Genomic DNA, 72,089 nt, shown 5'->3' on the forward strand with positions numbered 1-72,089 from the left:
AGACATTTTGCTTAATGTAATATAACAAATATTTTCCACATCATTAAAAATCTTCTTAAACTTTAAGTGATACTTGTATTCATTTTCTGTTGTTACTGTTAGCATGTTACTATAAGCATAGTTTCTTAAAATAACAACATTATTATCTTAGAGTACTACTTTACTGAGATAAAGTGAAGGTGTTGGTAGGGTGCAGTTTATTTTTTATTTTGTTACTTGGAAATGAATCCCCAGACTTTCCTCCTCTGAGTTAAACCCCCAGCCCTATGTTTATAATTTATTTTGAAACAAGGTCTAACTTGCTGAGGTGCTGAGGCTAACTTCAAACCTGCAGTCCTTCTGTCTCACTTTACCAAAGTACTCGGGTCACTACACCCAGCTGAGTTTTTCTTGTTTGAGGAAACTTCTGGAAAAGATGTTTTCCTGATGATTCCTATTCCACCTTCTGAAGGCTGCCTGCCCTCCTTGCCTAATAGTCACTTCCTTCATTTTCAAATACAGTAGCAGCCGGGTGTGGTGACCACGCTTGTAATCCCCGCGCTTGGGAGACGGAGACAGGAGGATCGCGCAGGTTCGAAGCCAGCCGCGCTGGCTTAAGAGACCCTGTTTCCAAATTTTTTTAAAAAAGTATAAAAATAGAGCTGGGAGTGTAGCCCGGAGGTAGAAGGGCTTCCAGGAACCCCCCCAGTACCACCAAAAAAAAAAAAAAAAAAAGTAGCAGTGGGTTAACTCCTCATACCTCATATAGCTTTACTTGGATCTACATTTTTTCCCCCTTTTCCACTTACTGGAAAATTTATGAATGCATGGAAGCCCTTTAGAGATACCCTAGGATAATTTACCTATTTTAGGGTCAACTGATTAGAAACCTTAATTCTTTCTGCATCCTTAATTCTTCTTTTTCATATAACCTTACATATTCGCAGGTTCTGGTGATTAGACTGTGGACACTTTTGGGGAAGGGGCATTATACTGTCTACTACAATGTCTAATATTTGTTATATTTTAAAACTCTCCTAATGTTTTAGGCTGTTATAGTCCCACTGATGAATACATTTGAGAATGTGAATTAGGATACATACATAAAAGCAGCAGAAAATTATGCACACACACACACACACACACACACACACACACACAGACACACACACATACACACAAACATAAAAATGTACACACACATTGCACATTACTCACCTATTGCAAGTTTTTCATTTTTTGATTTCACAACCTTCTTTCATGCGTTATTCATTGGAATATGCTGTGAATTTTTATTTTAAGGTAATATTTTCAAGATCTGTATATGTTTGTGAATATATTTTGCCGATTTTACACATGAATGCTTAATTTTCACTGCATAATGCATGGTTATAATTTTCCCCATTGAAGATCTGTAAGGATACATCTATTTTTTTCTCCTGTCATCCAGCCTTTCATAGGTGAAATCTGAGGCTGGAATAGTAAGTAAACACATTTTTTGGTTGTAGGTTCACAGAATTTAGCAAAAAAAAAAAAAATTAAAAGTGTGTTAGACACAATGCCTCTCACTCAAACTTGTCAATTCCCTGACTCTTGTAATGTGTTGGCATATAACGCTGGATAAGGAGAACTTTCAGATGTGCTTAAGGTCATGGCTGTTTAGAGAAAGTGTTGTTGGCCATTAATTTGGGCCCTGTCCAATTCTATGAACTCTTTAAAGCATAGAAGTTTTTTTCCAGGTTATACTCAGAGAGCAGAGAAGTACAGCAGAAGAGGGAACCAAGTCCATCTCCCAGTTGAGAGTGACACAGGAAATGTAAACTGCAGTCTTCCTCTCCATTATCTGGAGTCCCACTGGGATTCTGAATACTCCCTAGTTCGGGCATATTAGAGAAAATACATGTCCCTTCTCTTTCTGTGCTTGGCTGATCTCACTTAACATAATGTTCTCCAGGTCTTTCCATCTTCTTGCAAGTGGCATGATTTTGTTCTTTATAGCTGAGTAGAAATTTTTTTAACCATTGAGTGAGAGCAACTTGTTTTAGCACCAAGAGAAACCTAATACAGTTTCTTAAATGCAGCAGATTAGTAATAAGGGAAAAACATTTTAAGATAATTAAACTGCTCTTTAGCAAAAGGCAAATGTTAATTCATATTGTTACTACCTAGAAAGTGATGGTTTAAAAGTATCTAAGAACTCAATTTTGTTTTAGTTTACAAAAGTGTTTTTCTTTGAAATATTTTTATTTTTTTTAATTTTTATTGCTGCATTGTAGTCATGCATCTTAATGTAATGCAAGATGATAAAGCCATATATGCACACATCACTCATTTAGCCCTTCCCCAATTCCCACCCCATTCCCTCCCAACTCCCTCCTTCTCATGTTTGGCTTAGTGATTGACTTTGATATGTTTGTGAATGTACATTAGGGAATTTCTCTCTTTCCCCCTCTCATCACCCCCAATTAGTTCACCTAATTTGCTCACCTATTGTTTCTCTTCCTTTGTCTATAGTACCTCCTATACCCTTTTCCTCCCTAGTTTCCACATATTAGGGAGAGCATCTGATTTCTTACTTTTTGTAACTGACTAATCTCACTTAGCATAATATTCTCCAGTTCCACCCATTTCCCTGTAAATTATGCAAATTTGTTCTTTTTATGGCTAAGTAAAAAAAAATATATATATATATATATATATATATATATATATATATATATATGATAGTTTTGTAATCCATTCATCTGTTGATGGATATCTTGGTTCCATAGTTTGGCAATTGTGAATTGTGTGGCTATGAACATACATACTCATGCATTAGTAGCTTGGTATTTTGTATTTTATGCTTTTGGGTCGATACCCAGAAATGGAATTGCTGGATCATGATTTTTTTATTGTGTTTCACTCAGAATTATTTACATTTATCAAACGGGATCCCTATCACATTTGTCTATACTCTTGTATATCTATATTTATATATGATATTTATATGTGATCTTTACATATGTAAATATGAATATAATAGTAAACAGCATATATATTTATAATATGATTTTCTTTACATATATATGTATCATGTGATATATATATGTGATATTATATATATATATATATATATATATATATATATATATATATATATATTATATGATACAGGATTAGTGAGTGTGATTAAGGAAGAGACAACACAATAAAACTTCTCAGAAATACAGGAATTGCCATTTGTCCAGGGTATCACAAGTGACTCCACAGCCATCAGGGATGACCCCTTTATCATCCACCATGTCTTTTAATTCATCTGTGTTAAACTTGGTAACTCCTCATGTCTCTGAGATATGCATCTTCCTGTGGCCAGGTGTCCAGCGATTTTTTTTTTTTTGCAGTACTGGGAATGGAACCCAGGGGCATTCTATGTCCAAGCTACCCCTTCAGACCTTTTTATTTATTTTTTATTTTGAAACAGGTCCTCACGATGTTGCCGAGGGTCTCACTAAGTAGCTGAGGCTGTCCGCAAACTACGATCTTCCTGTCTCAGCTTCTCAAGTACTGGGATAACAAGCATGCACCACCATGTCCTGCTTGTGTCCAGGGATCTTCACCTGGCCCACAATGTACCTCAAAAACATATTCTTTGTTCTTCAGCTTGGTATCAACTGATAGGATGACTTGGCCAATGTGAACCCTGGCCAGTGTGCCCTGGAGTTTCTCCCCACATACTTTTCTGAAGCTCGACAGTTTCAACACAGAACAGCATCTTGTTGAAGCAGATGACATGGAAAGGGTGCAGCTGCACAAGTATGAAAGCCATCTTTGCCACAACTTTTGACCATGTACTGTTTGACCATGTACTGTTGACACAGATAAGGGCAGCCTCTAAGATTTCAAAAGAGAGCTGCTCATATTCATCTGAAAGCATGTGACCACAGAGTGGGTATTCACCCACTTTTGTGTTCTTCTTCCCCATGTTCAAGAAATGAATCGTGGCATCAAGGACACCTTAGCAGAAATAAAACTTTCAGCGTGTTTTTTCTTTACAATCACTCTAACATCAGGTGGGGCTTCTGGTGAAACTAGGATCTTACCTGAATAGTCATGAATCCAAAGGAGAATAAGAGTCCTATCTATAATTCTTCATAATATAGTATTTTACTTTTTAAAATTTTACTTCCCATTAATGGGGAATATTACACTCATTAGATAATTAAATGTGTGTGTGTGTGTGTGTGTGTGTGTGTGTGTGTGTGTGTCTGCTTCAATTTTATTTTGGTCTTAACATTTTTTATATTATGTTTAAAAATGTGTTAGTTTTTCTTTGAATTTCTTTCTTCTTCATAAGAGTTTATGTTTCCTTGTAAGCTGTTAAAGTCACAGAGATCTTGTAAGAGTTCTGTTTTTAATATTCTGGTATTTAACATCTGTAAAAGTTGAGGACTCTCTGTTTCCTAACCTTGGTATGATGCCACTGACCTTCTTTTACTATAAAGTATGTTTCATGATATTAATGTATTATTGTGCTTTTTTTCTTCCATAACTTTATTTTAGACGAGTGTCTGTTCACAGAAGACAAGTGATTTTATAATTATACCCACATGATGGGTCTAAATATGTGCTATCTGCTGGTATAGGTATTGGTGAATTTTTTTTATCTATATGCTAGGTGGCAAGTGGAAGTATACATACATAAATATTTATTTTTCATTTTTTACTTTTTGCTGCAAGCTTAAGCAATTTTATTATTACAAAGATAGAAGGATAGGGCAGAGTTAAAGCCCTATACCAGAAGGGGTCTAGAGGAGTAACTTGAAAATAAGTTACTCATAAATATTTTAAATATATGTTAATATAGTTTGCTTAAGTGGGCAAGGATACAATATCATTATTAAGTTTATGCCACAATTTATCAATTATTTTTAAAAGTATTATATGTTATCTATTTAAAAAAGAAACTATGGCATTACATTTAATCTGCTATTTTCAGTTAAACCATGGCCACTTTAAAGTGCCTGTTTGTATTTCTACAATATTAGTTTTTGTGAATATATTATGTTTATACTTACAATGTATTTTATAAACTTTCTATTATTAATCATTTAAGTAATCTTTAATTTTTATTATGAACATTATGACATATGATAGTGAAAATATTTATGTGTATACTATCATTTCCTAAAAGTGAAATTGTTGAAGAAACATATATTTTTGTTGTTGTTACTGATATTTGAATGCAGAAGTGAGAAGTGTTATACCTCTTAGGAATAGTCTCCAAAACTTATCCCCTTTTAGAAGAAATAACACTTTTATTGAAAATATAACCCACCCTTCTCTTGAAATATGTTCACTGTGACCATTCTTTGGAGACCCAAACTTACTGAAGAAACGCTAAAGCTTAATATGAAAATATTATGTTTTTTTCTTCAAGGCTATAGTATATAGTTGTGCCAATTGTGAGGCATGGACACGAGCTGGAGATTTTTATCCCAAATAGATAACATTAATTTGGATATTTATTGAAGCAGTTTTGGCAGATGATGAGAAAGTGCTTTGGTGCAACAACATTAATATATTGTGACAATGTTTGTATATGCAGAAGTGTCTCAGGAAGAAGCATATTTCAAAACATTGAGGAAAGGATTATAAGAGCCTAACTATTTTAGGATTATAAGAGCCTAACATTGACCCTAGTTATTTTAATGAGGGATCTGGGGATTGCTTTAATTCAAATACATTTAGGTGGAAGGTGCAATAAAGTGATTAAAACCATATTGTTTTTGTTTATCAAGAGTCAGAATAGCCTCTTCAAATTCTTTCCTCATTTCCTAGCTGTGTGATCTTAGGAAAGATATTAAACATTTTGTAAATTAGGTTTCTACATCTGAAAAAATGAAGGGACAGATAATAAAGATTTGTAAATTAAAGTAATAATTGCTTTTGAAAATGTGAGCAAACATTGGTAATAAAAAATAGGCCATGAGTCAATACTTCTGAACCAGCATACCAGTGAACTATGGGACAGGATTTTTGTGAAATTTTATGATATGCATGTACATCGTCGAAATAAACAAGTAAATGATTTTTAAGTGATGTTATATATGAAATGCTTAACAACGTCTGTGCCTCTTAGAAAAATGCGATGGTAACTCTTAGATATGCATCTGTGACAATTCAAAACATTGGACCAAGTGGCCAAAACTATTGTATGAAAATAAGAATAGGATTTACTGGGGAAAACTCTGCATAGAAGTCTTATTATCAGAGGTGTGCAGTGCACTTCATACAGTGATGTGTTACACATATGGGTACTCTAGGTAAAATAGTCACATATTCAATTCAGAGTTGGAACTAGCTTCCCCCAGAGGACTTTCTAGAGAATAATAGACTCTATTATGTCCAGGTGAAGGGTGCTCACTTCTAAAAAAAAAAAAAATCTATGAAACTGCCATGCAGAAAACTTTTGCTAAAAGAAGAAGCCCTTTGGAGTTTATTCTTCCCTCTGGCCAAGAGATAAGGGGAGATTAAAAAAATTTACCTCTGTCATTTTTTTCCCAGTCAATTTTATAACCAACTATTCCTGAGTATGAAAATGACAGGCCATTGAAAGGATATCACCCAAAAGGAGTGATCTTTAGAGGTTAGGTTATATCAGGTGCTCTGATCTTTTGGTGCCTTCAAAAATGTAAAGAAAAACATCAAGAAACAACATTTTTAATCCCCTAATACACACAGAAGTTCTTGAAGCAGAAAAGCTGATTGAGAGCAGATGTGGAAATTTGGAAAGAGAAACTGGATAAGGTATAATTTGAATGTGTCTATTGTGTACAATACCATATCTTTTGAGAAACTTGTTTCAACTTTTAGTGCTTGTAATAATGTGCACTTGTCTATAGTGTTTTATAGGAGCAGTTTTCATGGGCTATCAGAAAGGATGGAGCTCAGGGAAAAAATGTTTAGTTATAGACCTAGGTCAGTACAGGAAAAACTGTTAGAAATAGACCCATGAGAATCGTTGTGTTGCATGTTAGATTGTCTGGAAGTAGATGCTGGGATGGATTTGAGTATAAAATATTTATTAAAGAACAGCACCTGTAAAAGAAAAAAGAATAATGATTGAACAGAGAAAGTATTAAATTCTGATAGAGCTCTGATAAAGTATTCACCAGCAAAGTAGGTAATTGGAGGTGAATATTGCCCAGCAAAATTGTACCAAATTGTGCACAAACATCTGGGACTTTCTAGCCCACATTGCTTGTTCAATAGGTATAAACCTTCCTCCCCCTACTTACCCCACACCCTGTACCCCAGCCTTAGGTCAAGCACTTCTCTGCAGATGAGTCAGAGCTGAAGAAGCAGACAACTGGAGACTGTAGATGGAACCTCTGCAGCCCAAAATCATGTTCATATTTGGAAAGGAAACTGGGTAATATCCTGTGTCTGCTGCTATAACTTTAAAAGTCTAAAATGGCTTTGAAACCCACAAACTCAGTCTAATGCTATATATCAAAATTTTTGATCCTCCATGTATGTTTCAATTCTTCTTTCCCTATTGATTTTCCACTCTATTCCTCTTTCATTATTATTCATAAAACAAAAAAGGATTGCCTGATAACATATATAAAAACTGTGCAGGTTTATAAACACCTACCAAGTATATACTATCTGTGTTTTAAACCAATATGTTGACAGACATTCAAAGATGTACATTTTTTTCACTAAATACTATAATATTCTCTAGCGTCTCATTTATTTTCTATTTATTATGCAGATTTTTTGATGTTGAATGCATACTTATCCAATTCAAATTAGGAAAGGGAATACAGTGAAGTTTTCTTCAAATATATTTCAAGGAATACCAGAATTTTCTATAGAGAAATGCATATAAAATATAATCAACTATTCAGGTCTATAAATTTTTTAAACATGTGTTGTGTTCATAATCCAAGCCTAAAGTCTAAATATTCTTTGTATCATGTTTCATATCTCAATAAATTTCTTCTCTAAATAACACATGAAAGATTTATTTCCCAAAATGACCTCTTATTTCTCTAGGTGCAAAAGTATAATCTTTTTACAACCTTAAATAAATAAGAATTTATGCATAATATACTGTTAATATCTCTAGTTCAAGATATATAAATCATATTTTTAAAAAAGATGATTGGCTTCCATCACATTGACAACCTTTTTTTTTTCACTTTTCAATCACAGTTTTGACATTTCTTTGACCAATCCATACCTTGATGAGACCCTTCAGTCAGGAGTCTTACAGAAGTAGGCAAGCATGAAATTAATTTCCCAACTTACAGGCTGCTGGACATCCCATAACATAAGCATATTGATAAGTCCCCAAATTTGTTCTTCAGATTCTTGGGATTTTGTTGTTGTTGTTACTCTCAGGATTCAACTGAGTATATTCCTTCAGTTTGTGATATGGAAAAAAACCTGGATTTCATATTTCCATAAAATAAAACATTTTTATTAGTGCTATTGTGTGTGTGTTTTAATTTTCTGGTTACAATCTTTCTTAGTGAAGCATGTGTCAAGGTAGGTCCCTATTTTTTAATGTTACCAAGAAATATTGTCCTTTCAAAATGAATTAAAACTTATTCCATTCCCTTCATTACAATTCTGTGGGAGAGAGTAGTGTGTGGTTAATTGCTTCAACTCTATAATCTTTATTTATGTCATATAAAATGTTTTCTTGTGCAAAATCCTGGACAACTTCCACATGAGCGATTGTGATGTGCTATATAGGTATCTCATTTGCAGATGAAAGTATCAGAATGTAGTATATTCCAAATGTGAATGTGTAATTGTAACACTTTGATTATGAATATGATACCCAATTATGATGCATCGATAGAAGTATAACCAATGAAAATGTGATTTTTAGTAATGTAAGGAGTTAAGACATAGCATTCACTGCATTTATATTGACTTAAATATGATACTGCATTTCAACTCTTACAAGGTAACTGTTATTTGTTATTTTAAGTTAGTACTGATAAATCATCTGAAATACGGCTTGTGTTTATACGTGTGTGTCTGTGTGTGTGTATATATACATGCTCAAGCATGTATGTCCATGTAAACAGAGAGAATTCTTCAGTGGTTTTAGCTATAATGGCTAATTTGTCAAGCTTCTTACTAAGAATTCCCTCTTCTATTTTTATTTACAAACTGTCTACTGTGAAATGATGACAGACGTGCTGTGTAATGTATTATATTCTCCTGGCCAAAAATAAGACATTTAAACCAAGTTGGGAATATTAGATTCTCTGAACTAAGAAATTATAGTAAATCCGATATCCATTTTTTTAAGTTGTATCAGCTCCCGTTTTTGTTGTGAAAGGACATGCAACCTTGAAGACAAATGTTGACCCAGCTTAAGTCCATCTCTCAATGGGAATCACGGCCATCAACTCTATCCTACCCTCATTTCTCTAGTTCATTTTCCTTGGTATGTAACTGGGATGGTTCTGCTTAGAATTGAAAAAAATCTCCACATTTACACTAAGATGTGTGAAATGAGAATAATAAATATGAAAGATGCAAGTAAAAACCTTAATATTATATTCCTTCATGCAGGTTCTATTTAATAATAAGTCAGAGACATTATTACATCTCTGCAGAGAGATGGTGAAGGTTAAATCCATTGTCATAGATTTATAGGATGCAGTGTCAATGGTGTCTATCATATTCCGGTTTCCATGGTAAAGAAGTTAACACACCTTACATCTTCTACCACAATGGCATATGTGCAGTACTTGGTCAATGTCCATAAATTATTTAGACTACACAAACTACACAGAGGAAGATGGTCCCAAACTATTTATTAGTGCCCTGAAATTTTGTTCTAACTGGGTGCAGAGAAAGAAAATGTTTTGCAAATTTTAAAGCTTCTATATTTGCTGCTCTGCCCATTGAACCCGGTGATTCAGGAGATTTCAAGTTGCCAGAAGTGTTCTTGGTAGACTGGTAGGCTTTGTTATGTAACTTACCAGCCTAGACACCTTTAAAGAATTTGACTATAGTTATCCTGTTAGATCTGCGTTTCTAAAAGAGGTTCATGCCATCAGTCGCAGAAAACAACTTCTATGTAACAGGAGTAGTTTTCTGGACTGATACTCACTGGACTCTAGGAGAGACTGTATAACTATTCATAGGATCGCAAATAACTGGAGTTGAATCTGCTCACCATGAGCTGGGTACAGTGTATAGGAGATCTGTCACATCAAAAGACTTGTTTGGAAAATCATTTAGTTATTGTATAAATGAAACAGCACATACATATTTGATCATGAGCTTGTTCAGTGGGTGAAAATGCCTCTCACAAACAGATGGTCTGTGTACCCGTATCACTAGCCTCCTTTGAAAACCTTCCAGTACAGCATAGTAGTGTCTTAGTAGTGGTGTTTCATGAATGACTATAACTTTAGAAAGAAAAAAATAAAGTTCTGGTTCATGCATGGTTTATCAAAATTCCAAGAGTCAATGGAAAAATGATTCCATTGCTATTGAAGCATCACTTAGGGTTCTATATGCAAAAGAAAACAAGTTCTCTTGACTCCTTAAGTAAACTCCCATTTACAGCTTTATCTGTTCTTAAGAAAGCAAAACTAACATATCACGTTTGCTGGCATCCATACTGGATGAAACTTTCTAGCTATCCTAGGTGTTACCAAGTTTATGATAGTCTCTGAAGAGACATCTACATTCCTTTCTACTTCCTGATTGCAGAAACCAACATACATTTGAAGACTCCCTCTTTTCAATGAGAGCACTGCTGTAACTACTATCTGTACACAGAACTCTCATTCATATTGAAAAACACGCTAGTACCCAGAAGGTGAGAGGTGCTCATTTATAAATAAATCTAAGAAACTGCCATGCAAGAAAAACATTTGCTAAAAGAAGCCCTTTAAGACTTTAGTCTCCCCTCTGGGAAAGAGAGGAAAAAAGATTAAAAAAAATACCTCCATCATATTCTCCCAGTCAATTTTATAACCAACTATTCCTGAGTATGAAAATGACAGGCCATTGAAAAGATATTACCCAGAAGGAATACTCTAAGGACACAGGGGTTTACCCGGGGAGAATCATATAAGTGGTTAAGTTATATGAGGAGCTCTGATCTTTTGGTGCCTCAGAAAATGTCAAGAAAAACATCAAGAAACAACATTTTAACCCCCTAGTACACACAGAAGTTCTTGAAGCAGAAAAGCTGATTGAAAGCAGATGTGGAAATTTGGAAAGAGAAACTGGATAAGGTATAATTTGAATGTGTCTATTGTGTACAATACCATATCTTTTGAGAGGCTTGTTGTTTCAACTTTTAGTGTTTGTAATAATGTGCACTTGTCTATAGTGTTTTATAGAAGCAATTTCCATGAACTTTAAGGGAAAGGATGGAGCTTAGGGAAAAAATGTTTATAGACCAAGGTGAGTATAGGGGAAACTCCATTAGAATTAGACCCATGAGAATAATTGTGCTGCAAGTTAGATTGTCTGGAAGTAAATGGTGAGGTGGATTTGAGTATAAGTTGCTAAGGCTCTCCTGCAATCCTCCTGTCCCAATTGTAATCCCAAGTACTGGGATGAGAGATATTTTCTGCTAGTTCTCACTGTTTGAATACTTGAAACTAACAAATATATTTTCTAATTTCTCATTGTAGTTTTTTGTAGTTCTTGTATATAGTAAAGATATCATCATTTAACCTGAGCGAAGAGAATGAAATAGAGTACATACTTTCATACAAATAAACTATAATCAATAACTCTAAATATTATCCTTTCCACATGTTAAAGAAAGATAGGCTTAAGAATTAAATAGTCATAATAATATATGTTGTGGGTAAGAAATCACAAGAGATCAAATGTTAGATGACATTTGGTTTTAGGTTAGCATGGATTTTTTATTCATATATATTATATATGTGCATTGTAATTTCACATCAGAATGATGTTTATAATTGTATATTAATTATAATATTAGAATACTTTTGAATCCCTGCGATATATATTATATATAAATTTTAGAAAATATATGCATCTATCCCAAATATATTCACTAAGGGAGGACATATGTTTTGTTGTCGTCCAAAATATCCTTGAGCAACAACCAAACTTGTTTATTGCATATGACAGGAAGCTAAGAAACTTTAGTTAATAGTTGAATTTTATTTTGCAAGTGTATGAGTGCCTTTATTCCCATCAGTCTTCTGAATTTACAGCAGCATCTGTCCAAAAGGACAGGTTAATGATAGTGGTTGAAATAATCCAGACTGTTGCAACCGAATGCTTCAGATACTTTAGGTGGAGAAGAATATAGAACGTCATATTATGATACAGGAAAAAGTTGAGGACTTATGGTTTAGCATAAATTTTTCTCTTAACACACATGAGAAGAAAACAAAAGCAAATACAAGGAAGACCTGCAGTGGCAAGGGTGATTTCTGTCTGCATGTGTTTTCCCGGATTTGCAAAGGGAAAATATGTCGATATGTTCTGATTTTGTCCTAGACACTGAATTAATTTGTTGCTAATCACTATTTAACAACTTTTTGCATACCAGTGATTCTCTTTTACAATTACTTTTCATTTTTTGTTAGTATTCCCATGGTAAAATACAACATATACAGTAATTAGCACCTATATTACTAAAATATATTTGAAAAGGCTACTACTTCATAAGATGAAAAATGCTAGCATGAAAAAGAACTCTATGATGGTGATGTTAGAAAGACTAAGAATATGGCTGAGGAGTCAGGAAATAAATGATGCTACTTAACATCTACTGACAGTTGTTCATGTTCCAGGAATGTTGGCTATCACATGATCAGGTTATTTTATTTTCCCTAAGTATGAGTGCAATAATCATCAAACACACATAAGTTACATTCTTCTTCCATTTTATAGACAGAACTACAAAAGATTGTGTAGCAGGTAAATGTTTCATTCCTATTTTTAAATAAAAAAATTTCTAATGTAAAATTTGAACTGTACACTGTAATATATTTCACATCACTATAAAGAGATGCATGATTACACAGACCTTCTGATATTATACTTTATGCAATAAGGAAGAGAATCTTCTTTGTGTGATAAAGGAAAACATATAATGACTATAGCCTTTTAGATTCCAGTGATACCAGCATTGGACTGTAGATAGTCTCAGAAGCTCCCATAACACAAACACAGGAATTGTCTGCTAGGCTATGCTCCTTGTACGTTGACAGATAAGACGACACCCCTACAAAGCTCTATTTCTACTAGATACAGTTGTAAGTGGGGGATAGGGAGTTTTCACAATATTGAATGTGTAAAACTTTCTAATAATAACTTGTACACAGTTCATGTGGTTAATGTAGATTTCTTTGAAGTCCTTTGCTATATAATTCCTTTTTTTTTTTAGGTACTGGGGATGGAACTCAGGGGCATTCTACCTCTGAGCTACACCTCTAGTCCTAGTTTTTATTCTTAATTTTTTGAAACAGGGTCTCACTGAGTTGCAAAGGGACTCACTAAATAGCTGAGGCTGTCCACAAACCATGATCCTCCTGTCTCAGCCTCTCAAATGCTGCGATTATAAGCATGCATGCCCAACTAATGATATATAGGTAGGATGCCCTAAGGGTCTTTCTTTTGACGGACACACTCAAAGTTCTTTTGATCATTCATCCATTTATTATTTGACTAGTATGAATTAGGAATGTCTACATATATTTTGCCACAATAAACAAAACAATGCCCATTTCTTAATAGATTTATATTTGAGGGAGAAAGTAAAGATGGTAAAGAATGAAATTGAGGAAGTATCCAGCTTTGGCCAAGATTTGTATTTTCTTGAAACTGTGAGCAAAGCCACTGAAGGCTTTAGAGCATGGAAGTATTCAAACTTAACATATATTTTAAAGGGATCACTCTGGCTGCTAAGTAAGGAAAAGACACGTGCCACTATTTATGTGGCCAAGTTAATTTCCTTGGTCCTAAATAAACAGCTTCTAGATTGTTCCCAAGAGCCCTCATGTGCAGCATACTGTGTATTGCATGAACAAAAATTGAGGACTATGACCCTTGTATGGCAGTCTTAAAAACTTAGCATACATCAGTGTTAAATAGGCAGTGACATTTGGGAACTTTGTTCTCATAAAAGACAGACTTAGTCTAATCCAGTCTATTTGCAATTCTAACAAGCAAGGTTATCTGTTTTGTAATTCTGCAGATTGCAAGCAGTACTTTCTGAGAGATGTGTCATTGAAGCAGGCATAATCTGAATACAAAGTAAGAATTTTTTTTGCCTTTTAAGTTTTTTTATAGTTTTGAAAATCTTTTTAATTGGTACATTGTAACTATACATCATAGTGAGATTCAAAGTGATATATTTATATGTGTACACATCAGTTTGTGGATTTTCCTCTATTACTATCACACTACCCTTCCTACCACCCCAAACATGTTAATAGAATTAGTAGTTAAGATCTTCATGTGTGAACAAATTATTTCATCTCTTTTCTTCTCCAAGTATCTTTTGAATTCTATACTTCTTGTATACTTCTTGTATACTTCTTGTATGCACCACATTTCCTGTTCCTAAAACAATGTTTATCACCTTGTAGATTTTTAGCAAATATTTTTAAATACAAAACTAAATATTGACCATATATCAATTGACAATTATATACTGAATAATATTTTCTATACGTAAGGTGAAATGCTAAATCATAAGGGTGAAACATCTTTGGTAAATAAATACTTTCTGCCTTCCAGGAGTTTACAATCTACTTTTGTTTAATAAATTCATTGCATTGTTTTTTTTCATTGTATGATTATTAACATGACTTATAATAATTGGCAGTTGATGAATATTAGCTCAGCACCAGGCAGATTGTTATATGTTGTCTTTGAATTTTCTTCTTAAATCCTTGCCAGAACCAGAATACAGTCGTGATATTATCTCCATTGTGAAAGTAAAGACTCATACAGAATCTGAGTCTCAAAAAGTTAAAATAATTTGACTAAGGTTCCTGGATTGAGGAATGAAGCCAAACAGTGCTCTGTTCCTTCTTAACAATTAGAAGTAATTGTCTCTAAGGATTTAGGGATGTGAGGCAGTAACTGGTATTAACCTTTAGAAAAGAGAAAGCCATCTTATTGTTGGGTCCTCAGGGAAAAATTCATGGAAGAGGTGAGCCAATGAATTAACATAAAAAAGAGAAAGAAAGCCATGCCATAGGCACATCATCAGTGCCTGAGCTCAAACAATTAAAAACAATGCAAGAAATGTAGAAAAGAAAAGAAAAAGAAAGGAAATTGCAGCCTTAAAATTTTACTTAAGTTTTTAGTGTATATATGTATTTTTACTTAAATGTTTAGTATATATATATATATATATATATATATATATATATATATATATATTTGCTCTTGTATGTATATATTTTTATTCTTTAGTTTTAATTTTTAAAATTAGTAACATATTTTATGTGACTTAATGCCTGTTTAAAATATTTTAGCTGATACGATTTTATACATTCATACGTTTCCTTTTTCTTTTTGAAATGTTTTTCAAACTTTGAAAAAATATTCCATGCCAGAAAATTTGAGAGATCTTTGACATTTACATTTAGAACACTAACATGTAGGGCAGGAGAGTGGGGAAGAGCAGAGTGGGATGTGGAAAGAAATAAACCATGTGATATGTGCAGTATGAATCTCATGACGATGTATGATTATTAACGTATCAATAAAAGTATAAATAGCATTCACATTTAAATTACAATTTATGTTTATTAGCCCACTAAAAGAAGTATATGTGGAGGAGAGATAGAAAAAAGAGGAAGAGGAAGGGGGGAAGGAGAGGAGAAAAAAGAAGTAGAAAAGAAACTCGGCTGTAGGAGTTGAGGACTGGTCATGTGTAGAGAAGAAAATTCACAGTTCCAGGTGAGGAAAATAGTTCTGAAGAGATGGATATTCTATTAGTACAAAGTCTGGTCATATGCACTGCCTATAAAAGTGAAGCTGACTCTTACTCAGACTACTTTTTCAGGATAGTACATTGACATATAGAAAGGAGTGTGTGTGTGTGTGTGTGTGTGTGTGTGTGTGTGTGTGTGTGCATGAAAGCGCTTGTGTGACTTCTGTGGCTGAGCCCCAGGACACTGCACTTCATGTGCCATAATGCAGGTCTTGTCTCCCTGCTGCCTGTCTCTCTTCCCATTTCTCCCTCTCTAGTCTTTTCACTACGTCTTTCCATCTCCTATAGAGCAAGAAGACTAAGCCCAATATATTGCGTGCTGTGAAGATTTTAAATGACAAGATAAATGCCAAGGAAGTACACCAGTACTGGCAGGGTATTCCAGATCTTGGGGTTTAAATGCTTTAACCTTTAGTTCTAAGTAGCTCCTTATCTCTGATTGGCATGTGATCTTTAGTCTTGTTGGTTTCTTCCAGTTTTTTCGCAAGGACTTCATATTTGTCCCTAAAAATATAAGTGATATTATCCTAGTGTAGATCCCCTCCCTTTAATGCAAATTCTTCTTTCAATTTACAGTGATATCTACCAGGAAAGAAAGCATTGTGAAGAGCAGGCACAGACAGCCTTACATAAATGTAACTTTCCTTATCCCTTTATGATTTTCAAAATCATTATTGAAACTAACCTTAATTTTTTTAAAAATTTCTAAGAGTGACTATATCAGTTTCATGTTATATTTTTTTTAAATAATGACCACCAATGTACAAAGTACTTAGCATAACCTCAGTTATCCTTTCATGTTAGGGAACTCAAGATCAGCTTTACATGGCTGGCTGGCTTGGAAGCTCTGCATTCAACTGGGTCAAGGTCTCTTCTTCCCTTACACTATGTGACACAGGGTGTGTAGTTTCCATCCACCGGGTTACAAGTCAGCTGCTGAATGTTTATCTATGATACAGAAGTTCCAGGAAGGAGATGAGAGAAAAGAAAGAAGAAAAAAGGAATCATAAAAAGTCTTCATCACATTTTATTATCAAAATTTCCCAGCAGAACCATTCAATACTTTCATTTGTAACTCCAGAATTAAATATATGGCCATCTGAACCTGTAAGGAAACTTGAATACTCTTTTTAATGGACATTTTTGCCACTCTGAATAAAATTAATAATCTTTCAGTAGGAAGGAGAAGTACAAGTATCAGTTAGTCCCTACCAGTCATGTTGCCTTTTATCCTCAAACTGTAGTCATGATTATCTAAGCTGAAAGTTAATTTAGAGATAGCTTTGACCAATGGCCTATCATAAAAAATAAGGTTGCTTTTTTGTTGGCATTTAATAAGTACTGACCATAAGACAACTTACTAAGGACTTTATATACATGATATTTCATGTATTTTCTACAGTAGTGGCATAACTACTAACTTGCTGTGGTTGTAGTTAGAAACAACACAAAGCCTTAGCTTCTACACAAAGTTCTGGACATAGAAAAAATAAAAAATTCATCAGATATTGTGCCTCACATGAGTAATATTTGTGTACTCAATATTCAGCATGCTAAACATGGTTTTAGATGCTTAAACTTTTGTTTAATGAATGCATGATCACACTGCTGACATCATTTGGACAAGTTATATCTGACTCCACAGATTGGTATTTGGACCATACTGCATTGTCTTTCTTAAATTCTCTGCCAACATGTCTTGTCTTTCTTTTAAATTTTTCACTATTGTACATTTTTTTCTGCTATACATTTTTCTCCCAAATACTTTTCTTGAAAACATGATGAAAGTAGAATATTTTTGTTGAAAGACAAAGAAACTAGCCGGGCGTGGTGGTGCACCCTTGTAATCCCAGCATTCCAGAGGCTGAGAAGAGAGGATCATGGTAGGCAGACAACCTCAGCTACTTAGTGAGGCCTTACCCAACTCAGTGAGACTCTGTTTCAAAAATAAAAAGACTAAAAAAATAGAACTTGGGATGTACCTCGAAGGTAGAATGTCCCTGAATTCCATCTCCAATACCAAAAAAAAAAAAAAAAAAAAAAAAGACAGAGAAGAAAACTCAAATAAATTTAAACAAAAGGGAAAGTGCATTGCAGGAATACTGGGATTTGTCACAGAATCCAAGGATATGCTCAGACCTCAGGAACTACCAGAAATGGCTACAACAGCAGAGTCAGCACATTCGAATGCTTACATCTGTTCTTGTCTCTGAACTTACACATTCTTCTGTCACACTGCATTTTGTCCATTTGTGCCTTACTGGTCCACAAAGCAGGAAACAATACAATGTCAGCACCAGAACTTGGCATTTGCATCTTCAACAATTAGAATTAACCACAGTGTCCTGCTTACATCTCCAAAGTTCTTGGAAGGACAACTCTGAGTCATTGAGATTGTGAGGACTGCCTCTGTATGAAAAAAACTGAGAGTAAGGAACTGTGGTTATCAGTTTTATGTATCAATGTAGCCAGACCACAATTGCCAGTTATTCAATCACATGTTAATTTAGGCATTGCTGTGAAGATATTTTATAGATATGGTTAAACCCATAAACATGTGAGTTTGGACTATGAAAGATAGTTTGGGGGACCTGAGGCAAGTGACTTTTAAGCCACTGTTAACTTCTCAGGACCTACCCCGATCACCCCATTTATCTCTAGTCTTGTAACTAGATTTAAGTCCCAGAAGGTCCCAAAGGTGAAGTACAGGGGAGAATGCAGGAGTCTGCTGACGACATGGCAAGATAATTGCATAATTTCTCCGATTATACAGACGTGATTTCTGGGGCTATGTGGGAATTGATCTTAAGGCTATCGGATCATGGTGAAAAAAACATAAAGTTGAGTTATTATGAACTCATAGATATGTGCACAACCAGGCAAACACTCTGGATTCAGTGTCTTATATGGTAAAATTAGAAGTGATTCTAACAGTTTGCTGGATTTAGAGAAGTCTAAAGGGACTCTACATAAAAATCATCTTAGAGTACTATATAGAAGTATATAAAAGCTTAAGGAGAATGGAATGTTAGCATGAATGTGTCAAGGAAGAACTAACAACTAACCCCAATAATCAAAACAATGAACCCCAAACTACAACTCTTAAATACATTTTGAGGAGAAAGCCAATATTTAGATGCAAGACAAACAAACAAAGATAACCTAAAAAGTTCAGTAGTTACTTTTCTCCGTAGATTATAATTTACATTAGGAATGGCTAGACAAGGCTGAGATCCGTAAATGAAATGGGTATGATGTGATTTCAAAGTGGCATAGGCCAAATGGTGGCACTTAATCAGGAAAGACAATTTGGGTGTGTTTGCATATGTATAGAAAGTGACTGTTCTAGGTCAAGTGTCCTGAAGTCTAACTTGAATCACTTAAACTCAGAGTCACTGTGCCTTCATCAACTCCTAGACTTTAGCAAGTTTGCATAGTCGTGATCCATTTTGACAGCTGCTATGCTGACACAGCTGTATACTGTTAATATTTCTCCCAGTCATTCTCAAAAAAACTGAAACTATTTACCAGAGTGACAGTATTGGGGAAAGGGAAATAAGCAGACTACTTGGGGATTATTGGACAATGCTTTTTTTTTTTTTTTTTTGGTAGTACCAGGGTTCCTGGAAGCCCTTCTACCTCCGGGCTACACTCCCAGACCTATTGGACAATGCCTTTGAACTGAAATGAGTGTTGATAGACACAAACATGGTCCACCACACTTGTTCAGAGCAGAAGCTTTTAGGATCAGATGATCAGTGGATTTGTAGCTAAGTTTCATCTGAAAGTGAATCCAATTCATTAACAAACACATTTTTTGAATATTGTACCCAGTTTGAAATACATAATCACAATAAACCCAGCACTTGATGGAATCTCCCCACTGGTTCTCTGAATTGTGCAGTGCTGGCTTCTGTGATAGAAAAGCCAAGGAGGAGCTACTGGCACTGCCTTCACCAAGAAAAAGGCGAAGTATAAAGCAAAAAAAAAAAAAAAAAAAAAAAAAAAAAAAAAAAAAAAAAGGCTTAAAAAACGGCTAAGTCTAAGCATCCTTGAGGGATGCCAGAGAGTGGTACCACCATCAAGGACCTGGAAAACATAGACATTGTGATTCCTATCACTTGAGTGGCTTATGTGCCCTATACAAAGAGAGATGAACATTGGAGAAAGACAGTGGATCATCATTATCATAAGTGTAGCCAGGCAGTGAGTCCAATAGCAGATGCTTTCCACGTATCATTTTATTATTTGACCAAATTAACACACTCTCTAAAATCGGTATTCAGCTATCAATCTTGCAAATGCATTTATGAATACTTATTAATAGGCACTGCAGAAGTACTGCTTTCAGCTAGCAAGGCCCTCTTGAAACGACTTCACTTTCCTAACTCAGACCTATGTAAGTTTGCAGCCCTGAATCATAATTTAGTCCACAGGTAGCTTGATTTTCTTTCCCCTCCACAAGACATTATGTTGATCTATTATATTTATATTAGGCTGATTTGGCCTGAGGAGCAGAAAGTGGCAATTACATTTGAAATATGACTGAGGCAATTGTGTATCAGAGTTTGGGAAATAAATCCAACCGAATTCAGGGCCCTGACACCTTAATTACATTTTCGAGGATCCAATGATATTGTACACTTAAATCTCTCTTCAAAGATAAAAAAAACAAAAAAAAAAAACAAAAAAAAACAAGGAGATACATCTGGCCTCTAGTACAACAGAAAAGATGCGACACTTAATGAGCCTCTTGGGAATATCAAAGTAATGTTTTCTCATTTGTATATGCTACTGCAGTCTCTGTACATACCTATGAATATAGTTTAGAAAATTGTTATTGTTTAAAGTATTTTAGGTAAAAACTACATGTTTTTCTCTTTCTAAGCTGTACATGTTTTTGACTTTGGGCATTACTATATCCATTGTAACTATTCATCTATTATTTTGTAAGTTTTCTTATTCTTCATGTATTTCTTTTTTCCTTACTTTTTCTGGGGCAAAATTGCTCCTAAATTGTCCATTAACTTTTCTTAGCAATTGCACTCTCATAAAAAAAAAAAAAAAGTTCATGCTTGCTCCAGGCAAAATGAGGAGATATTTCCAGTGGTTCCAAACGCTCCATTACATAACAAACAGTTAAGGAAAATTAGGCCTAGAGAAAATTAAAGTACTAGCAATACAAAGTCGTTGACAAAAATATTTCTCCTGAAAGCTAATGTGTGTTTCAGAAATACAGAATAAGTTTAAGATACTAATGGAGATCTGCATTATAATTAAACATTAGTAAGAGAGAATATATTATCATTGGCAAGGCCTGGTAATACACACCCTTAATGCCAATACTTGGGATATTGAGACAGGAGAATTGAACATTTCAAGTCAATATCTTGTTTTGTTTTGTTTTGTTTTGTTTTGTTTTGTTGAAATACTGGGGATGGAACCCAGGGGCATTCTACCTCCAAGTTACACACCTAGCCCTATTTTTTCCCCAGTCCTATTTTTTTATTCTTTATTTTGAAACAGGGTCTTACTGAGTTGTAAAGGGTCTCACTAAGTAGCTGTCGCTGACTGCGAACCCGGATTCTCCTGTCTCAGCCTCCCAAATGCTGGGATTACAAGCATATGCCACTACCCTGGGTCAAGTCAATCTCGACAATTTAGCTAGGCCCTCAGCAACTTAGCAGACCCTATTACAAAAAATAAAATAAAATAAATAAAGGGGACTAGAAGTGTCACTCTGTGGTAGAATGTCTTGGGTTCATCTTCCAGTATAAATACATATATGTAATCTTTATGTATATGTTAAGGAAGATAACTGAAATAAAATGAGTTGTGAAGAGAAATAATACTAGCAGAGAGAATAGGGTAAAATAAGCTAAAAAGAGATCTTAAAATCTTTCCACATATCAGTTCCTATTTTTAATAAAGACTGAAGGAAAGAAAAAAGTTCTTGAAATAGTAATATTCAATCTGTGGCAACTTGATGCATAATTTAGTCTGCCTTACAATAGATTATCTGATTCACAGAAGTCATTTTGAATCTATCTTTTCAAACAGCAATTTTCCTCTTTGGAAAGTTAATTTCAAATACACTTGGATACTTCTACAGTCTGTCAACATTAATGCAGATAAGAAAAGAGAAAAAGAGTGAAAGAGAAGGAAGGAAGAGAGACATTAAGGAGGGAGGGAAGATATTTTAGAGTTGAGTATTAGGTCAAGTACTATGTTTTGCTTCTATTCATATCACCTAATTTTATATATAAATGTTATCAACTTTGATATACTCTTGTGGCATGTATCTTCCTTATCTAGTCCTAATTTCATAACTATTTTAAGATATTAATGTAAATCATTTTGGAAATTTATTATTAGAGTCAGGATAATTTTTATACCAATTTCAGTAATATCTCCCTTGGAAGATGAACCAAAATATTAAAGATTTTAAAATATATGTTTATTAAGTTATAAATTACCACAGATATTTTTAATAGAGAAATTTTGGAAGAAAGATAAAGAGAACAGTAAGTAAATTATAGTGCATTAATCCAATGGAATAGAATGTTCTTTACTAAATCATTATTTAAATCACTACAGAGGAATAGATAGGTGAATGCTACAGTCAGACAATAAACTTCTGCCTCAGTCTTAATGATTTTAAAATTCCATGTGCCTGTGAGGATGACCTTAGAGTACAGAAAATTTTTAAAGCAACTTCTGTGTTTGAGGGATGAATAGTAGCTAATATTTCAATAATTATTTTTAAGCAGTAAGTAAAATGAAATGGAAGTTCTAACTCATATTTTCTCAAATTCTAATTTCTGAAAAAATAATTGTTTTTTTTGGAAAATTTAATTTTCTAATCCTCATGCCTATATCTTTTTATTTGAGTCATATAGTTTCATCTTTTGACTCATGTGCCATTTCTTACTGCTTTGATTTTTATTTTATTTATTCTCAAACATATTGATGTATTACCTACCTCAAATATTCTTTTATAAATTACTTTTTTATATCCAAAGGATACTGTTTGTGAGGGAAGAAAAATTATGAGGATAAGAATAAAAGAAGAAAAAGTAAGAAAAAAAAACCAGATTGTAGTCTTTGAAGCAATAGAACTGAATTCAGATGGATATCATCCCTTTCCAAAATTTTAGTTCCTTAGGGAAAGGAAGGCATTAAAAATTAAAATAGCTACACACACACACACACACACACACACACACACACACACACACAGACAGACACAAATATCAAATTTTTATTTAGAGTTCAAATAAGGCATTCACAATATGAGATATTTCAGATAAATTATAAAACATTTGCATTTGTAAATAGCATTGAAGATGAAAAAAGAAATTATTAAGAGTTGAAGGAAGTCCCCTGTATGGTAGAGATATAAAAAGAAGCAAAAAGAAGTGGTAAGAGAGCTTTACAAGCTTAACATATGTAAGAAACTCAAAGGCTGATTGTGTTTAGATTAAGGACACAAAGAACAGTGCAGTTTTCTAAGAAAAGACAAACATTTGGGCATGATTGTATATGCCATAGTAAGAACTTAGAATTTTTAACCCTAAAGCAAGGGCACTGAAATACTTTTTTGCATAAAAAATAACAACAGATCAAAGGCATATTAAAAAGACTGAGGAAGAGTCATCTTGAAAATGGCAAAGTAAATGTCTGAGGAACAACAAAAACTATAGCACAACATAAAGCAAGAAATCCCAGCAGGGTGCTGTTATGGACAGAAAGAGGAAGAGATGTTTTTGCATGGAAGGAAGAGTTTTGAGGTAGAATTTATTGAACTTGGTAATTAACTAGTAAGAAAGCAAAGGAAGTAAGACCCACACACAGAACCTCTTTACTTGGGATGTTTTGGTCAGTGGATATAAACCAATGAAAGTAGATACCCAGAGGTGGATATATGAAAATTTCGTTTTCCTTCTTCTGAGGATCTTCAGACTGTTTTTCAAAGTGGTTGCATTAATTTGCCATCCCACCAATAATGTATTAGAGCTTCTATTTCTCCACATCTGATCAACTACAGTTGCTTTCTTCATTGAAAGTCCTCTTAATTTCCATGCTGATTCCCACTTACTGAAATCCTAAAAGCCAGAAGGTAAGTAATTTTGACAAAAATGATCCACTCACAACCAATTTATTTTAATGGAGGTCACTTGGATCTGGGAATCTGCTGTGAGATGAGGTAAGACAGTAGCAGCTTCTAGTGCTTCCTGGCCACATGGATGCAGGGACCCGCTGGCCCTTTGCTGTGAAGCAGACCTCGGTTCTGTAATGCAGCAGGTTCTGGCCCAGCCTCGCTGGCTTCAGACCTAGCCTTGCCTCACCTCGAGGGTCTGGGCGCGGCCACACTAAAGAATTAAAATCAAAATACCAAACCAATGCATGAGCAACCATGTTCATAGCTGCACAATTCACCATTACCAAACTATGGAACCAGCCAAGATGTCCTTCAACAGATGAGTGGATTACAAAACTATGGGATGTGTACACAATGGGATTTTTCCCAGCCATAAAAGAGAACAAAATTATGGCATTTACAGGAAAATGTCACAAAAAATAAGAAATTGGATGCTTTCCCTTATGTGCAAAACTAGGGAGAAATGGGTAACAGGAGGAACTCTGTATGAAGAAGGGATCCTATGGAGGAGCAATTAAGATGACCAATGTGAGGGGATGGGAAAGAGAAAGAGGGAACCTCTTTAAAGCACATGACATATTTAAATATAGCAAAATCAATCAGGAAACCAAGCATGAGAAGGAGGGAAGGAGTTAGGGATTGGGTAAGGGCTGATTGGATGATGTATGCATGTTTTCTTATCACATTAAGATGTATGACTACAATGCACCAATAAAAATTTATTAAAAATAAACCAATGAGAGTGTCTCAGAGAAACTAGCAGATAAAATTTTTAAAAAGAGAAAATTTAAAAGTAATCAGACAGAGTCCATTATGGAGTCTATTCAATGTTTCTGTCTGCTTTCTGTCCTACGTTCATGGAGACCAATTTTTCTAGGAAAATGGGTGTCTTCATTGCCCTCTGTTGCCATCCACAACTCCTCACAAAAGTCTCATTAGAAAGAACTTTGCTCCATATTTCTGTGGAGACAGAAAGAGATTAGAATAAGCAAGAATTTGCTATCACTGCCTTGTTAATCTTCATAGAAATAATATTCCAGAGTGAAACCTTCTGCTTTCAAGGGCTAGAAATCTCTCAAAATGGAATCCAAGCACAGAAAATACTAATGTTGAAATTGTAGTTAACTTGGACTTTGACTCGTAAAGCTCTGAAGAGAAAACCCATGACTGAAACTTTCAGACAGTGAGTGAGGCCCAAGAGTTTCCCTCGACAGAAGAACTGACTTCCTACCACACATGTGCGTTTACACGGAGGCCCACCTTCCTGATTTTCTATTTCATAACCACCCTCCCTCTAATCTTCTATCCTTTCCTGCAGCCTTAAAATAGCAGGTGGCTCCAGTTTATGTGTTAGCAGGCACAACTCCATTGTGGCTTATTCTCCTTATTGTTGAGAAGCCATGGTGTCTGATTTCTCCCTACAAACCCTAATAAAAACAGGACTAAAAAAACAGGAGGATCGCACAGGTTCGAAGTCAGCCTTAGCTACTTAGCGAGGCTCTCCACAACTTAGCAAGACCCTGTTTCCAAATAAAATATAAAAAATAAATAGGTCTGGGAGTATAGCCCAGAGGTAGAAAGCACCTGGGTTCTATCCCCAGTAACACACACACACACACACAGACACACACACACACACACCAACAAAACAAAACAAAACAAAAACAGCATATTCACTTTGAAAAAATTTATGCTTGTATCCATTCTAAAGATTGTTTACTCTCTTAACATCCTTGAGTCCCTGTCTCTTTAAAATTAATTTTTCATGATTTAAAAATGATAATTAAATTATTTTCTGCTACTTTGGGGTCCAAAGATATAATATAAATAATTTTCAAACATCTGATGATTGTTTTCTGTTTTTGATGCTCCATCACACTATCTTTCCTTTATTAGAAATAAAGATGACTAAGAAATATTTACTCTGCTTCTTTATTGTCAATCATGGATACTAAATCAAATTCTGTGAGTGATATTTTATATAATGTTCTGTTAAACTGATGTGGAATGATTTCAGCCATGTGGTGAGACAGATGTTAGACTATACTGGACTAAAAATTATAGGAAAGGGGATGGTAACAGCTATAATTGAGCTAGCACCTAGCACCTATGTGTCCTAAAGAGAAGAAATGACAAGAAAAGCTGGTCAATGGGGAAAATCTCAATTCTAGAAAAAAATAATTTTAAGGTAGAAGTTACTACTATATATAAGGAATTATGAAGAATAAAATTCAAAGGCAGAGAGGCTGAGACAGTAGGATCATGGTTTGTGGATAGCCTCAACTACTTACTAAGGCCCTTTGCAACTCAGTGAGACCCTTTTTCAAAATAAAGAATAAAAAATAGGGCATGGGGTATAGCTCATAGGTAGGTTCCATCCCCAGTACAGAAAAAAAAAATAAAGGCAGAGATAACTGTCATTGAAATAGAATAATCAAGACTAGAGACACTGGCAAAAGAAAAGAGAGAGAAGTAATGAGATTCAGAACACAAAAACATTGCCTGGATAAGAATGGGGCAGTTTTGAGTAACATTGTAAAATTAATGTAATTGTGAAATTAAAACCTCTTTGACATTAAAGATGATGAAGACTGCAAAGGTGAATTGGATAAGTGGATAATGTGTGCTAGGAACAAAAACAACAACAAATGCTGGAGAGGATGTGGAGAAGTGGAAACTCTAAAACATTGTTGGTGGAATTGCAAATTAGTGTAACTGCTTTGGAAAACAGTATGGAGGATCCTCAGAAGAATGGGAACAAATTTATCATTTGATCCAGCATTACCACTTCTGGGTATCTACCCAAAAAGGAAACCAAACTACCAAACTAATGCATGTGTATCTATGTTCATAGCTGCATAATTCATCATAGCCAAATTATGGAACCAGCCAAGATGTCCATCAATAGATGAATGGATTACAAAACTGTGGATATGTACACAATGGAATTTTACTCAGCCATTAAAAAAACCCACAATTACATCATTTTCAGGGAAATGGATGGAACTGGTAGACATTATGCTAAGTGAGATTAGTCAGTTACAAAAACTTAAGAAATCGGATGCTTTTTCTAATATGTGAAGCTAGGAAAAAATGGGTAAGAGGAGGAACTCTAGATGAAGAAAGAGATTCTATAGATGAGCAAATAAGGTGACCTAACTGAGGGGATGGGAGCGGGGAAGAGGGAAACTCTAAAGCACATGATGTAGTTAAACAAACATATCAAAATCAACCACTAAGCCAAGTATGGAAAGGAGGAATGGGGAGGGGATTAGGTAAGAGCTAACTGAGTGATGTGTGCATGTATATCTACACAAGTCTTTTATCCCCATTAAGATGTATGACTACAATGCACCAATAAAAATAATTTAAAAAATAAATAAAAGTTAAAATCATTGGAGATATTTCTTAAGAAAGCTGATTAGAAATAAAACATAAAATAGAACACTGAGGGATGACTAAGGTCAAGGTTGGCAACCATAATTATTGCATTTTAACAATGATTTGGGCTGCTTGTATGAGAGTCTATCTCTGAGACATATCTGTCTCATATCTGAGATATGTCTCATATCTGATATGTCTCATATCTGAGACATATCTTATTGACTTTTTAATTTATTTCCTTTTAGATAGTGAGTGTCTTAAAGTCAGGAAGTTTGTCATCCTTAATACACATAATCTGAATTTTTAAGAAATATTTCTCCTTCAACAGAAGTTAATGACTGTGAGTACTTTGCTCTAAATATTTAAACAAAAAAAATTTTTTTCTTACAATCCTGGGAATAGAATCTAGGGCCTTCTGCATGGTAGGCAGGTGCTATCTTTAGAGCTTCCACACCCCTCGCCTTTTTGAGACATGGTCTCTGATAGTTTGGATCTAGAATGCCCCTACTAAAGCTCAGGTATGGAAAGCATATTCCCAAATGTTGCAAGGTTGAGGGTTCAGAGGTGGAGTTGTCAGGAAAGGATTGTTTTGTTAAGGCTGTAACCTCATCAGTGTTGTGAATTAAAATTTGTATGTATTTACTGGGTAGTGGTGAAAACTAAAGGCAGGTGGAATAAGGATGAGAAGAAGGTCACTGCAGGCATGACATTGGGGATTTTATCTGCCCCAGTTATTCTCTCCCTCCCCCTACTTTTCATTAGCCATGAGCTGAGCAACTTTCCTCTGCCATATGCTTCCAGCATGATGCTTCTGCCTTGGTGCCAGAAGACCCTGGACTGAAACCTCTGAAAACAAGAGGCAAAATAAAATGTTTCCTCTTCTTAAGGTGTTTTTGTTAGGTATTTTGGTCACAACAAAAAGCTGACTGCCATATTTTTGCTAATTATCCAGCATGACCTTGAGTTTGCTGTTCTTCTCCTGCAGCCTCCCTTGTAGCTGGGATTACAGGCTTGCATCACTGCACAGATGCAAACATTCTTAATTCTTTATAAATGTTACTTGATATATATTGAATTTATTGCAACCTAGATACAAAAATGCAAAACATGGCCTAATTCTGGCAAAAGCATATATTTCTATTTAGAATAAAATCTATATAGATTTCTATAAAAACAAGTAAGATATAGCTCCGTTTGCTCAATATAACTATGTGTGAATAAGGTTGATTCACTCGCATTGCCTGATATTAGGATTAACAACTCTACATATTCACATTACTTTAGTGTATTTGCGTGTTTGTTGTTATTGTTTTGTTTTTTTTTTTGTCTTGTAAGATGACAGGAATATGACAAAAAATTAATTTGTTGGAAGGCAGAAGAAATAATGCAATGAAATGATTGTTATATACAGGTGAATTTTAATAAAATATGTTTACCTCTGCCACTGAGCCTCACTGTTTATTTTCTTCTGCTTCTGTTTATTACCTTCTACCTAAAATATTGCTTAAAGGCAGCACATTTATTCTATTTTTTAGGTGAATAACACTTCTTATATATTTCTTCTCCTGTTTGTGAGTCTTCCTTAATAGAAAATTTTTGACTCTTGATCTATAAGGATCATTTCTCGGCAAAAATAATTTTTGACAGTGGAAGATGGAAGCTATGTGTCTCTTCCCTGGAGCTGACTTCATAACCTTAACTTTTAACTGAAGGAAGAAAACTGGAGCTGCAAACCCTGGACTAACTGTCACTGTTTTTTAATGTCATGATCGGGAAATTCAAAAGGGTCATCTGAGAATGGTTCTTGGGCTAATCTTAAAAAATGGCTAGAGGATATATAAAAATTGATGAAGTGGCTGATATGATATATCTTCTCTGATAGAGGGTTGGGGGATGCTAGAAGTTAGATAAAAATATTTTCTTTAGAATGTTCATTGTAAGTTTTAGTAACTACAATTTAAAGAGGTATATGTAGTAGATGATAGACCAGCCCTTTTATCTTTCTAAGTGCAAACAGATATGCCCATCCAAAAGAATGATAGAAATATATATTTACTCTTTTAAGGTACATTGTGGTCTGCAGTTTTTTTATTTGATTGTACTGTTTCCTAGTGAGTTGGTACTAGTATAGCTTTTGGCTTCTTAGTTTGATTGTTCCAATCTGTATAATTTGAATATTTATTATAATAGCAAAAAATAAATTATTTTTAAAAATTTACTTCAGACTATTTTGTATTTAAGTGCATTTTGTAATGTAAAATAAATGGTTCTAGAATATTTAAGGTTACATAAAATTCTTTGGTATATTAAAAAATTTGTGAGAAAGCTTTCTAGACTCTACTTTTCCCTTAAAAACTACAAAGAATGTTGCAGTCGGTTTTATTTATTAAATGATAGAGAAGAAAAAAAATTATCCTTAACAACATTTTAAAGATAAAATGGCCTGTATAGGTTTGGGTGAAATGCTTACTATTACCAAACTGCAACAGGAATGGAAAATACAAAAATATATTACCCTGATTTTGTTGTTCGAGAGATTTTGCTCAAAGATTTTTACCTCATTTGGAAGAGAAAGCTTCCTCTTAACACATTTTCCAAAAATCATTTTAAAATTATTTCTCAAAGGATCACATCCAAAATAGTTACGGAGGATCATTTTATAATACACCAGAATATTAATATATAAAATAATGAAGAACAAATTTTCTAAAATCTTTATTAATGCTGGGTATAATTTAAAATGTTAGCTGTTTATATTGTAAATAGTTAAAAAGACAGAAGAATAATATAAAATAAATTTTAACTATAGCTCTTAAAATAATAAAAGCAAGGAAAATAAAATATTGATCATTTGAAGTACTTACCATATATTGAAATGCATGCTGTTTTACATGTTATTTTTAATATTTACTAGAATTATTCAAGTATTACTTAAATTATAGGTAGAATAAGAAGAGGAAATACTACTGTACATGTGTTCATTATCTCACAGATACAAGATGTGAGAGAGCTGTAATTTCACCTGAAAATGTTGAACATGTAAGTCAACTAAAACACAAATACAAATTTTGACTAAGAATAAATTTTTGTGGTTAAAAAACTTGAAAGTAACATTTGCAAACCATGAATTGCTACATTTTAGCATAAAAGATATAAATATATAAGAATATAAAAATTTTATATGTAATCATAAAATTCCTTGTGTTAATGGAGTTCCTTATTACCTGTGTTCTGTTTGTGGTATATTAGAATGAGCATGTCTCCATGTGTATGTGTAACATAAATATCACATATATAGGAGGAGATATATTATCTCTTCATTCTTTTATTATGATGCTGAATTGTGTCTAGTGAGAAATAAAACATATTTAATTTATAGATATATATTCTGAATTTTGTGAATTTTTTATTGGTACATTATAGTCATACATCTTAATGGATCATTCATGCACATGTCCCTCCTTTAGCCCTTTCCTAATTTCCTCCTCATTCCCTCCCCCTTTCCTCCTTCTCATGTTTGGCTTAGTGATTTATTTTTATATGGTTGTGGATGTACATCATGTACATTATGAAATTTCTCTCTTTCCCCCTCCCATTATCAGCAGTTATATCTCCTTATTTGCTCATCTATGGTTTCTCCTTCTTCTAGAGCTCTTCCTAGGACCCTTTTTCTCCATAGTTTCCACATATTAGGGAGAGCATCTGATTTCTTACTTTTTGTTACTGACTAATCTCACTTAGCAAAATGGTCTCCAGTTCCAACCATATCCCTATAATTGCCAAAGTTTGGAGCCAGCCAAGATGTCCATCAACAGATGACGAGATTAAAAATCTATGGGATACGTACACAATGGAATTTTACTCAGACATAAAGAAAAACAAAATTATATCATTCATATTCTGAATTCTTTTTTGGTGGTTCTGGGATTCCTGGAAACCCTTTTACCTCTGGTCTACACTCCCAGACCTATTTTATACTTTTATTTGGAAACAGGGTCTCTTAAACCAGTTAGGCTGGCTTCAAAGCTGTGTGAAACTCCTGTCTCTGCCTCCCAAGTGTGGGAATTACAAGCGTGTGCCACCACGCCTGGCCATATTCTGAATTTTTAATAAAGAAAAATATTCTTAAACTTAAATATTTAGTTGATTTTTATAAAAATGAAGAATAATTATTAAATATTCTCAACTAAAAAATACTTCCCTTCTCTTTCTTTAGTACATTGTTTGTTTTAATTATAGAGCTTTTCATATGTTTCATATATTAGCTAATAAAACATTTATCATCTTTTCATAAACGGCACAATGGCCAAATGTGATAAAAGATTAAAACTTATTTTTATAACAACATGGGTTTTCCTTTAGTCACTGTTACTCAATGACTAGATCTGAATATTATAGTTCAGATAAAAGCTCCCCAAATAGCCAAAATATAAATTAATATTTACATTTTCCACATGCCAAGCCAGATTCATATATACTCCAATAAAAACTTTCTGCTTAGAAAGATCATTAATGTGAAGGAAGAACATTCAGTATTAAGTATTTATGCTCTACAGTAAGAATTGAAAATTGTCTACAAAACCCTTCTGTGTTTCAATCCTTTAAAAATGTCTATTTTGCCTATATTTTTCATGTATAGATGAAAATATTATGTGATTTTTATCTTGTAATCAAATCATCTGTGATCTCCATAGAGTAAAACTGGAAAGGTCAGAATAGCATTTAGTGTTTTATAAATTATATAAAAGTAAAGCAACTTAGCTTCCTATTTGGCTTTGACAGGTAATATGGTGAAAATAAAAGATTTTAGACTCTTTCTTTATAATTCTCACAAAAATCTGACATCACCTTCAGTTTCTAATTTGCCTCTTAGTTTGCTAACACTTTCAGAACTACTTGTACATAAAGGTCTTATTCATACCCTGCTTCTATTATTACCACAGCTGATCTGCATCTCTATTCATTCACTGAAGAAAACCTGTCCTACTTATAATAGCAATGCAGTTAATGAAATAATTGGTTTAAAATGTTGTACTCTGATGTTGTACATTGTAAAGACTTTTGCAGACATTATAGCTTTTAGGATATCATTTAGGATGTCATTTTTGAAGTATACTGTTATTTAGAAGAAATTGCATGACCAAATTAATGCATTTGGTATTTCTCCTTGACATTTGTGCTGTGCATACATTTTCCTTTATATTATTTAGTATTGAAAAAACTCCTTTCTGTCTTATGTACAGCAGTAATATGAAGCTGTGAAAAGAGCCCAAGTGTTGAAACAAAGGAAAGATGACTGAGAACTCTAAGCTCATGTCTTGAAGCTACGCCCTGTAGTTTCTTCACTTCAAAGCAGTTTTTAACATCAAGAGTGGTCATAGGGTGGTCATTGAAGACTTAAATGTATTCCTATAAACGTGTTCTATGCAGTGTATTTTGTTTAATTTGATCTTAATTCTATTTGTAATGTCTTATTTCTCCTCACGCTTGTTTCATAAAGAAAAAAAAATTACATCTCAGCGTTGTCAGAAGTTTTCAAAAAAAAAAAAATTGCAAAAAAAAACCAAACATTGCAAAGCCAGCCATGGTGGCGCACGCTTGTAATCCCCGCGCTTAGGAGACGGAGAGAGGAGGATGGTGCAGATTCGAAGCCAGCCGCGCTGGCGTAAGAGACCCTGTTTCAAAAATATAAAATAGGTCTGGGAGTGTAGCCCGGAGGTAGAAGGGCTTCCAGGAACCCCAGTACCACAAAAACAAACAAACAAAAACAAAACAAACAAAAAAAAAAACATTGCAATTAGAAAAAAATTGCAATAAAAATTTTAAAAGAACAAATTTTAGAGTTGAGTATTAATTTTGCCAGTTACTAGTTTCCTGCTAGGTCATGGTGCCTCTGAATTTTACTTTATTCAGTATATAAAATTATCATTATTAGACATTATTAGACTTAATTCAGGTGATTGAAATGAGGTTTGCATAATAAATATGTAAAGTTTCTAGGTTCACCAGGCAGAGCATACACATATAAGAATTATTACTTACTCTTTCTCTTAATTATCAGAAAACTTGAAAGGAGCCAGTAGATTTACTTCTTCACCATTCACATGTTATGTACACATTCATGTGTACTCATCTTGATTTTCTACTTTTCAGACTTAAATTCAGCCAGAGAGATGACAGGAACCTGGAGGGGGCTTTAAAATACTGTCCATTCATTGGTTAACAGAACTGATCAGTGAATACAGACATTTACAACAGTTAAATGGTGAATCTCATGCTCTCTGCCCAAGAAAATTAGGAGTATTTTATCACAGACACTACTTAAAATTGTTGGCACCTGGCAAATAATAAATTTTATACCCACTTTTATTCCATGTCTTTACTGTTTTTAAATTATCTATAGAGGATAAATGCTCTTGATACACTTTCCTGTTGATGTGCTTTTGGCTGTTGTAGTTGATGGTATTCGTTGATGTGCTATTGTTCCTGCTGTTGTTTAGACAGGATTGGCTATTTCACAGTATTTAATTCTCATATTTCTATGTGTTAGTGTCTATTTTTGTGTTAATATCAATGCTGGATGAGGGACAAATATTTCGCATACCTCTCCTGATTCCTTATAGACTATGCATAAAATCACATTTATTTGTTTTTTTTTATTTTTTATTTTTTTTATTTTTTGGTGGTATTGGGGTTCCTGGAAGCCCTTCTACCTCCGGGCTACACTCCCAGACCTATTTTATATATCTGAAACAGGGTCTCTTACGGCAGCGCGGCTGGCTTTGAACCTGCGCGATCCTCCTGTCTCCGCCTCCCAAGCGCGAGGATTACAAGCGTGCGCCACCACGCCCGGCAAAATCACATTTATAATTGATTAGAATATTGAGGAATCCACTTGCTTCTCATACATCCACCAAAAACCTTTTAAGATGCTGTATTTTTATTCAAATTAATATATGTAATATTAAAAATGTGTATTTTAATGATAAGAACCACAGGACGAAAAGAGTCTTATCAAAGACTGATTTTTCAAACACAAAGATAAATCCTTACCATGTCTTAACTTATACCAACATCCAGAGCATTAAATTCACTTGAAAGGAAGATTTTTTAGGTAGAAGATAAAAATGTCTTTGATATGCCTGTACAGACCTTTCTTTCTTTCACCCACTTCAGAGTTTCTCTCTTCCATTTCCTCTCTGAAATTCTGAAAAAAGTATCTTTGGCTCCTTCATCCACGTTTGAACTTTTCATTCACCATTCACCTCCTGCAGGCAGGCTTTTGGTCTCAGCATTCAGCTAAGAGTACTGTCATTATGAAGGTCGTCAAAAACTTCCTAATCCCCAAATCTAATAAACATCACTTCATTTGATGTTACTGAAACACTCTTCCGTTTATTTCTGTGTTTTCTCATTCTGACTTTTACTATCTTTTATGAGTGCAGTCCTTTTCCTATATTCTATATATCACTGTTTTACATACCCCCCTAGACATGTGGCACTTCTCACCTCCTAATTCGCTCAGTCTCCTGGTATTAATGATTTTGCACAGGTTGATTTTAAGATCAAAGCTTTCTCTCTTTCTTTCTTTCGTTCTTTCCTTCTTTCCTTCTTTCTCTCTTTTATTTTTTCCCTTTGGCACTGGAGATTAAACCCAACGACATTCTACTTTCAAACTATACTTGCAGCCATCTTTATTTTTTTATAAATTTGGAACACAATCTCACTAAGTTGCTGAGGGTTTCACTAAATTACCAAGGCTAGTCTCGAACCTGAGCATGTGATCGTCCTGTTTCAGACTCTCAAGTATTAGGATAGTGAACGTGCACCACCACAACCTGCTTCAAGATCAGAACTTAAAGACAAAAATTTTGCTTTGAGATAACTTTGGAGCAAAACGTGAAGTTGAGATAATCTTGAGTTTATCTTCCTTCATGTCTCCACTGAGAAGTACCACAGACACATCAAACTGAACACACCTCCAGACTGAACCAATTGTTTCTGTGCTTAGACAATTCTGAATTTTCTGAGTTTTTACTGCTACCATTGATGTTTGAATCCTAGAAAAGTGGTTACAGTTTTATATTATCTTTTGCCTACATTTAATGAATATTACAAACATGGCAGAAAGTAAACCAATGTGGATTGTGGAGTCTTTAGGTAGATAAATTAAAGCCTCAATTATGTATTCTTAACACAGAGTTTAAGGTCACCAAAAAGAAAGAAAAAAAAATTCTCAAATATCATGGCAAGTTCTTCTGATTCAGAGGTTTATGTAGTTTATGATATTCTTGGTCCATCTGAATTTATGTGAAAAAATTTTTTGGATAGCATATTTTTCCTAGCTTTTTAAGATGTTGGAAGGTCTCTGTGACCCAGGAATATGTTTAATGATAAAACTGCACAATAACAGCCTTCAGTATTACTTTTACCTTTTCGGTTTCCAGATGACAGTGGCCATATGTGGGGAAAGCTATTAGCTATGTAAAAGGTTTGTAGCAAAGTTGTAACTTTGTTCTTGTTGAATTGTTGGTCTGTTTATTTTATATCATAGCTCTTATATGCAGTGGTGAATTAATCAAAAGAATCTAGTTATTTTTTCACTTAAAAATATTGCCATATCATTATCTAACTATACTCTAAAAATCAATAGAACACAGAGCCTTCATTTGTCTTTTAAAGTACCAAAAAAAAAAACTGGACAATATGCATTTCACTTTAATGTATTCCCTTTAACTTACATTTGGGAATTGAGGAACAAGTGTATTTGTAACTAGATATAAAATATAAATTTTGTGGGTACCCAACCTCCTTTTTATTTTATTTTTAATCATGTAAATAATTCTTTAGTAGTAGTACAATATGATCTAATAATGAATAATTTCTTAAGAAAATAGTGTTGCTCTCTATATATACCAATAAAATTGTAAAATATAAAAAATTGCTGATGGCAATGACTTTTCTTTACAATTCTACCCAGAAATTTTATTTGAAAAGGTGTGTTTGTTTTGAAAACAATAGGGAAATAACTTTTATTGACCTTTCTGATGAGTAAATTATTAAAAATTCCTATTACCTGACATTCTTTTATTTCCCCTTGCCTACTTTTTACTGACCTTTATTGAATAATTCTGAATTAGAAATATATTTCCTCTAGTCTTTGTGATATTTACTATTGAAATATCATTTGCTTTGTGGATCATTTTAAAGAGATTCCTTTATGTACATAGCATTTTATAAATGAGGTACAGATACTTCATGAAGTCTTCTTGCCTATTTTTATTCTCGCAGCCAATGTTTCACTTCTACATATATAATCTTATTCTGAAAAGCCTGCTTAATTGGAAACCAAGAATATCTTATTTGTTTGCAAATAATGATCTTCAATTATTTTAATAGGTAACACTAAAAAATATTAATGCTGATGAGACAAAAATAGACTTAATTAACAAAAGCTCATAATTTAGTATTTTCAAATAACATTATCATTCAATGTAGTGCAATATGACAAAGATATCTTAATGTCTAGTATCTGCAATGCTCTAGGCTAGGTATAGGAAAGATAAAAAAAAAGAGGAAGCATAATTTCACATTTCTCCACAATTTCTATACTCAGAAAGCTTACTATCTAGTGCACTATTGTATTAGTTAGGATATATATTCTAGGATGCTGTAGCGTCATAATTTTTCACACATGTAACAATGAGATCAACTGGTGTCCAGTGAAAAAAGACAGTGTGTTTCTATTGGTTGATGTAAAACTCAGGACTCTTGCCTCTTGTGTCTCCTCTCCTTTGACTCTTCATTATCTGCTAAACTGTGCATTACCAGCAACATGTCCAAATGCTACACCATGGGGCAGAGGAAAAAAGTAAAAGAAGAACCAAAACCTGGTGCTTTTAAAGGTCAATGCAATCCTTAAAATAATTGACAATTATGTTATTACCCTATCTCAACCAACTACAAAATAAGTAAGAAAAGTATTTACTGTGTATGTAACTACTGACTAAATTAAAACTTAGTATTAATGATGAACAAAACATGATTTCAAACTGAAGAATATTAGGAGTACAAATACTAACACATATAAGGTAGAATAATGGATTTTTAACTTCTAGAATGTTGAGCTTTTACAGTGGGTGTGGGTAGTTTGAAGTATTTCTTGCATGGGTTTTAATAGATCTTCATGTTTGACTTGACCTTAAGCATATATAGATGAGGGAAAATTATTTTCTATAAAAAGAGTCCATATGACCAAAAGTAGAAGGATGGAATTGTGTGGAAAATATCAGACGGGGAGAGAGAAGTCTAGTTTGATTAGAGGTAGAATTAAATTTGAAAATCTGAACACAAAAAAGTCTACATAAAATATAAAGAATTGTGGTTTTATTCCTCAAATAATAAGAATATATTCAATGTTTATTTAAATAGCATTCTGCATTAGAGAAACATTTCTGAAAGAATGTGGCTAAAATAGGAAGATAACAGCAGGAGAACTTAGCTCACCACAATAATAGCCAAATGACAAATAATAAGAATCCAAGTCAATGAAGTTATAGATCAGTTTCATGGTTTGATTTGCAATCTTATTTTTTATCCACACAAACCAGGGTTATTAAATAATAGAATGTAATTCCTAAAGTACCTATAATGACTTACACTTGAAGTTATTAATCAATAATTTGATTCTCTTTATTTTGCATAGTATTAAACATCCATAAAATAGGTTATGTTTCCAGATAGAGCATTATTCCTTATCATGATATTGCTCTCTATATAATTTTGGTGTTATTATAATTTTATATGAAGTGAATTATATAAATTCAGTTTCTTCATTTAATAATTTAATTATTCTATTTATAATCTTATTAGTGCATTGCAACTATACATCATAGTGAGATTCAGTTATACAGTTATATAAGCACACAGTATATCTTGGTGTGTTTCCCTTCATATCCCACCCATTACCCTTTTTTCCATCATGCCTACTAGTGAGATTTGACAGTGATAGCTTTATACATTCTTATAATATTATTTAGTTTGTTTCTTCTGTAACCTTCATTTCCCTTTTCCCTTATTCTTTCCCTAATATGCTTCTGCTATTCTACCTTCTAAGCCTTCCAAGTACTGGGATTACAGGCATGCACCACTATACTGGGATCTCAGTGTTGTTTTTATTTGTATTGTTTTGATGGCTAATGATGTTGCACATTTTTTATATATTTGATAGTCATTTGTATTTATTTTTTCGAGAAGTGTCTACTTCTCAAAAATATATTGCCCATTTTATTGGGTTATTTTGGTTTGGGGTGTTAAGTTTTTTTCTGTTTTTATATACTTTAACTATTAACCTTTAATTGAATGATTTCTATCAAAATTTAATAGGATAATATCTGGCAAATAGTTTTTGTCTTATTCTATAGGGTCTGTCTTCAGACTTCTGATTGTTTCTTGACAATTCTACCAATGTTAATACTCATAATATTCATGGTAGTTAGCAGATAAGCAAACAAAATAGGTATCAGTTTTAAATGTTTAAAAAGACCAATGACTTGGTTTCCAACTTAAACTTATTATATGGAAATTTATAATGCTAAAAAGAAAACAATAATGACATATTCTTATAACATTGAATTAGAATGAATTTTTTTCATTATAGCATCTTTGAAAGTACCTGTCAAAAAGTGTTAGGGAAAATTGGGTTAAATCACAAGATTTAATTTTTATCTACATCTTTTCTTAATAATCAGATACATATTCTTTCTTTTTCCACTACTACCATTGCTAGGGAAAACTTGGTGATGTTGAAAGAACTTTGAATAATATGTTACTAAAACTGGATTTATTATTTAGTTTGTCTGTATTTAAGCTTTGTCTGTGCTTTAGTTATCTCTCTGATTGTAAGCCACCGCAGAATATAGTGGCTTAATACTCAACCAATAACTATTGCTCACGAATCGGGCATTTAGGCTAAGCTTGGTGAAGGCAGATCGTCCCTGCTTCATGTCTTGTCAGCTGGACTAATTCAAGAAAGCAAGTTCAATATTAAAAATGAAGTTAGCTGGCAGAGACTCAGTTTTCACTTGCACATATCACATCATTTATTGCTTAGCATTTTTTAAGAGCAATTAGTTTAAGAGTTAAAAATGGAGGCAAGGTTCTGAAGAAACATTTCAGAAACTGGCACAGTATCATTTATGCTAAAATCTATTGCACAAAGGCAGCCTCAGAGACCAGGGTTCTAAGTGAGAGACATACAGGCAGTGGGGTTTTGGTAAAATGAGTCTCAAGAACTAATACCTGGTTTGTAGTGCTTACCAGTTTCCCTGTTGAAATAGTCTCACTGTGGAAGAATTTAAGTTTGAGGTTTTTGTTTTGTTTCTGTTTCTTTGCTTTGTGATACTAGAAATCGAACCCAAATACTACCTCCAAGCTATAATTTCAAGGCTATTTTACTGTTTAATTTTATTTTCAAAACAGGTTCTCACTAAGTTTCTGAGGACCACATTTGATTGTTGAGACTGGCCTTGAACCTGCCATCCTCCTGTCTCATCTTCCCAAGTACAAGCTTCTCTAGTGAGATGGTATAAGCAGATTCCGGCACAGCACTTCTCATGTCCAGCCTCTCTATGTCAGATAAACATGTAGCCATATTTAAACAGCTGTACATTGACAATATCAATGAAACTATATGAATTTCTTCATAAGACAGTAATATTGGCTGTATTGCATCATAAATGTGTTAGACATATTATGTGTAATTAAAAACATTTCAATGTGAAACATCTTCATTGTGAGGAGGTATCTTGAAATTGCTTTATCAATAGTGATGATAATATTTCTCTATTATAGAATATAATGTGTTAGTTCACCATCTGACTTATCATGCTAAAATGATTAAACACTTATAAAATGTATTATTTTAAGTTATAGATCACATTTGGGTGAGTATATTGTATTTTATGCAGAGGTAGCTCTAACAACTAACTACTGTCTTTATATATAGAAAAATTATTTGGATCTGAGTAGGTCTCTCGATGTTTGTCATCTCTTTCATTGGTTTTTATCATCTCTTTTCAATGTCAGGTGCAGAAGGCCTAGGCCTTCTCTCTTACATTGCAGAACTGTTTCCATTAAAATGTCATGACAAAAGATACCTTGTTTTGTTTCAAGGTGACAGTTGTAAAAAGGAAGACAATTTTCTATAGATTGATGAAATTTCAAATAGTATTTCATGAGCTGAGACATCAAGGTGACTGCTAATACTGGCCCTGTGTTTAACAATAAACATTTTGTTCTGACACTAAACAAATATTTTAAAAGAAATTTGTTTCAATATATATTATCTTAAACCCACCATCATATAAGAACATTTTTGTAACAGTAAACTATTATGTACGATTTTAAAAACTGTAATATCCTTATATTTAACTCTGGGCTCATAAGAACATTTTTTCTTATGATTTATATTTTACAAATATATGACTAGTAACAAATTTTTATAAAGATCTGTATGTAATAATTCAATTAAATTGTATATTTTATTTTGAAAAGTATTTAATTATCTGTTCTAAACTGAAGTCTGAGCTAGAATGCTGTATTTTAGACTACTTCCTTGAGTTTGAAAAAAAAGATTTTACTATGCTAAGAGAATTTTCATCACTCACCGCTCTGTGCACCTATGTTTTTATTACTGTTATTTAATAGTTATTTTGAAATTGTAAACTCAGTATAATGTTATTTATAAGATAGAACAATGTAATTTATCAGGAAAGGATTCAGATTTAAATTTGAGATAAAAACCTAAAAGCCAAAAAATAGAATCATAGCAATGCTTACTGATTGAAATAATATTTTATCTTACTGAGATGGTTTATACATTATTACAATATTTTTGCAGCTGGCAAATTTAGTTAAGCATGCAAATTTTCTCTTGTATAGTAAAAAATGGGAAAAATTTAGAAGCTATTTAACATTGACTAAAAACTTACCTCCCCACTTCTCAAAATTACAGAATGCTGCCAAATAATAAATAATGAATGAACTTTAAATTTATTATCAAGGAACAATTGCATATTAATTTCAAAAATATAATGTGAATGATAAAATTGTGCTTCATAATGATAAATAGAATAAGTTTTTTTATAAGTTATTCTTATAATCACTGAAGCATCTGCATATTGTTATTCAATGTACATTTATTTCATTCATCCCCAAGCTAGTTTTCTTACTCCATCTACTAGTGGGCCAAAGACTACTCAAGGTTCTAGACATTCAAACAAAATTATTAGCTATAAATCTGGGCATGGTGGCTCACTTATAATCCCAGAATTTTGGAGGCTGAGACAGGAGTATCATGGTTCACAGCCAACCTCAGCTACTTAGTGGGTCCTTTGCAACTCAGTAAGACCTTGTTTCAAAATAAAGAATGCAAAATAGTGTGACTAGGAGGTAGAATGTCCCCTGGATTCCATCCCCAGTACTACAAAAAAAAAAAAAAAAGTTAGCTATCAGGTGTTTTTATTCTAGTGGTCAAAGATAGTAAATAAAGAAACTTTCCTATGAAACGGAGTATATTTATAGCTAATAACTGCAAGGGAGAAAACAAAGCAAGGAAGGCAGAGAGGGGAGTCAGTGTTTGGGGAGAGGAGTATCACTGTGTTTAGAAGAGAGGTCTGTCCCCTGTCTGTGTGATTTGAACAAAGATTTGCAAGTTTAAAGATGATCAACTGATGCATAAAGATATTTGAAGAAGAGCATTTCAGGTGGAAGGGGGGACAAATGCAAAAGTGAGGAGGGAATGCATTTCTTGTTGGTGGAAGGAAAAGCTCAGTAATAGAAGCTGAAGCTGGAGCTGAGAAAATGAGGTAATAAAGTAATAGATGCAACCAAGGAGGTAGGTTGAAAAAGTGGTTTTGGGTTTGGGTCTCCAGAAACAGATCCCCAGAGTACACGTACATGAGTGCTTTATTATGAGAATGTTTCCAAAAAACTTGCTAAAAGAAGAGTGTAAACAAACAAACAAACAAACAAAAAAAAAAAAACAGAAAGAGGAAGAAGCAAAGAAAACTGTGGTCCAGGCAGATTCCCTGACTCAGTCTGATCTACAGAGATGTGGATATGAATTACTTCTCAGATTTGATTCCAACTTGAGTCAACAGGGCTGAGTTTGAAGACCCCAGCCCAAGTTATTCCGTAAACCAAAGGCTGCCTGAGAGAATGTAAATTCCCAGAGAAAATCAGCCCTCTGCCTGTATTGGGCTGCAGCTGCTCAGGACAGACCTCAGAGGAGACTGTCAGCTGTGTGCTAACAGAATGAGAGAGTGGGAGGAGGCAAAGGACCCATGAAAGGGGAGCCAGTGCATCTGAGGCAAACACGCAGGAGTGCACACGAGGCTAATGATGGTGTAAGCTCTGTCAACCTGTAAAAGCTCTGACTTGGACTCTAAACAAGACAAAAAGCCACTGGAAGATTTTGAGCTGGAGTGATGAAATCTGACCATTGCTTTTCAGATAGTAGACAATAAGAATCAATGGCAAAGACAGTAGGTGGGGAGTCTTAGCTGGACTGCATTGGGCCTATTTTTATGTCTATAACTCTCATGGTAACAATGGAAAAGTGTTTGAATTTAGGTTCATTTGTAATATAAAGCTGGGAAGATCACAACATAGATATGTAAAATATCTGAAGAACAAAAACAAAAACAAAAGCAAATAAGCAAGGATGACTCCAAATATTTTGTGCTGACCAAATAGAAAATTAGAAATTGTAATAACTGCTATTATGTAACCAACAAGATAATATTTTTGAAGCTGAGAGATCATTTAAAGAGCTCCATGTTTGAGGGATTTTGTTTTTGTTGTTGTTTCTGGGTTTTTTTTTTTTTTTTTTTTTTTTAGCTAGAGATTGAATCTGGAAATATTTTACCTCCAGGCTACACTGCCAGGCCTTTTTTTTTTTTTTTTTTAACTTTAAAACTGTCTCTCGCTACTTTGTTTAGCCTGGCCTGGAATCTGCTATACTCCTGTCTCGGCCTCCTAAACACTGGGATTGCAGACATACAACAATGTTCCTAGAAGTCGTTTTAATGTATGACTATCATCAACATTTAAGTTAGAGATACCAAATAGAAATTTAGATTAGTTTGTCAAAACTGGTGGAGAAATTCTAGCTAGGGATTTAAATTTACAACTCTTCAAGATATGAAAATACACATGGGATATGACACAGAATAAACGTTCTGAGAGTAAGCATGAGCCAAAGGCCACAGTTTTCAAGAGTAGACATGCGGAGCCCTCCACAGTTTATATACAAAGAAATGAGGAACAAAGGAAGTTAAGAATTAGTGGTCAATAACGGAGGAGCCAAGCAATTAAGATCCTTGGAAGCCAAGAGAAATAAGCACTTTTTTCTTAATCTGAGAATTGTGTTAGATGTTGTTGTAACTCAATTTTAGAAAAAAGAATTGACCATTATATTTAGAAACCTGAAATCATTGATAATCTTGACACCTTGACTAGACATATTCTGAAATATTGATGGTGGAAAAAGCTGCAGAAGAGTAGGATTAAACAAAAAAGAAATAAATGAAGATCAGAAAATATATAGATTATACATGAAGTTATAAAGTTTGCGGCCATGAAAGAGAAATAAGTTGAGTGTTAATATACAGAGAGAAAATGTTGAAAGTTTGAAGTAAAAAATAAAATAGTTATCTTTTAGAGAGAAAGAATAGATCAAATATTGAAATATATTAATTTTAAATTTTCAGTGAGGTTTTCATTGGAATTATTGTTCATGGATTTAAATCAGAAGACTCAGCAAAACAATGGGTTTATTATTCAGCAAGTTATTGTTATAATTCATGGATCAGGGTTGTACTTTGGCCAATTTAGTATGAAAAATAAGAGATTTAAGGGGCTGATTGTGTTTGCAACAGAATGATTACAATGATTGATTATGGATTTTAATAGTTATATGGGGGGAAAGCTGCAATGGTAATATGAGACAAGAAAAGATACTAATAGATCACCGTGAATTAGAAATATTGTAATTAGAGTAATACATTCACTGAGCTGGGAAATAGAAGGCATTAGTTAGATAATGGTATACTTGACATTATGATTAGTTTAAGAATACGAGGTGGCTATTACAATTGATAAAAAGATCTAGGATATAAGCCTGCATTGTGTTATTTGAATTGCAGTCGAGTATAAAGTTATTGGACCTGAGAGCAGATTAAGAAAGTGAGAAGCAGTGTATAGTCAAATCCTGAAAGAGAGAGAGAAAAAAAAAACTATGCCAATTCCATACACTACTAGATTCCCAAGTTTAGATAATTATAACCTATCCTTTAGGTAATAATCAACTATTTATTGAATAAATATATGCAGTGAATGTTAAAATAAGAAGACATAAGACTTTAAGTACATTCAGTGATATTTGTGCTTCCTTCTTAGGAGCAAAATATTAAAACTTGGTAGTCAGTGGTATTTTCTATATCTTATAAAAATGCAAGCATACTATTTTTTGTTTTAGTTGAGATATATGTACATCACTCCCTGAATACTTTATATGAATTGTGTGTTTAAAAATATGATAAAAATTACATCCTTCTAATGAAATAGAATCCAACAATTGTAAAAGAAAGAACATTGAATTATGTACATAGGAGTACAGACCAGTATTTCTATAACATAAACAACAAATTTTGAGTTTTATTAAATAAATATTATGTAATTCTATTAAAGGTAAAATGAAATAAAATGTCTTAGAACCAAAAGACCAAAAGAATTATCCTCAACGAGTACTTTTCTCAGATAAACTAAAGAGTGATATCAAAACCTGAGAGAACAGGTACTCCAAGCATTCATTAGCCCATAGGTTAATTGTTTTAAAGGAAGTTTTATTTTAAAGATGTAGAAAAAAATCTGAGAGATTTCAACAAACAGGTAAATTAAAAAAAAATACAATGATCTACTAACAGCCCTAAAATCAGATCCACTCTAGAGAGAACTCTGTGAACTTATCAGACAGGTAATTTACAGATGGTTTTAAAACTCCTTGGAGGGTAGGGTTAAGAAAAAACTATAAGGTTCATTAAATAGCAAGAAGAAAAATTAAGTAAGGTAAGGATAATTTACAAAAATAAAAAGAACTTTCAGTATTACTTTTGTACATGCGAATATGTATTTTATATTGTAATCAATATCAGCATATTATACTTTTTTGGAGGACACAGCACTGATTCCAAATAATTGGAAATTGAATCTGCCATGTGAGCTCTTTAGGCTACTTATACAAGTAAATAAATCTGGCAAGAAAGAAGTCTCTGTATAGGCTGTGGAAACTGATCCTGATTATGAAGGAGAAATAGTATTAATTCCATACTAGAAAATATAGTGTAAAGATGATTCTCTTTTGGATGCTCCTATGGGTATCCCCATATTCTGTCATTAGTAGTAACAGGAAATCACATTGACTCAATAGAGTCAGAATGCTAATGACCTAGTTACATTAGGAATAAAGGTTTTATTCATTCAGTTACACAAGGAATCTCAAACAGTGGAGGTGACTGCTGAGGAGTATGACAGTAATGAGTAAAGAGAACAGTTGTGACCTATAGCTGCTTAAATGAGTATTATATTAGTGTTTCATCCTTCTTTCAATACATTTTTATTTGCATTTAACGTAACTATTTTTCCTTTCCTTTTCTCATTTTCTTATCAACTAAGATAAAATATGTTAACAGTAACTAATCTTATTTCACAATATTACAGTTACAGAAGATAGAGAGGAAGTGTGACTGGTCCTAAAGAAGAATAAACAGCCAAAGAAAAATAAAAAGCCTCTGCAAATCGTTTGAAGAAGAGGGTTTGTATATTTATTGGCAAAAGAGGAAAACAAATCATGTCCAGAGGAAGTAAGACTTCATAATTTATGTGTAAGTAATAAAGATGTGCAAGAATTCCAAGATGTGTAAGAGATGAGCCTTGATAGTACTCCACTCTGTCAATTTAGTTTAGCTGGAAAACTGATGCCCGGTATTTCTTTTCATCTACATTTCTTGGCCAGAGTTGGCCACCACAGAAAATTATGTGTGAGCTTTGAAGTGTGCAAGTGAATAATAGCATGGCAGCGCCAAAAGGTCAGTGTCAAAGACCACCCAGTTTAGCCCATGCGTGGTGTTGTGAATCAGCTGACTCACTTCTGGTGTAAACCGTGGCTGGACTTCCACATCCTTTTCCTACCAGATGTCCTCTTCCAGCTGTTTGACTTCTGGACCAAGTATGCACATATACATTTGACAAATAGTACCTGTGTCTTCAGTAGTCCACCTGTCGTTGCAGTTGAACAACTGGAGGAGCTAAGGGAATAATATAGTTTCCAGTTTACGCAGGGCTCATGTAGCTATTTCCTATAACATACTATTAGCATCTCACCATAAAGATTTTGCTTCCTGTTTTTCTCTCCCTGGAATCCTGCTCAATGATTGTACACAATGGGTGTGTACATGCCTTTTTGAAATCTTTTATTGATCTGGGGTTTTTGCATATTGTGTGATTTATTCTTTAAAGTAAGTTATTTTATGATGTACTTAATTTTAAATTAAAAGACTTTCTGTTAAATGAGGACCATCCATATTTTTGTTACTTTCTCAATGAATTTTCTCCACATTAAAAAAAACCTGTTCCAATTGCCTTGTGTATGAATAAACTATCAAATTTGTTAGCTTTCCCCTCTCAATTTAAAACATCTTTATCAATCTTCCAAAACATTTTGTAAAAGCATTAAAGTTTTGATATGTGAGATCTAAATAATAACACATGCAATCAACCTTGATAATATTTACTACTGACATTAAACTAGATTTTTTCGTAAGAGGGGAATGATTTTCTGTGTGTTCTTTTTTTTTTTTTTTTTTTTTTTTGTGGTACTGGGCTTCCTGGAAGCACTTCTACCTCTGGGCTACAATCCCGACCTATTTCATACTTTTTTAAAATTTTCTCTGGAAACAGGGTCTCTTAAGCCAGTGTGGCTGCTCTGTGATTTTTTAAAGAATGAACTTGATCTGCTGGGTGTGGTGGTGCACCCTTGTAATCCCTGCGCTTCGAAGCCCTTGCTGGCTTAAGAGACCCTGTTTCCAAATAAAAAATAAAAATATAAAATAGGTCTGGGAGAGTAGCCCGGAGGTAGAAGGGTTCCATCCCCAGTACCACCAAAAAAAAAAAAAAAAAATGAACTTGATGGCTACCCCATATTATATTTATCAGTTAAGATGATCAAATGTTGAGTAGGGAGATAATCCTTAATTGTTTTATTTGAGTTTACTTTCATTTTACATATCTGATTCCTTTTATTTTTCTTCATAGTATACATAAATAAATATATATAATATAAAATAATATATATATAATCAGACTACTTTTGGTCCAACAAACAGCAAGATTGTGTCTTCATAATGTCACTTATTTATGTGATGAGTAAAAATTTTAATTACTCTAAATAGATAACTGGTGTATAATTAGAAAATGGAAGATAGAAATTGGCTTTTTTTTTTTTTTTAATTCTTAACATTGCAGCTGAAACTTGTTGTCCCATGGACTCTTGTTGTAGAAATAGTTCTTGGTGATAACCAGAATTTGCTAGTAGAAAAATTTCCTTAAGATCTGGAAATTCCCTAGCATGCATGATGTACATAAACAAACATATCAAAGTCAATCACCAAGCCAAACATGACAAGAAGGATGGGGAGAGGGATTGGAGTGGGAAATGGGGAAGGGCTAAATGAGTGATGTGTGTATGTATGCCTCTATCATCTTGTACTCCATTAAGATGTATGACCACAATGCACCACTAAAATTTTTTTAAAAGAACAGGAATATAAGTTAACATTTTCAGACTTAGGGTTAAAAAGTTAAAATGAAGTAAAATTTCCATCTTAAAGGCATTTAAAATTGCCATTAGTAAAGGAAGTAAAAGTAAAATCTCTAATCAGTAGCAAAACCATGCTCTTCTCTGAATCCTACACAAATATTACCATTTAGAAAAATTTCAGAGTGTGAATATATGTCTGAGATCACAATAACCTTATGCTACTGATAATTGTTGAAAGATTAGCATAAGAGCTATTTTACTTATCTGTGTTGTCATTTCTTGGATAAAACATTTGAAGAGCTATAATATCTATCTTAACTTCATTCTAGAAAATTCAATCCAGTTTCTTTAAATTTAAGCCACATTCATTTTATTATTATAAATAAGGAACAATTAAGCCGGGTGTGGTGGCTCACGCTTGTAATCCCCGCGCTTGGGAGGCTGAGACAGGAGTATCGCGCTTGTTCGGAGCCAGCCGTGCTGGCTTAAGAGACCCTGTTTTCAAATAAAATATAAAATAGGTCTGAGAGTGTAGCTCAGAGGTAGAAGGCTCCTGGGTTCCATCCCCAGTACCACCAAAATAAATGAATAAATAAATAAATAAATAGCAATTATACAAATTAATATGTTTATTGTGGCATTTCCATACCAGCATATATTGACATTTGACCTTATCACTTCCTTTTCCTAATTTCTCTTTCCTTTCTTTCTCCCTCAAATCCCTAATTGACTTTCTTTTACTTTTATTTTTATTTTTTGTATTTGTTTTTGTATTAGTTATCACATATCAGAGGGAAATGTGATAATTTTCCTTCTGTATGCTTTATTTGCTTAACAGAATTTTTCTAGTTTCAACTATTTTTCTGCAAATGGTGGAATTTTATTCTTTTTATGACAATGACTACTCCATTATGCATGTATATTATATTTTCTATATTTATTCATCTTCTGGTGGGCACCTATGCTAATTGGATACCTGGTCATTATGAGTAGTGACACAATAAACATGGGTATTCAGGTATCTTTATCATATGCTAACTTAATTTATCTTAGGTAAATATACAGCAGTAATATAGTGCTAGATCATATGGCATTTCTATTCTTAGTTGATTATAGAACCTCCATATTGTTTTCTACAGTGTCTGTACTAATTTATATTTCTACCAACTACTCATAAGGGCTTCCTTTAACCTACAACTCAGCATCCTTTGTTTTGTTTTGTTTTTTAAATAATGGCCATTCTACCTGGGGTAAAATGAAATCTCAATGAAGTTTTGATTCATATTTACTGATAGCTAAATATATTGATCATGCTTTCATACTTTTATGTGCTATCTCTATATATTTTTGTGAAGTGTCTATTTAGATCATTTACAAACGTATGTATTAGATTATTTTGTTGCCAATATTTTTTAATTTTTTTATATATTCTAAGTATTAATCTTCTATCAGATGAATTGGTAGCAAGGATTACATCCCATTCTGTTGGCTACCACCTTGTTCTGTTGATTGTTTCCTTTGTGGTGCAGAAGCTCTGTAATTTGTTATCACTCCACTTGTCAATTCTTGCTTTTGCTTTGTAAGCAATTCGAGTTCTGTTTTGGAAATGACTGCCTGTGCCAATACCCTGCAGAATTTTGCCTTTGTTTAATTCTAGTACTTTCAAAGTTTCAGGTCATGTATTTGGGTCTTTGATCCATATTGTGTTGATTTTTGTAGAGAAGAAAGATGCAGTCTATTTTAGTCTTCTACTTGTGAATATCCTACTTTCCAAACACCATTTGTTGAGGAGGTTGTCCATTCTCTTGTATGCAGTTGGCACTGTTGGTGAGAATCAGTGGGCTGAAGACACACTTATTTATTTCTGTGTTTTCTGTTCTGTTTCATTGTTCCACAGATCTGTTTATGCCAATACCATGCCTTACAGTGTGTTTTGAGATTAAATAGTGGGATGCCTCTAGCATTCCTTTTTGCTCAGGATTTCTTTGGCTATTAAAGGTCATTTTTGGCTTCCATGTGAAATTTAAGATATTTTATAGCTCTGTGAAAATTGTTATTGGTATTGTGATAGGGATTTCATTGAATCTGTAGATCACTTTGGGTAGTACCGTCATTTAAACAATATTAATTTTCCCAATCCATGAAAATAGAAGTCTCTCAAACGTCCAGTATCTTCTTCAGGTTTTTTCAATGATTTATAATTTTTATTGTAGAGATCTATGACATCCTTGTATTCATCCCTAATTTTTTTTTCTTTTTTCCTTGTTTTTTTTTTCTTTTTTGGTGGTACTGGGATTCCTGGGAGCCCTTCTACCTTAGGGCTACACTCCCAGACCTATTTTATATTTTTATTTGGAAACAGGGTCTCTTAAGCTAGCATGACTGGCTTCATACCTGTGTGATCCTCCTGACTCTGCCTCTCAAGCGCGGGGATTACAAGTGTGCGCCACCACGCCTGGCTATCCCTAAATATTTTATCTATCTATCTATCTATCTATCTATCATCTATTTATCTATCTATCTATCTATCTATCTATTTTTGGCTACTGTGAATGAGCCTGATTTCATAAGAAGTTTATTTCACAAGAAGTTTATTACTGGAGCATAGAAAAGCTATTGAATATTTTATGCTGATTTTGTAGCCTTATACTTTTCCAAATATTTTTATCAGAATTTTGAAAGTCTTTTGATGGAGTCTTCAGAATGTTCTATAAATATATCGTCTGCACATGATCATTTGATATTTATTCTTGGTTCTATTTATGTATTGTCTTATATTGATTCGTGTATATTAAACCTACCTTGAATATCTAGAAAGAAGCCACTTGTTCATGGTCTAATTTCTTTTCTTTTTTTTTTTGTGGTACTGGGGTTCCTGGAAACCCTTCTACCACCAGGTTACACTCCCAGACCTATTTTTATACTTTTTTATTTGGAAACAAGGTCTCTTAAGCCAGTCCAATCCTCCTGTCTCTGCCTCCCAAGAGCGGGGATTATAAGCGTGCGCCACCACACCCAGCGCGGTCTATGATTCTTTTAACATGTTGACAGACCACATTCACAGTAGTGGCTTCATTAGATTATAATGAAGTTGTTACATTTCTATGTCCAGCTGCCATCAAAAAGCTAGTGACATATCGCATTGCTTAGGTGTTTGTGGTGATGCTGATGTAAACAAACCACTCAATGGTATGCCATGTGACACTGGCAACAGCCTCATACATTTGCGCTTATCATGTACCTTAATTGTTTCAAGATGCCATGTGGAGATACTGACCTGCACCATATAGGTTGGCATAAGCATATTCCTGACATTGACACATGTGGCAAGTGCTTGACCTATTTCTAAGGATTTATCTGCCTCATCAATGCAGGACTCTATTTACTTCAAGCCAATCTGTTTCCAGCAAAGTATTAAGCCCTTACAAGTATTTATATAGGTCCCAAGTGCCAACAAAATAGAAGAAAAGAAAAATAATTTAAGTATCACAGCTTAAAAAAGTGTTAGTATCAGAAACTCTTTCTATATGGTGAACTTGATGCTTAGCAAGGGTGACTATTTTGGGTAGCATGTTGCAGGTTGGAGTTGCAGGTTTCTAATGTTTAATTGTCAGGCTCTGTTGGTGTGTCCATCGTTGAGCTATAGTATTTCTCAAATGCACCGTTTTTTGTAGAATATTCCTGTGATATGCATGTAGGTCAGATTTCATCCATAACTTTAAAAATTTTCTTCTAACAGATGCATTGTCTGTTGGCTATACCAAGCGTTTTCTTCTGTTTTTAATTTCTGTGAATGATTCACCAAGCGTAATACCATCACTTTTATATGGTCTCAATTATATTTATTATCAATGATCCCATGATCAAATTAATGTTTTGTCAGAGTAATATGCTTTTATTTGTTTGTTTATTTATTTATTTATTTATTTTGGTTCTGGGGACTGAACTCAGGGGCATTCTACCTCCAAGCTCTGAGGCTAATTTTTTATTCTTATTTTGAAACAGGGTCTCACTGAGTTGCTAAGGTCTTCACTAAGTAGGTGAGGCTGGCCAAGAACCCATATCCTCCTATCACAGCCTCACAAGTACAAGTTTTACAAGTGTGTACCACCATAATAGGCTTATGTTTCTATTTAATCTTAATGAAAAATTGAACTGAATACCCCAATCGCTGCCCAGTTAACATTTTGCTTAATATTTTTTTAAATTTGGAAACAGGTTTTCATAAGCCAGCGAGCTGGCTTCAAACCTGCGCCATCCTCCTGTCTCCACCTCCCAAACACGGGGATTACAAGCGTGCACCACCATGCCCAGCCCAGTTAATAATTTCATGTATTATATAGAAATATTTAAACTATTTTATTCAAATATTTTTTTACTTTGACATTTTAGGATATTAAAATAGTCTTACTTTAATATTCTTAAGATATAATAATATTTTAAAGATGATTATGAATATGCTATCAATACAACCACACAATTATATTTTAGCATGTATTCACTCAATTCATTCTTTCTTTAATCAGTACTGATTTGCATGATTTAAAAAACACTTAACATACATTAGAGCCCAGAGAATGGCCTTTGCATCCTAAAGACATGGCTTTGTGAAACTTCTTTGTAGAAATTTTTAAGCACCTCCTTTGTTCTTATCTAGGTCTTTGATTTATCTTTGATGAATACCACCATTTTTATATAAAATTGAGAAATTGATTTATGTATTAAATTTCTGAAGTAGTAAAAGTGGCTCATCATTTTTCATACGCTTAAAAGTGTTAGATCTACATTAAGATCATTTTCCATTTCTCTTGGGGCTTTTTAAATTGTATTCTTAGGTGAGAACAATGAATTACCTGACAGTAAAAGGTTTCACCTGCACTGCCAAACTTCCAGGGCATGATGAAAGGAGTTTATGCAGTTTTTATGCAGCCCATAATGGCTGCTGGCAGGCAACTGTGACAGGCAAGGGCCAGGCAGCACCTTTATTTCACAGATCACACAAAACAGCTAGTGAACCATGGAAAGGGGTGAAGAGAAGGATAAGAACTCCAGCTTCCTTCATTTAGAGGGGACATGGCTTACATCTGCCTTTCCACCTTTGAACACATGTGCGGTATTGCAAGAAACCAAACTTTTCAAAAGCAGAAATGGTTTTGAAAATTGCTCAAAACTTGTAACTGGGTTGCAAAAACTAAGACTTCTACTATACAATGTGTTGTGAGGTTAGCTTAAAACATACATACTAGGTGAACAACTTCAGACATACTAGTAGAGGAGAAAAAGGGGGCTTGGGAACGAAACAGACTAAAATGGTATGCGCATACCTGAATGCATCACTGCCAATACCTCTAGCGTGTATGGGGAGAATGTGGGGAGTGAAACATCAAGTGAGGTGTTCATCTAGGGAGGCATCCCTCAAAATTTCACTATCATGTATAATTACAATATACCCATTTTTGTATTATTTTTAACTAAAGAGATAAAAAATCAAAAAGAATCCAGACAAAAAGTCATACATGAATATGACTTAATTTATATTAAATACCCAGAATATTTCAATTACTAAAGAAAAACAAAGAAAAGAAAAGAACAGAGTAAAGGGAAGAGGAATTTAGGGAGAGACTGGCAATAAGTATGTTTTTCTTTTGGAGTGATTAAACTAGTGTGGAGATAAATAATGGTAATTATTGTACAACTTTGTGAATACAGGAACACCAGCTGAATCTTCCCTCTGTCATTATTATTATCTTTCAGCAGTGCTAACAATTTAAGCCAGGTACTCACACATAAAAGGGAAGTGCTGTCCCACTGAGCTGTAGCCCCAAACCCTATAATAGCCCCTTTAATGCCCTGAATATTTTGTAAGTATCAATTATAGTTTTTAAGTAGAGTCTCAGATACAGAGTTTTGAAGATGTAAGGAAAAATGCTGAGAGAAATTCGATCAAATGCTAGAGAGTTTATATTTCATAAGAACACTTGACATGCTCTCTAACTCTAATGTAAGGTGAAATATTCTAGACAATAGGCAAGAACTGAAGTTGTTCAGTTTTTAAATGTATTTCTCTTGTGTGAGATTTGACATTCAGGATTCATTCAACTGTGTCTCGAATTACTAAAGAGATACCTATCATAAAACACACCAATAAAACAGTTATCAAGCGACTAAAAATAGAAAAGGGGAGTAAACCAGGGTTAAGATATTAGTATTTCCATGATATATTCTAATTGGAGTTTTACTTTCTACAATAGGTTCATAGTACAATATCCTAATTCTGAGGTATAAAAGTTTATACTAAAATAATCTAGCTTTTCTCTTCCTCCTTCCCTTTCATCCTCCTTCCTTTCCTTACTTTATTTTGAAGATACACCATCTAAGATTTGATTTAATAAAATTGTTAATTTATCAAATAAAACTATGACGTTTATATGTTACTATTACAGCAATATAAATACACTGTGGTTATTGAGAAGTAATTGTGTTTATAACTTCCTCAAAATGTCTTCTTTTTTCTCTTCATATGCAGCAGAAAGCATAGTCAAATTTCAGTCATGTTGTTTTCCTATCTAAATATGTGTATTACCCGTGAAATCATTTATTTAGATATTTCTCAGCAGGAAAGAAAATTTCAAACTGGCATCTTATTTTCTGTACACCTGCATCGTACAAAAGTTGAATTGCACATGAAAATAAATGTCATACATTCTTTCTTGCAGTTGCTTATTTTTATTGACTGAACTATCTCTTAAATGACTTTAAGTAGATAATGATTTAGTGTTATGCAGCTAACTTCTAATGGTAATAGAGAAAAAACTGAAAAAAATATAAAGAAGACTAGCAGGAGGGATTAGACTATTTTTAAACTTTAAGATATGAAAATGATTAGAGGCACTATTTACCATCTATTGGACATTGTATCTTTTATATACAATTCCAACTAATTCTCTCTATGTATCTATAGCTCATATTAAAATAAAATAAAATAAAAATTGCAAGTAAGTCCTGGGGTGTAACTTAGTGTTAGAGAGTTTATCATACAAGAAGCACTGTGTTTGATCCTAGCCCTGCAAAAGAAAATATCTGCCAAAGTTGATTGCTTTTTCTAAATGGGGCAAATATTTGTGAAGTAGAATTCGTAAGATTACGTATTTAAAAATATTTACAGAAGCCAGTCGTGGTGGTTCATACTTGTAATCCCAGCATCTGGGAGGCTGAGACTGGAGGATCGTGGTTTGTAGACAGCCTCAGCTACTTAGTGAGGCCCTTCATAACTTAGTGAGACCCTGTTTCAAAATAAAGAATAAAAAATAGGTCAGGTAGTGTAGCTTGGAGGTAGAATTCCCCTGGATTCCATCCCCAGACCCATATACACACACACACACACACACACACACACACACACATATATATATATATATATATATATATATATATATATACACATACATACATACATACATACATATATATACATATACACATATATATGTATATATACATATATATATACATATATATATTTACAGAGCTATTTTTGTAACCATTCTACTGGCATGAATCTGTATGAATAATATATATATTATTAATAATATATAACATATATTATATATATATATATATTATTCATTCTCCAATTGTCAAATTGGAATGATTACATTCAATTCTTTTGTTACCCACAGAGTTGTTGAAACACACAAGGATTTACTGTATCATAGTTATACAAAGCTGCAGAAAACACCATGGTTGTAAGGTATTTTCACAGTGGGGTAGCATTAAATCTATTTAAGATAGTGTTGTAGCCCCTGTTGTGACCATAATTTGTTGTGAAGGGCACAATATTGTTAGTCCAAAAAGTCTTTTTTAAACAGAATTGTGGCAGTGTTAGGTAGAATTTACTCATTGTATTTGAAAGAAAATGGCATAATTCCCCCAAAAAGTTCATTGTGTGGCAAATATGTGTTTGGAAGCATAGCCTGGTTACACATGCTGATTCTAGGAATCTATATTATTTTGTCTTACTATCATTCAACTAGGATGAATTTTAGTGTCTGATGTCTTATAAATAAAATGTTTCCCAGAAATTAAAAATAATTTTTTTCATAACCTGCAAAAAGTTTTTCTTAAACTAGGCAATATTTTTATTATAATTGTTATAAAATACTACTAGTAGTTTCTACCATGGCATGTTTTTTGTACATATCAATTAAAACACATTTTACCTTCAAAGAAAAATCTTCCTTTCTGTGTACATTACTATTAAAATTTACAGTATCACATTCTATTTTATATAAAAGCCATTCTATATTAAAGGACGCTAGTTAGAGTTTAATACTGAGATAAAGATAATATACACATTAGATTTTCATTGCTGACTATATACATTTATGATAAGAATTTAAATAAAATACTACTAAGTAGTCAAACATTTATGTTAGAAGTCTTAATACAAAAACAAAAGTAAACTTCTGAAAAAAATTTCAATATAATATACCTATGTCTCATTTTATTACTATGATTTGATGTGATAATGGAAACATTGATTTGTTTTAGAATAATAGTATGATTATATATTTATAGACAAAATGGATAACAGAAACTATTTACTGGACATGCAGGGCATTCAGTCTAGGCCTATATTATTTTACTAATTTATTCAAAGTTTCAGTCCTATTATAAGTGTGAGAGAAAAAGAGGAGAAAAAGGAACAAGAAGAGGAAGTAAGATTCACATTTTAATGATTCCAGTGAGCCTTCCAAATCCAAGAAAACATGTTATTACAGACTGTCTCTCTCAATTTAACTTAAATAAGCTAGTCAAGATTTGCTTCTTTATTGAAGAAAACCTTGAAAATCGAGAGTGATGTCCTTCTTCCTAACAACAAAGGTAAATAATAAGCCAAACTATTACAAATCAAAGGATGTATAGATATACTGTACTAACCACTAATACTGTGTTGCTGTTATTTGTGAAAGGTGAGTCTGTGTTTGCTCTGGCTTTTGTTTTTGTTTTCTCTGCAGTGGTTGAATTATTTATGCCTACAGCTACTAGGTACAACCTTTATCTATTCAAAGAAAGTAACTAAAATACAGAGTAGATAAGTGTTATTTAATTTATTTGTCTTTTTAATTCCAATCATGTACTTTTTTCCCTTCCTCTGCCATCTTAATCTCATTATTCATTATTGTAAGTGATGGAAATAACAAATATCACTTCAAGATTCCAATTTTCATTACATACACATCTACCTCATAATAAAGAACAAGAAGTGAAGGAGTTGCAAGTGAGAGCAACGAGCCATCCATCCTGAGATAGTTAAGACATTGACATATTTATGATGGGCTGAGATCTCATGACTTCACAAATAATAGGAAAGTTACAAAATACCCCCAACTTCTACAACCCATTAGAAAACAATTCTAATTGCTCATTTAAGCAATGGGCAAAGGGCTTGAATAGACATTTCTTCCAAGAAGATATACAAATGATCGATAGTTATGGGAGCATATTCTCATATCATAAATCACAAGAGAAATTCAAATTAAAATTAATAAAAACAATCTGTATATGGTGGTACACACCTGTTATACCAATCTTTTAGAGGCTGACATAGGAGGATCACAAGTTGGAGGTCATTATTCAGTACTTAGTGAGATACTGTTTAAAAATAAAAAGTAAAAGAAAAGAGGACGGTTCAGTGGTATAACCTTCCTAGATTCAATCCCCAGTACCACATACACACAACATAAAATAAATAAAATCAGCTCACATCTGTTAGGATGTCTATTAAAAAATAAATATCAGTGGGCATATGGATAAGGTGATCAAACTGTAAAATGGTGTACCTGTTTTGGAAAAGAATAGAGAAACTTCCTAAAAAATAGAACTACCCTGTGATCCAGCAATTCTACTTCTGGGTATACATATAAAATAAAATAATTGAAAATTTTAATTGGTGTCTGTGGTGTACATGTATTGCAGCATTATCAACAATTGTGGAAGTATAGACACAACCTAAATATCCATTAATAAATAGATTAAATAAAAAGATTAAAAAATAAAATAAATAGATTAAATTAAAAGATTAAAAAAATAGAATAAAAAGATTTAAAAAATGTGGAATGAACACACAGTCGTATACTAAACAGCCTTTACAAAAGGACATCTCTCTTTCTGAGAACATAGATGATCCTGGAGGATATTATATAAGGTGAAATTTGGACTTTTAGTAGAATAATTTCTGCATGATGTAAGGTGTCAAAATCATAAAAAGAAAAATAGAATTGTGTTTTCCAGTGTTTTGAATAATATAAATGGTAGTTATATAATGGGTATAAAATTCAATTTTTACAAACAGAGTGTTTCAGATATTGTGATTGAAGTAAATGATACTATTTTTTAACTTAAAATTTTATTAAAAGAGTAAAATTTTTTAATTGTTCTTAAGACAATTTTGTGTGTGTGTGGTTTCTGGGGAGGGATCCCAGGGGTATTTGACTTCTGAGCTACACGCCCAGCCCTATTTTTTATTATTTAATTTGAAACAAGGTCTCACTAAGTTGCCGAGGGCCTCAATAAGTAAGTAGCTGAGACTGTTCATGAACCACGACCCGCCAGTCTCAGCCTCCCGAATGCTGGGATTATAAGCATGTGCCACTATGCCCAACTCGACCATTTTTTTAAAAAAAGAGAAAATTCTTAATAATAACGGGGTTCCACAATTAATAATTCGATTACAATATAGTCTAGTTACACTCATCTTATTCTTTCAATTGCTTATTTAAATGTATTTTTGAAAAAATGCATTACATTTTGGGGTCTAGTAATAAAAATATTTTCAAGCAATAAAGGATTTGAAATTCAGTAATATTATATACTCATATTTTGGACAATAAAATTTTATTCCATTTTGTATTCATAATGATATAGTTTAAATATATCTGTTTGCATAACATATTTCTTTTTATAGTTTTATTACAAATATTCAAGGTTATCTAAAACAAAGAAAAATTAGAAAATTATATTTTGCTGCTGCCACTATTTGATTTTGATTTTTATCTTTGATCATTTTTTTCTAGCTTGCTTCCTCTTAAAATTTGTTGAACATTCTCTGAGCTTGTCCTTCAGCACTAGGCAAAATGTTCCCAGTCTTGTCACACTGGTTTGTTTCAAAATTTGATCTTGTCATTTGGAGCTAGTTCATTTGGTCATAGGAACTTCCGAAAAAAGAAATAAGAAAGATAATAGCATTTCAAAATCTTAGTAAAAGATATAAAAATATACTTCTTCTTGTATCATAGAAATAGTAATTGGCACCAGTGTTAATTTCAACATTGTGAATGGGCAGTGGGGAGGGAGCTGGAGAAAAGTCCACCAAGTACGGCGAGCATTTATGTGGATCACTATGAGGTACATTACAATATGAGACTTTAATTCATCAATGAAAGTATAAAAACTAAATAAAAAGAAGTGACTCTGAATACAGCAATAAAACTACAGCAGCAAAAAACAAAAAGTGAGTAGTTGATTATATATTAAGTTTATTGTAAAAAAATTTTCCCAGAAGAGTTTTATCTAGAAAATAACTAGAAAAATAATTAGAACCAGGTTTTTACTGGGCCCTAACCATTCCTACAGTTCTATTCCAAGCCAAGAGATTGGTGCAGAGAAAGAGAAAAATATATTAAAATATTAATTTAAACTTCTAAAATATATTTCACACTATGAAAGATTTTCTGTAGTCAGTGTTTAATTTTATCCACACATTCATCAAAAAAGTGTAAAGAAAATGCTACATGTGGCTTCTATAGGCCAGAAAAAATACTAAGGTTTAAGATGAAACTACTTCCTAAATATTTCATGGCAAAGAGTAGGAAGAAGCAGAAGTTTTGATTTTGAAACTGGTGTTTCAGTTGGCATCTTTTAGAGAAGAATGAATGGAAAGGATCATTGTTTTTATTGAAAAGCATGAATTTTGGTGTGTGTGTGTGTGTGTGTTTGTGTGTGTGTGTGTGTGTGTGTGTGTGTGTGTGAGAGAGAGAGAGAGAGAGAGAGAGAGAGAGAGAGAGAGAGAGAGAGAGAGAGAGAGAATGTTAGATTCCCCATCTTTATGGAAAAGAAAATTTTTTTTATACATGAAGTGTAGAGTTATAATTAAAACAATCAAATCCAAGATCTCTGAAAAGAATCTGAATAGATTGCAGATTGCTTAAGAACAAAATATAATCAAGCAAATCCAGAGAGAATTTAATAGACAGAAACTTCTCCTGTCTTAATTATATGTACTGGTGAAATATAGCCTATAATAAAGAGGGATCATTTTATTTTGTATTTAGCAGACTGAGTCTCATCATCTTGCCATTTGTCATAACAAATATTTATCTTAAAATTTGAATGTGGCCAACCTTACAACTTTTCTATGTTAATTATCTACATCTAATTCTTTCTTTAAAAAGAAGAGGGTATTCAAAGCCCATTTGGTTTTCTAATTGTTTATTCACATTCAGTCATATGTTTCTTCAACTACCACCACTACATACACCAATAAAAAGTACAGTTTGTTTCAATTAACTAGGAATAAAAATATGTGAGCCAGACTACATTGTGAATCAAGAGCATGAGAAAGATATTATTTACTTTTTTATATATTGTATTGTATATTTCATTAAATACTGGGATTTTTATCACAACAAACTTAATTCTGATAAGTTTCATTTTAAAAATGTAGCTGTGTTCGTATTTATACCTGACTCTGCCTTTTGACTAACTGTTTATTTTTACTGGCTGTGCACTTTGTCATTTTAGGCAGAAAATTAATTTTGTGTAACAGAACAAAGGACTTTCTCAATGATACAACACTCCATGTATAGAGGATGAATATTTTGAAATGTGGGTATGACCACAACAGATTAATAAATAGACTTTTACTACAACTGGCTTAGCTATCACCGAAAAATGAGAACAAATAATATATATCTGTATGACTGCACAGAAGTTTCCCCATACTGTTTTTTTGTTCTTTGGAAGTGATGTTTCCCTACATAAGGATAATGATCAGGAAACTATTGCTGTAGGTGAAAGCATTATTTACTTTTCTATTCCATATTACCTGGCACTTATTACAGGACTTATTATTTTTAATTTAATTTCAATGTCTATATCTATCTAAAAAATTTAAATTTAACTGGGTGTCTATTAAATGTCAGGCATTATGTTTTGCCTTCAGAACTTAGTGGTGAATATCAAATATATTGACCTTTAGGAGAAATATAAGAAACAAATAATACCAGGTGAGATAAAAGAAAATGTTATAAATGAATCTGAGAGTCACATAAATATGGAACTGCCCTCGACAAGAGAGAGACATAAATCTTTCCCGAGCAAGCTGAATTTCAGATGAGAACTAAAAGAGAGTCTGCTAGGGCAGTAGAGTGGTTATGGAAGAAAGAGTCATCTAGAGAGCTTGCTTGACATCAGAGAGAATATGACACATTGGAAGCATAGCTAAAAGAAGCAGAGATGGAAGAGTATTAAACAAGTTCTTTGTCTCTGGGACTACAGGTTTGAAGTCAGCCTTGACAATTTAGGGAGGCTCTCAGTAACTTTGTGAGACATTGTTTTCAAATGAAAGATAAAATAGGGCTGAAGGTGTAGGCAGAATGATGCTCTATTCCATATCCAGTAGGAGAAAACAAACAAACAAAAATTGTGCTGAGGCATAGACCTGTAATCCTAGATACTGGGGAGGCTGAGGCAGGAGGATTCCAAATTTGAGGCAAGCCTTAACAATATAGCGAATTTCTATCACAAAACAGAAAATGTATAGTTTTTAAAAAAGGCTTAGGAATGTAGCTCAGTGGTGAAGTGTGATCCATGTGATCCTTAGTGCTCCAAATAAAGTTAAAGTAAATAAAATAAAATAATAAAATAAATGTGTGCTAGAAGAAAAATCTAGGGCATTTACATGTCTTTGAATATCAAATAGAGGTTTTACCAAAGGTCTATGTACAGACATATTTATCCTCACACATGCACTTTAAAATAAATTATTATAGAGCCATGCAGTAGGTATAACATGTAAAAGAAGTCAAAACTAGGAAATTAGCAGGATGATGTCTTATCTTTGCTTATTATAGAAGCATTAAGAATGGATGAGACTCTGTGGAACACTTCAAGGAAGTCATATTTCATTGTGAAATAAAAAGATTTGATGACTACTGACTACTAGTTAATTGTGGCAGGTATTAAGAAAAGTGTGACTCATTGGTATAAAGTTGACAAAGGTGTTAGCTACATAGTTGTAGTAAAGAACAGAGAAACTGCCTAGTTAGAAACATATTAACTGAGATGCTTACACCAAGATAATACATAGAGATGTAGTCCATTCTAGATCTGTGGAATAAGGTTCCAAGCTAGTAATTTGCATCTAAATTTGATGGTGACAGTGATAGCTATAACAAATATTATCTTATTTAGGAAGTACATTGGAAAAGACAAAAGTCATTCCATAGGGACATGAAGACATGCACCATTTGAGGCAGAGACAGCAAAGTATATTTATAGTAATTCCTCCCTAAAGACAGCTTGAATCCAGGAAGGTGCTGTCATGGTAACAGTATATCAAGAAAGATAAATTCTCAACATTGTTGTCTGTATTCACTGACATCTAGGTTTTCAGTAATAATGGCAAATATCTTCTGTTGATCAATGGGGAAAAACTAAGGAGAAATTGGAACCTGACCCAATAAAGATGAGTATTATATTTTTACTGAATTTTTCAGTAAAGTAAAAGCAACAGAAAAAGTTATATATATATGAACCTTATTGGTGGGAGAAAAATAAAGCAAAATTTAAAATGTTGATTTTAGATTGAAAGAGAAGTATAGTGGATGGAAGTCAACAGAACAGAGCCAGCTGAGGAAAGGCTGAAGAAGAAAGGGAAGAGGGAATTAAGGTTCCAGAAGTTGAATCAGAGGGCAGCTAGAGTGCAGTGAGGTGGACACAGAGGAAATGATAAGTCATTAATAAGATATAGAAAGGAAGTGAGAATAAAGATTTAAAAAATCAGGCAGAAAAAGGGAAAGGAATTCTAAGATTTTTCAGGAAGATGAATGAGACCATTTCTATACAGTTGAATATGAATAAGGAAACTAGAGTTTATGGATTTTGTAGGGTGGGGGTGGGATGAAAAAGAAAGGCCAGGGAGCTTGAAGAGAAAGAAAAAAACAAGTGAGACAGAACTGTGCAAAAAGGGAAATTCAGAGATGAAGATTTGAAGAGTAAGCCTGAAAACTCTAGGCCAGGTGAGCAATGGGATGAAAGTGACCCTAATGACTGCCTTATATCCAAGGAAGATCTGAGCATCTCCTTTTAATATATTATAAGATGATTTATAAGTGCAACCTCAAACTTCATACCTGATTTAGAAATCACCTGTTTGAGATTTTTTAAATTTTTTATTGGTGCATTGTAGTCATACATTTTAATGGGATACACGATGATAGAGACATACATGCACACATCACCCAATTAGCCCTTACCCAATTCCTGCCCCATTCCCTCTCTCTCCCTCCCTCCCTCCTACTCATATTTGGCTTAGTGACTGACTTTGATCTGATTTTTAAAGAACATAATGTCCATTAGAGAATTTTTCTCTTCTCCCCTCCAATCACTCTGGTCACTTTATTCACTCATCTATACAATCTCCTTCTTCATATAAAGTTCCTACTATCACTTGTTTCTCCCTAGCTTTTGCATATTAGGATGAGCATCTGATTTCTTATGTTTTTGTGACTGACTAATCTCACTTCGCTTAATGTCCTCCAGTTCCATTCATTTCCCTGTAACTGATGCAATTGTGTTTTTCTTTATGGCTGAGTAAAATTCTATCGTGTTCATATCTGAAAATTTTATAATGCATTCATTTGTTAATGGATATCTTGGCTTGTTAGATAGTTTGGCAATAGTAAATTGGGCAGATATGAACATAGATATATATGCATTAGTTTGGTAGTTTGGTTTCCTTTCTTTGGGGTAGATACCCAGAAATGGTATTGCTGGATCATGAAGCTTTTCTGTACACCAATCATAAATCCACTGAAAAAGAAATTCAGAAAACACTTTCACTCAGGATTTCCCACAAAAAATAAAATGCTTAGTAATAAATTTAACCAAGGAGGTAAAAGGCCTCTACAAAGAAAATTATAAGACACTGAAAAAAAGAAATTGAAAAAGATGTTATAAGACAGAAAGATCTTCCATGTTCTTGGATAGGGAGAATAAATACCAAAATGATGATACTTCAAAAAGTTATCCATATGTTCAATGCAATACCGATTAAATTACCAAGATCATTCCTCAAAGACATAGAAAAAACAGTCCTTAAATTCATTTGTAACAACAAAATTACAGAATAGAGAAAATAATTCTCAGCAACAAAAACCATGTAGGAGGAAGCACAATGCCTGATTTTAAACTATACTCTAAGCCATACTAATAGAAACAGCATGGTACTGGCACAGAAACAGACACATAGACTAATGGAGCAGAACAGAAGACTCAGAAACAAATCTACACACTTATTTTTAATTGATTCCTGACAAAGGGGCCAAAATCATGCACTGGAAAAAAAGATAGCCTCTTCAACAAATGGTGTTGGGAAAACTGGTTAACCGTATGCAGAAATTGAAATAAATTCCAATTTCTCACCCTGTACAAGAGTCAATTCAAGATGAATTTAAGACTTGGGAAATTAGATCAGAGATCTTGAGGCTCTTTGAAGAGGGCATAAGTCCAACACTGCAACACATACACACAGGTGAAATATTTCTCAACAAGACCCCAAAGGCAGAAGAAACTAAAAGGCAAATCAATCATGGGATTGCATTAAACTGAAGAGCTTCTGTACAGCCAAAGAAACTATCAACAACCTCAACTGAGAGCCAACAGAATGAGAGAAGATTTTTGCCAACTACTCTTCCAATAAAGGACTAATATCTGGAATATACAGAGAATTCAAGAAACTCAGCACTAAGAAAGCAAACAACCCATCAAAAATTTTCAAGTGAACTAAACAGACACTTCATGAAGGAAGAAATTCAAATGGCCAATAAATGCATGAAAAAATGCTCAACATCATTAGCAATCAGAGAGAAACAAGTCAAAACTACCCTGAGAATTCACCTAACTACAACTAGAATGGCAATCATTCAAAACACAAACAACAACAAATGCTGGCAAGAATGTAGAGAAGTGGTAACTCTAAAACATTTTTGTTGGGATTGCAAATTAGTGCAACCACTTTGGAAAACAGTATGGAGGATCCTCAGAAAAATGGGAATGATGTTATCATATGATCCCTCAATACCACCAGTTGTTTTTATTTCCTTCTTGTTTCTGCTCTTTCCTCTTCTCTCAGACTACATACAAATGCTTTTTTTTGTTGTTTTCATGATGGTAAGACTAGTCTTGGTGCACACCTGTGTAGTCTTCAATCTACTATTACGTTTATTATTTGATCAAGTAGTAGATGAATCATGATTTGACACAGTTAATTAATAACAAATTTACTTTGGAATTGTTGTTATTGTATTTAAATACATCTAATAATGGGAATGGCATAAAAATTGATGGAATCTTTAGAAAATTCCAATTATTATCTATGCCCTGCACAGTTATAACAATTTTGCATTGCCTATTATATGGACTTTGGAGCCAAAGTGATCTGAGCATAAATTGAAGCTCTGAAAACTTCAGTCAGCCATGGTGGGTGTGTAAGCCTGTAATCTCAGTACCTGTGCATCTGAGACAGAAAGATCACAGGTTCAAAGGCACCTTCAGCAAGTTGGCTAAACTCTCAGCAACTTGAGTAGACCCTGTTCCAAATAAGAAATAAAATAGGAGCAGGACGTGGTGGCACATGCTTGTATCCCAGCATGTGAGAGGTTGAGACAGGAGGACTGTGGTTCACGGACAGCCTCACCTAATTGGTGAGGTCCTTTTCTACTCAGTGAGACCCTATTTCAAAAAGAAAAAGAATAAAACTTAGTGCTAGGGCTGTAGTTCCAAGGTAGAATGCCCCTGCGTTCTAACCCAGTACTTCAAAAATGCATACATACGTACATACATACATACATACATACATACATACATACATACATAAAATAGGACGAGGCATGTAGCTCAGAAGAAGAAGGCTCCCAGGTTCAATCTCCAGTAACACAAAAAATGAAGTAAAATAAAATAAAAATAAAAACTTGGCCAAGTTATTTAAACTTTTTAAGTTTTAGTAACTATCTAGAAAATAAAGACAGCAATACTTAATTTTAAAAGAAGCCATGTGAAATATATAGTACATACCAATATTTAGTGAATGTTAAATTGTATTTTACAACAGGTTTGAAGTTGATCAATTCTATTTGTTGAAAAATAAATGTTAACTTTAACCAAATGTGCCACTAAAGTATTGAAAAAGGATCACAAGATTCAAGGGCAGGATACAAGAGCTAATACTAGGATTATTTTGTAAAAACTACAATATATAATTAAAGTCAATACTTTAGTAACTTCTATTTAAAAATAAAGAGGTAATAATAAAAGAGAAAGAGGCATGATATTTTTAAAGAATTTGCTATATATGCTATACATATATAGCATACATTAAATTATACACTTAGTATAATTTAAACCCACTATTTTATCTTAATCTGGAACAAGTCACAGAGATATAATTGAAACTCCAAAACATTAGAACTGCTTTTCCAAGGTAACACAATGAATGCATACTAGAAATGAGCTTTGGACAATAAACATTGAGAAAAGGAGTACATTCTCTACATTTCTCCGTATAACATCCAAAAAAGAGATTTCCACAGGAATTCTATTCAAGAAAAGATGTCATCACAACAACATATAAGAAAATTGAGAAATAATTTTACAAAGGGAAAAATACATGCTTAAGTTACTTTGCATGAAATTGAGTAATGAAGTCTCTGATATTCAGTAACTAATATCTTTGTCATTCATTCATGTCTCATTAGTAGAAAATTTTTAATTTAGCAGAATGAGTCTCATTATCTACCATTTCTCATAAAATTATTTATCCTAAAATGTATGTGACCAACCTTACAACTTTTCTATATAAATTTTCTATACCTAAATTTCCCTTCAAAAATAAGAGGTTGTTCAAAGATTGTTATATTTGTTTGGATATAAGAGATAGTGATGTAGTGATGTCAACATTCATGAAAAAGATTAATCTCTCTTTATACTTGGCAATATATATATTATAGATAGATAGATAGATAGATAGATAGATAGATAGATAGATAAAGAGAAAGAAAAAAGAGAAGAGAGAGCGAGCTATGTTTTGTGCTTTATTCCCCCTACTTTTTGTGGAAATTGAACTCAGATTTCCAGCTATGGGTAAATACTTTAAGAATAATCCAAAAACACCGAGGATAACACTGCCAAGTTAACTTTCTGTAGCAGTAGGCGAAAGAACCAATGGCTCACTGGATTCTGTTGTCTCTTACAAATTCACCTGCCATATACACCACCCCATATGGAAGATGCTAAATGCTCAAAATAGTCCTAGGACATGACTAGAAAATGAGAAAACCCCTTGATACATTTATCCAATTAATACTATTTGTTGCATGATTGACATAGTAAAAGTAGTTTTCATTCTATTGAACTCTCTTTGGAAACAGTGAACTAAAAAAAATGTGAGCACCCGTTGGCATTATTGTAACCTATTTGTTTTTTATTTTTAAACATATAACATTTTATTTGTCTAACTTTTTGAAACAGTTGCAGCAATATGAAGATACAGAATAAAATTGTTCAGAGAATTCATGGAGATTCCTATTTTTTTCCCTCTCATTTGGGACTATTCGTATGTACATAATGCATGGCATCAGCAGGTGTTTGCAACATACAAGTTCACATACTCACACAGATCCCAACTTTATGTAGGTTTTAAATAACTTAATAGTTGCATTTGGCATGCAGCACATAGAGCAACAGAAAAGATGATTTCACAACAGTAGTCTTTTTGACTGTGGAATTATACTTTCATATTCAGATTCTTGATGGACTTTTAGTTTAAAAACTGGGAGGATTGTCTATACTAATGATTTTGATGCTGTAGATCCCTCTTATTACTCATATGCTCAAATGAGTAATTGCAATATTGCACTAAAGTAGGGTATTAAATTCTTCAGTTTATTTGAGTTTACCTCCCACTAGGGTCCTATTGTCCTCTCTGTTTTTATGTTATAGTACATGACTAAATTATTGACTCACACTTTAAACAAAGATTTTATTTATTTTTATTGGTACATTGTAGTCATACATCTTATTGGAGTACAAGATGGTAGAGGCATACATGCACACATCACTTTTTGACACTTCCTCAAATATTAAATTTAAGAAATAACATTTTGATCATCTATGATTTCTCCTTCAATAAGATGTATAACTACAGTGTACCAATAAAAATATAAAATGATAACATTTATTTTAATTAGAAGGGAAGAGCCTAACTTAGTTGATATTTTGGCTAGAAATTTATGTAATAATGAGAACTTTATTGTAGAATAAGCTCATAAAATGCTTACAATTCAATTTGATAATATTTGTGTGGATATTTTATAGATATACTTACAATGCAAATAAACATAATTTTATGGCAAATAGGTATGTATTTGCATAGGGATAATTTCATTTTTCCACAGCTCTAGCACTCTTCCTCTATTTTTTCTTAAAGTTTGTTGTTAATTTGATTATTATTACAAATCTTTAAGAAAACGGTTTCAAAAGAAAATAACAGCATAAAAGCTAAACCAACTTCTTAGTATTTAATTCATAGAAAATATTTTTAAATATATGAATTTTACCTAAACAAATTATTTTAAAAAAATACATAAACTTAACTGGGGATGACAAAATTCTAAGATTCTCATTTTTATATAGTTGTGAGTGTTCTTGTGAAGTCTACTTTGGACTCTATATTATTAATTTTTTCTCATGCTTCATCCTTTATTTTCTGTATATAGATATAGATAACTAGATAGCTTGAAAGCATTGACTATCTAAATACTTAGATATCTTTGCCTATATTAAATGGATATCTACACATCTAACTATAGATAGATGATTGATAGATACATGTGTATAACTATCTCAATGTCTATGACAAGCTGCATAGCTTTATGGCAATCATACATTAGAATCACTGCCAAATAAAACCAAAATGTATATCTTGGTTATCATTTTTACTTAGATTTTTAATTAGTATTAATATATGCAATGTTATCATTTAGATAGTTTAGATTCTGGGATTTTTTATATATTCTGGGAGATATTTCTTAGTCAGATTTGAGGTTTGGATAACTTGCTTTCTGGGTAATTCTTTTTTAGTTATAATGACTGTACTCATATTCATTAACATTTTTGTTAATGTCTTTACATGGTGCATTCCATGATTTTATTGGAATATATTGAGATAGTAAAGTCAGGTTGCATTATGTAGTAAACAAATTTCATTTTCCTTATAACACAGAACTTTCTTCTCATGTCATTAATCTAGAAATGTAGTGTTTCCATTCATCTCTACTACCAGTTAGTATATACAGATATGGAAATGAAATTTATTTGTTTTTGTATGACTCTTACTTTCCAAAAATAAATTTATTTTAAAGAAAGCAATTTCTGAATAATTAAACTATTAGTCATATAATTGGAATAAACACTTTTTCCATTACTTTAGGTTTAATAAAAACATACACAGATATTCAGATGATACAAAGGATCTGAGATTTAACTTTAATTCAGGCTCATTTGTCCATTTTATTTCTCTTCTCTCTGCATTCAGTTACATTTGTGATTTCGGTCTACGAATGTGTTATATACTGTTATTTTTTTGCTGCCCTCTATAATTAAGGTAGATTCTTAAGAGTGAAAATTGCAATAACAAAAATCACTAATTACTTTTTAAGGGAATTTCAGAATCTTGGAAAAATCACTTAAAGTTATATACTTCCCCCAAAGAGGATTGGTTTTTCTTTAGGTTTTCTACTTTGATTAATACTTATCTTATTTTTCTATAATTTTCCAAGTTTTGGGCAATACTGTGTTGTTGTTGTTGTTGTTGTTTGTTTGTTTGTTTGTTCCATTTTCTCTCACTCTGGTTTTGAATGTGCTGTTGCTTTCTGATAATATGCAAAAGCCATATCTGATTATCATTTAACCTACAGTAGAGAATAATAGCATGGGAATGTCTAAAACTTTTTACCATGAGAATATTAGACTTTCATATGCAGTCATATTCTAATGCTACTCTTTGGCAATGGTGTGTTGATTGTATATGCAAGGAAATTTCTCTCTTTGAAAGTGTTGCTGTTGGCATTTCTATTACCACGGAAAACATTTACTTCTTTATTCACATACATATCAAAGTATTTATCCACCATTACTTAAAAACTATGTAAAATGGATGTGTTCTTCTTTTAGAAGAAAAAAGAATTACAAGTTACCATCTTGTGCTCCTTTAAGATGTATGATTACAATGCATGAATAAAAAAAATTTTTAAATGTCTATGTTGTTTTTCTCTTTAAGAATATAATTTGGTCTCAGATTTGAGAATCTCTTTTGTTTTAGGCATAGTGCTAGGTGTTGCTCATCTGGAACTAGATGATACACAGAAACCCCTCTTCCTCATGGAATTGTTTTTGTGCCCTGTGGAGTTCAAAGGGTGTTCTTTGCTAGGATATCAATGCTTCCATTATCCCCTTCCTCCAAACCCCACTGTATTGTAGAGACTTTTCACCATTAGAGTAGGTAGAAATAATTAATTTTGAAAGTAACAATTTTGAGATTGAGAAATGTACCTTCTTATTGTCCTTTCTTAACCAAGGAAATAGAGCAGGAGGGTGAAAGTGTATGTATCAAAGTAAGGAAAACGTACAATTTACCTCAAAACCATTGAAAACCACTTTTATAATTTTCCCAGTTGGATTTATAAAGTAACAATAAAGTATATGAAAGGAAGCAAACTTTTCTAGGCATTTTTATGCCTCATTTTCTCTTTTGACAGGAAATGCTAATGGCATTTGCAATTTAGCTTAACTATTAGCTGGTATCAGTACAAATAGAACTCTTTTCCTAATTCTCCCTGAAATCTATGCATCTCCTAATACTAAAGTTATTTCATCTTTATTTAAAAATTGTAAATTGCACCATTTTCATCAGCAGCATAGTGCTCAGATGCAGTTTTCACAGCAGTCTCTTTCCCCACATATCAATCAACATGATTAGTCCTGTCAAATACTCAAAAGGAAGAAATAAAAGAGCAAAACTAAGGCAGACTTACCAGGTGTAACTTTTCAGATCAAATGATTTGAAATCTCAGTGTTCGTGATCAGTGTAGCCTAAAGAAAATTTAGGGGGGAAAGAAGACTTGAAGCTAAATTTATAAAAAAAAATCTTTAAAGAAAAATCTCCTTTCATTTTCTTGAAAACTTCTTTTCTGTACAGAAAGTCAAGCAGAAAGTGATGTGCTGCTGATCTTCAGTGTCTAGCAATATAGACAATGTACGGAAGAGTTTGTAATTTTCAGGGGAAAATGTGTAAACAAGCGGTTTCAAACTTGTACTTTGTTTGATGTTCATTCTCATTAAACTTGATGACTCTAACTTACATAACAGACCTAGCTCATCTT

Source organism: Muscardinus avellanarius, assembly GCF_963383645.1.
Source record: "Muscardinus avellanarius genome assembly, chromosome: 2".
NCBI lineage: Eukaryota > Metazoa > Chordata > Mammalia > Rodentia > Gliridae > Muscardinus > Muscardinus avellanarius.